This window comes from Lactuca sativa, chromosome 3 (genome assembly GCF_002870075.4).
Source record: "Lactuca sativa cultivar Salinas chromosome 3, Lsat_Salinas_v11, whole genome shotgun sequence".
Classification (NCBI taxonomy): domain Eukaryota; kingdom Viridiplantae; phylum Streptophyta; class Magnoliopsida; order Asterales; family Asteraceae; genus Lactuca; species Lactuca sativa.
Window position 1 is genome coordinate 298,020,025 of NC_056625.2, and position 72,089 is coordinate 298,092,113.

At 39.6% G+C, this 72,089-nt stretch overlaps 4 protein-coding genes and 1 long non-coding RNA gene across 6 annotated transcripts; 3 read left to right on the top strand and 2 right to left on the bottom strand.

The window, feature by feature from the left end:
* Positions 1-15,094: 15,094 nt before the first annotated feature.
* Positions 15,095-17,498, top strand: LOC111921646 (uncharacterized). Its single transcript, XR_006189958.2, has 3 exons — positions 15,095-15,397; positions 15,547-16,072; positions 16,944-17,498. It is a non-coding gene; the product is annotated as an uncharacterized LOC111921646 (long non-coding RNA).
* Positions 17,499-21,690: 4,192 nt separating this feature from the next.
* On the top strand, positions 21,691-25,947 carry LOC111921635 (somatic embryogenesis receptor kinase 4). Its single transcript, XM_023917217.3, has 4 exons — positions 21,691-22,292; positions 23,462-23,722; positions 23,867-24,736; positions 25,179-25,947. Exons 1-4 carry the CDS (start codon positions 21,833-21,835, stop codon positions 25,667-25,669), a joined length of 2,082 nt encoding a protein of 693 aa, XP_023772985.1. The 5' UTR covers positions 21,691-21,832; the 3' UTR covers positions 25,670-25,947.
* A 3,191-nt stretch (positions 25,948-29,138) lies between these two features.
* Positions 29,139-31,236, bottom strand: LOC111921634 (pentatricopeptide repeat-containing protein At2g45350, chloroplastic). The gene has a single exon (XM_023917216.3). It carries the CDS (start codon positions 31,174-31,176, stop codon positions 29,245-29,247), a length of 1,932 nt encoding a protein of 643 aa, XP_023772984.1. The 5' UTR covers positions 31,177-31,236; the 3' UTR covers positions 29,139-29,244.
* An 811-nt stretch (positions 31,237-32,047) lies between these two features.
* Positions 32,048-34,011, top strand: LOC111921622 (uncharacterized). Its single transcript, XM_023917201.2, has 3 exons — positions 32,048-32,518; positions 32,591-33,571; positions 33,643-34,011. The coding sequence occupies exons 1-3, from the start codon at positions 32,048-32,050 to the stop codon at positions 34,009-34,011; spliced, it is 1,821 nt and encodes a 606-aa protein (XP_023772969.2).
* Positions 34,012-36,411: 2,400 nt separating this feature from the next.
* LOC111921633 (probable protein S-acyltransferase 14) lies at positions 36,412-39,972 on the bottom strand. 2 transcript variants are annotated; one of them, XR_002860236.3, is made up of 8 exons: positions 39,500-39,972; positions 38,506-38,728; positions 38,257-38,348; positions 37,949-38,072; positions 37,770-37,855; positions 37,231-37,296; positions 36,673-36,869; positions 36,412-36,602 (listed from the first exon to the last, which is right to left on the bottom strand). XR_002860236.3 is itself a non-coding variant. In XM_023917215.3 (7 exons), exons 1-7 carry the CDS (start codon positions 39,707-39,709, stop codon positions 36,744-36,746), a joined length of 927 nt encoding a protein of 308 aa, XP_023772983.1. In that variant the 5' UTR covers positions 39,710-39,972; the 3' UTR covers positions 36,412-36,743. The 2 variants fall into 2 exon arrangements, 1 of the variants encoding a protein (XP_023772983.1); XM_023917215.3 differs by having other exon boundaries at positions 36,412-36,869.
* Positions 39,973-72,089: the final 32,117 nt, after the last annotated feature.

Below are 72,089 nucleotides of genomic sequence, written 5' to 3' on the forward strand. Positions count from 1 at the left end.
ATGTGAAACTTTACAAATTCCAAAACTTGAGGGCAAGTTTTGTAACTATCCAAAACTTTTCATTTCATAACTTATGAATTAAAGGTTCATAAAAATGAAGGCTCTTCATTTTTATGTAACTTATATGTTTAAAAGAAGTGACCTTTGGATATCCATAATTTGAGGACAAATTATGGTCTCCATTAAAACACATAAATGATCAAGAATTAATCCTAAACAATTCAGCAAATAATTCCTATCATCTTCTAAATTCATAAGAACATGAACATGATCATCAAAGTTTCAAGGATTATATGAACACATACAAAGCATGAAATTTTGATATAAGCTATTGTAAATGGATTAGAACAACCATTACACCAACTAAAACAAGTTTTCAAGTACCAAAATAGTTTAGGGTAATGTTTCTAGTCCATTTCTAGCAGCAAAAGTCGAAAATCTGCATTCTGAGGCTCCTACTCGTCAAGTGCACGAACCTACTCGGCGAGTAGGATGAGTTTACACATGAACTCAGTGAGTCCCCCCATGGACTCGGCGAGTTCAGCAGGCAGACAGCAAAAAATCGACTTTTTCCACTATTTTGCATCAAGTATCAAACAAACAAGCCTAGTCTCTAATACCACTGTTGGGCTTTGAGCATTCTAACACTTCCTAAGTGTACATGCAACCCTAATAAACCTTGAATCTATGTTTGTCTAAATACATGCAAAATTTGTTTTCCAAGGTTTATAACTTATCCAGCATGGCATGGGGAACTTTTAAACATAAAAGGAACTAGATGAATTACATACCTTTTGATGAGTGTTGATTCCTTGGAGTTTGAGAGCCAAGCACCAATAATGTGAATGCCTCAAATGGAAATCACAAATCACCACAAACTTGGAAAACTTTATGAGAGAGTATACACACTCTTAGAAATCGGCCACACCTTACACACACTCTAGGGTTCTATTTCATGCAACATAAGCTTGTTTATATAGTGTTCATGGTTAGGGTGAAACCCTAATAACCCATGCCTTTTCCTTTCCAAGGATCCATGGGTTAAAAGCTCCATGGATCATCCATGGACTTCCATATAAGCTTAGCCCATTAACTAATGAGTATTAGCCCACACCATATAAATATAATAACCCATGATTTAATTAGTCTTCCTTTTAATCACTAAATTAATTCATAATTAATTCAAGATTAAAATTAATTAAATAACATGACTTTATATTAATATATTATAACTTATAATATATTAATAAATCGTAAGTATACAATTCTCATAAAATTATCCATAAATAGTTTGGGTGAAGTGCAACCCAAATGGACCATGCCGGGTCGGGTCAAGTATATACCAAATAAGTTATGGACTTAGACACCTTATCCAAAACAACTACCATTCACAGTCGCGTTGGGTCTTTACCCTCAATGGAGGAGCAGTGACTTGGAAAAGTTCCAAGCAGGAGATCGTAGTTGATTCAACGTGCAAATCAGAGTACATTGCAGCGAGCGAAACATCCAAGGAGGCAATATGGCTGAAGAATTTCATTGGAGACCTTGGAGTTGTGCCAGCCATACTGGAGCCCATGGAAATTTTCTGTGATAACGAAGGAGCAGTTGCCTTAACCAAGGAACCGAGGGATCATGGTAGATCTTGGCATATCGATAGAAAATATCACTTTATTCGACATCGGGTAGAAGAAGGACTCCTCTTAGTGAATAGGGTATCGTCGTAGGATAACCTAGTAGATCTGCTTACGAAGGGACTGAGTAGGGTCAAGCACCTGCAGCATGCTAGGAACATTGGTCTAAGGGATGATATTAGTTTAGATTAGATAGTTTGGAAATGTGTAATAGATGAATGTACTTGACATTTGATGATTAAATAAATGGTATTATTTATAAGTAAAGTTACTCTCTTGTGTTAATTGTTTACCTATTGTTTCATTTTGCATGTTTTCACTTCCTGAATAATAAGATTATTCGAATGGTCCACAGTCGTTCATATGTTGGAAGTAGGTATGAATGAAGACTGTCATGAATGGGTGTGTAGATTGTCTAAAGTGTATTAGAAATAGAAAAGGTATGCTATAACGTTCATGAGTGCTTATGAACAAGTTTTGAGCATTGGAATAAACCCATGCTTGCTGGAATCACTTCATGGAATTAATCACAAGTGATCGCAAGACGGTAATATCATATGCTCTTAAAACCTAGATATATGGTTTATTGTTGGCTAATTGGTTGTACATTGATAATGCATAAACGCATCAGTAACTTAATGTTATAAAACGCATTATTGTGTATGATTTGATTAGTGAATAGTAAATGCATATAAGCCGAAGTTTATCTGTTCCTTTTATCCTAAGAGGGTAAAAGTGATATCATGGCCCTGGATGATTTAGTTTGACTTATGTGTCGGGCCCGGTCAGGATTGAATTGATGTGTTCAATTAAGTTCTATGTCAGACGAATCTGAGATCGAGAAACAAAAGTATGACCATGTTCCATGTGATTGTCAGCATAATATCAAGAATAGAGGATTATATGATCCCTTATTTGAAGGACAGATTACTGATAAGATCATAGTTTGACAGCGTCTTTGAGAGCTACGATTGTTAATCAGATTGTATTTACATTTGTAGTTACTAGACTTATCCAAGTGGGAGACTGTTGGATTAGTGTTTAAGCCCGTAATTATATTTGGTAATTACTTGACCCGGTTGTGCATGGTCCTTTTGGGGTGCCTTCACCAAAGCAACATGATAGGATGATTTATGAATAAAGAGGTTATTATGATTTATTAATATGTTATATGAATAATATATTAAAGGAGAAATCATATCGTTTAATAATATTAGACAAGAATTAATTAAGAATTGATTATGTTACTAAGAGAGATTAATTAAATAAAACAGACTGGAACTGTCAATTGTGTGATAGTTGATTTGGGCTGAGAATCCTTATATGGATAATGGGGTGGACGAAATTGTGGGTAGGAACCCATCTAGATTTTGTCCAAGGCCTTATTCTGGAAGGTTCTTTGGACTGCTTAAGGCCTAAGCTATCCAATTAGGGATTTGACTAAAACCCTAGCAGCACAAGTATCTATAGATCCCTTAGGCTCCTAAAATTGGCTACCCCTTCTCCTAAGAGTAATAGAGCCGATTTTCTAAGCCTCTAAACTCTCTCCAAATCATCCTCTTGCTTGTGGTGTTTGTAAGCCATTAGAGGAGTGACATTTGTGACTCTAATCTCCAAGAGCAAGAAGATTTAAGCTTTCAACAAGAGGTAATCATCCAGATCTGATTTGTCATGTTAATTTGGATTATATTGATGGGTTTTGGCCATATGAACATTCCTATGTGCACATGCAAACCCAAATGCTTGGATCTAGGTTTCTCTAATTAAACATGCATTGAATCCAAGACTTCTAATGGCTAATTGAGTATAAGAACAATACAAAATCAGAGTTAGAAGTTTACCTTTGAATCTCTTGTTTGATCTTGTTGTCTTGGAGCTCTAGAGTCACAATTGTCACTCCTCTAATGGCTTACAAACACCAACTAGCAAGGAGGATGATTTGAGAGAGAGGAGAGGGATTAGAAATCGGCCAGGGTTTCTTTGCTTTAGCAGAGGTGCCGATTTCCATTGCCCTAGGGGTCTATTTATACTTGTAAGGCTCCTAGGGTTTCACCTTTAAACCCTAATTGGATAATCTTAGGCTCTAAGTAATCCTAATCCTTACCAAAGATAAGCCTTGGACGAATTTGAGGCTATCCCAAGCCCTAGAATTCATCCAACCTCTATCCCTTAAGGATTTACAGCCCAAGTGCAACTATCAAACAATTGACAGTTTATACCCTCTTATTTAATTAATCTCTTTAAGTCACCAAATTAATACTAATTAATCTATGACTTATATTAATCAAATAACAATATTATTATTCCTTATATTATTCTCATAATATATATTAATAATATTTATTCTCTCATAATAAATCATCTTGTCAAGTTGCTATGGTGAAGGCAACCCAAAAGGACCATGCACAATCGGGTCAAATACTTGCCTAATATAGTTGCAGCGTTAGACACTATTCCAACAGTCTCCCACTTGGATAAGTCTAGTAACTATATGCACAAGTACAATTCGATTTGCAATCGTAGCTCTCAAAGACGCTGTCAAACTCTGATCTAATCAATCTTGTCCTTTAGTAAGGGATCGTATAGTCCTCTGTTAGATATCATGCTGACAATTCTATGGAATAATTAGTCTAGCATTTTGGTTTCTCGATCTCTGATTTATTTGACATAGAACTTAATCGAACACATCAATTCAGTTCTGACTGGGCTCGACACATAAGTCAAATCAAATCATCGAGCGGCCGAGATATCGCTTTTACCCTCTTGGGATAAAAGTAACAGATAAACTTCGACTTAAATGCATTTACTTATTCATTAATCAACTATACACAACAATGTGTTTTATAACACCGAGTTACTGATGCGTTTTCGCATTATCAATGTACAATCAATTAACAAATAACAAACCATATATCTAGGTTTTAAGACTATATGATATTATCGTCTTGCGATCACCCTTTTATATCATATTCCATAAGGTGATTCCAGCAAGCGCGGGTTTGTTACAATGCTCAAAACTAGTTCATAAGCACTCATGAACGTTGCAACAACCCTTTGCTATGTCTAATACCATTTAGACAATCTACACACCAATTCATGACAATCTTCATTCATATCTACTTCCAACATATGAAAGATTGTGGACAATTTGAATAATTCGATTATTCTTAATAAATTCAATTATTCTAGAAGTCAAAACATGCAAAATGAAACAATAGTTAAACAATCAACATAAGACAGTAACATTACTCATAAATAACACTCTTTTATTTAATCATCAAATGTTAATTACATTTATCTATTACACGTTTCTCCTACTATCTAATCTATGCTAATATCATCCTCCAGACCAATACTCCTAGCATGCTACAAGTGCTTAACCCTACTCAGTCCCTTCGTAAGCGGATCTGCTGGGTTATCTTCCGATGATATCCTCTTCATTACGAGTTGTCCTTCTTCTACACGATGCCTAATAAAGTGATATTTTCTGTCGATGTGTCGAGATCTACCATGATCCCTTGGTTCCTTGGTCAAGGCAACCGCTCCTTCATTATCACAGAAAATCTCCATAAGCTCCTTTATGGCAGGTACAACTCCAAGATCACCGATGAAGTTCTTCAACCATATCGCCTCTTTCGACGCTTCGCTCGCTGCACTGTACTCTGATTCGCACGTTGAATCAGCTACGGTTTCCTGCTTGGAACTTTTCCAAGTCACTGCTCCTCCATTCAGGGTAAAGACCCAGCCCGACTGCGAACGATAGTTGTCCCTGTCGGTATGAAAGCTGGCGTCACTATACCCTCGCACCTTTAAGTCATCACTCCCTCCGAGGACTAAGAACCATTCCTTTGTCCTCCGAAGGTACTTAAGGATATTCTTAACCGCAACCCAATGAGCTCTACCAGGATTCCCTTGATATCTACTAACCATGCTCAGGGCAAAGGCTACATCAGGGCGAGTACAAGTCATAGCATACATGATTGAGCCAACTGCGGAAGCGTATGGTACTCGGCTCATTTCTGCTATTTCAGCTTCGGTACTCGGACTTTGAGTCTTACTCAACTTGGCATTACTTTGTATTGGTAATTCTCCCTTCTTTGAGTTTTCCATACTAAAACGTTTTAGTACCTTCTCTAAGTAAGTGTTCTGACTAAGTCCTATTAGTCTCTTACTTCTCTCTCTTACTATCTGTATTCCCAAAATATAGGAAGTCTCTCCGAGGTCCTTCTAGCGAAGCACTTCCCAAGCCAAGACTTAACCTCCTGCAGAGTCGGGATGTCGTTTCCTATGAGTAGTATGTCATCTACATACAAAACGAGAAAGCTAACTATGCTCCCACTGGCTTTGACATATACACAGGATTCATCTTCGCTTCGTACAAATCCAAACTCTTTGACTTTCTCATCAAAGCAAAGATTCCATCTACGAGATGCTTGCTTAAGTCCATAAATGGAATTCTCAAGCTTACACACTCTATTCAGATGCTTCGGATCCACAAACCCCTCTGGCTGAGCCATGTAAACATCCTCAGCCAACTTCCCATTAAGGAAAGCGGTCTTGACATCCATTTTCCAAATCTCATAATCATGAAATGCGGCAATAGCTAGCATCACTCTAATAGATTTTATCTTCGCAACTCGTGAGAAGGTCTCATCATAGTCAACTCCGGGAGTTTGAGTGAAGCCCTTCGCGACCAATCGCGCTTTATATGTGTGTACGTTTCCATCCACATCGGTCTTCTTCTTGAAGATCCATTTGCACCCAACGGTCTTACGTCCGGGCACATTATCAACCAAATTCCAAACTTGGTTATCATACATGGATTGGATCTCGCTATCCATTGCCTCTTTCCATTTCACAGACTCCAGGCCTGCCATGGCTTCCTTATAGCTATTAGGTTCATCAAGGTTTATTAGTGTACCATCACTAATATACGTGTCCCCTTCGGTAGTAATATGAAAACCATAAAACTGGGGTTGAACTCTAACTCTTTCGGAATGTCTAAGAGGTAAGGATTCATCAATTGGTTCAACCGGAGTTTCCTCCTCGGGTTGAGTGCCAGCGGTATAGGTTCCTTCATCTATCGACTCTTGAATCTCTTCAAGCTCGATTTGCCTCCCACTGTCTCCTTGGCTTATGAGTTCTCGCTCTCAGAAAACTCCTCTCCTCACAACGAAGACAACATTGTCCTTCGGTCTATAGAAGAGATATCCAAAGGATTTCTGCGGGTAGCCGATGAAAATACATCGCTCACTACGAGGTTCGAGCTTGTCGTGAGTATCTCGTCTTACAAAAGCCTCGCAACCCCAAACCTTGATATGTGCCAACGAGGGAGCTTTCCCTGTCCACATCTCGTGAGGTGTTTTGGCAACCTTGTTAGTAGGGACTCGGTTAAGGATATAGGCGGCAGTCTCTAAGGCATACCCCCAAAAAGAGATAGGTAGTGAAGCACAACTCATCATAGAGCGAACCATATCCAACAAGGTTCGATTACGCCTTTCTGCCACACCATTCAATTGTGGTGTCCTAGGTGGCGTCAATTGTGAAACTATTCCACACTCCTTGAGATAATCGTGGAATTCAAGACTTAGGTACTCTCCTCCTTGATCGGATCGAAGCATCTTGATTTTCCTGCCCAATTGATTCTCCACTTTATTCTTGAACTCTTTGAACTTTTCAAAAGTTTCTGACTTTTGCTTGATTAAGTAGATATACCCATATCTACTATAGTCATCAGTAAAAGTCATGTAGAAGCGGTTCCCATCCTTCGTGGTTGATCTAAACGGTCCACATACATCGGTATGTATTAGGTCCAATAGACCCTCACCCCTTTCACACGTACTTGTGAAGGGTGACTTAGTCATCTTTCCAAGTAAACAAGATTCGCATATGTCATCTTCCCTAAGGTCGAATGACTCCAACACTCCATCCTTTTGGAGTTGGGCTATGTGTTTCTTGTTGACATGTCCAAGATGACAATGCCACAAGGATGCTCTATCCATACTATTGGAAGAATCCATGCATAAAACATCATTTCCTATGTTATCTACAATCATAACGGTTTCATAAATTCCATTACATGGTATAGCTTCAAAATAAAAGACACCATTTAGATAAGCCAAAATAGAACCATTCTCATTATTAAAAGAAAATCTAAAACCTTTTCTAAACAAACCATGAAATGAAATGATGTTTCTAGCCATTTCTGGCGAATAGCAACAATTGTTCAAATCTAAAGATAAACCATTCATAAGCACTAAAGAATACACTCCAATCTTGGTCACAGGCGACGATCTTCTGTTCCCCATGATTAGATTTATTCTTCCATGCTCCACGTCTCTATTTCTTCTTAGTCCCTGCACATTAGAACAAATGTGGTAACCACAACCGGTATCAAGAACCCAAGAAATAGCATGAGATGAATCGTTAGATTTAATTGTGTATATACTTGCGAAATATGGCTTGATCTTTCCTTCCTTGATGGCTTGCAGGTACTCTGGGCAGCTTCTCTTCCAATGTCCTATCTTGTGGCAGTGGTGGCACTCTGCCTCCTCTGGGTTAGGGCAGGGTTTAGCAGGATCAACTTTGGTCCCACTAGAAGAGGCACCATCGAGGGACTTAACCCTGCGATGGTTCTTAGATGAAGCCTTCCTCTTCTTTCCCCTTCCTTGTCCAATAGCCAACACAGGAGCAATGGGTGGATTGGGAGTTGGTGCAACAGACTTGTCTTTGAAGTTGCTCTCAGCGACCCTCAAGAGACCTTGGAGTTTGCTTAGTGTGACCTCTTCTTTGTTCATGTGGTAGGTCATCCTAAATTGATTGTAACTTGGAGGCAAAGAGTGAGCACCATGTCGATCGCCAAGTCTTCCCCAAAGTCAACATTCAACTTGCGAAGACGGTCGACATACCTTTGCATCTTTTGCAGTTGCACGGTAAGAGACTCCCTTTGACCCATTTTAGCGGAAATCATGTTAGTGAAAATCTCATAATGCTCTTGTCTCGCGTTTTGGTGGTATCTCTCCAATAAGTCTTGGTGCATCTCGTACGGGTACATGTCCTCATAGGACTTTTGGAATTCGGAGTTCATAGTGGCTATCATGATGCAATGTACCTTCGTTGCATCATGCTCGTGAGTTTCAAAAGCGGTCATTTCAGCCGGAGTAGCGATTTCAAGGTTGATTTTCTCAAGCTTCTCATCGAGGACATACTCCTTATCCTCATAGCGAGCAATAGTGCGAATGTATCTTATCCATTCGCTAAAGTTCGTCCCATCGAAAGTGACCTTTTGACAAAGGCTCATCAATGTGAATGAACTAGCAGCAGCGTTGTTTGCGTTTGACATCTACAAATAGAAAGGAAAAAAAATAGATTAGAATATGAATCCCTAATTATCACCCAATAAGAAAAATTAGAGCTAGGATCCAACAACAGTATTTACATATTAGAAAAGGGATGCCGTAATCTAATATGCAAACAATTTGAAGGTAAGTGAATGACGATTACTAATTCTCCACCACAAAAACATAACTTTAAGTTCTAAATGTATTCGAGAATTCCTAGGTTTAGATGAGATTCATTGAAACTTTTCAATGGCATGTTTAAATCTCGATATGCCCCTCTTGTTTGTGACTGGGATACCGAGGATCACAAAGCGGGTGTGAATTACCATGCAAATTCACATGGTGCCTTCATTGTAACGATCACCTATTCGATGTGCCAGTAAACCACACACGCTCCATCGAACTATGATAAACAATGAATCACCCTTTGCCACCTTTGCTTAGAACCAATTAGTGTGCCGGTAAACCACACACGCTCCACTAACTTCTTAGCAAGGGTGTAAAGTGTAATTTCATGGGATTCCATCAATTCACTTTTCCTAAAGTAACTAAGAGATTGGGAAATTTAAAAAAAAACATGTAGTTACTTTGTATTTCATATTATACTTTTAATAAGAGGATGAGGTTGCCCTATCCTACCCGTTCGGCTAACGACCCTCCACCGATCAAACAAGCGGTTGGTGTGAGTGTACACCCATTAAGCGCCATTTTATAGGCCGCAACCTTATACCCACCTTATAGATCGGCTTCGTGAATGAGGCCTACTAACGGTAAGACTAGCATTTTAGTTATACATATATATATATATATATATATATATATATATATATATATATATATATATATATATATATATATATATATACATATATTAATCTTGTAATATTATATTAGTATAGGGTTGTATTTTAAACTTGTAAAATTCTAGGGTTTGAAATTTAAATTGTCTAAATTAAACTTTTAATCACAAAACATAAATTTCAAAACTTGAGGGCAAGTTTTAAACATTTAAAACATGGAGGATCAAATAACAAATAATCTTAATTAACAATTAATTCCATAATTATCCATAGTTGATTTATTTAAAGATTTCTTGCAAGATAATTTACCAATTTAATCAAAATAATTAATTAATTATCACATAAGGAAATTAAATATTTTATTAATTGATAGATATCTTTAATTAGATCAAGATTATAGTCATATATATCATAAAATCGGATTAGAGTTGATCTAATATGATTAAGGCAAGTTTCCATAAGATAAATATCAAAAAAAATCCCGAATTTGGCCCTTCCTGACGCTCGGACTCGCCGAGCGCCGAGTTAGGCCAACTCACCGAGTCCATGACACAGAAACACAAAATTTCGAATTTTGCAAGCAAGAAACAAACAATCAAGCATCAATTTAATAGAAACCAATCTAGGCTTTGATACCACTGATGGGTTTTGTCCATATGAACATTCCTATGTGCACATGCAAACCCTAATGCTTGGATCTAGGTTTCTCTAATTAAACATGCATTGAATCCAAGACTTCTAATGGCTAATTGAGTATAAGAACAATACAAAATCAGAGTTAGAAGTTTACCTTTGAATCTCTTGTTTGATCTTGTTGTCTTGGAGCTCTAGAGTCACAATTGTCACTCCTCTAATGGCTTACAAACACCAACTAGCAAGGAGGATGATTTGAGAGAGAGGAGAGGGATTAGAAATCGGCCAGGGTTTCTTTGCTTTAGCAGAGGTGCCGATTTCCATTGCCCTAGGGGTCTATTTATACTTGTAAGGCTCCTAGGGTTTCACCTTTAAACCCTAATTGGATAATCTTAAGCTCTAAGTAATCCTAATCCTTACCAAAGATAAGCCTTGGACGAATTTGAGGCTATCCCAAGCCCTAGAATTCGTCCAACCTCTATCCCTTAAGGATTTACAGCCCAAGTGCAACTATCAAACAATTGACAGTTTATACCCTCTTATTTACTTAATCTCTTTAAGTCACCAAATTAATATTAATTAATCTATGACTTATATTAATCAAATAACAATATTATTATTCCTTATATTATTCTCATAATATATATTAATAATATTTATTCTCTCATAATAAATCATCCTGTCAAGTTGCTATGGTGAAGGCAACCCAAAAGGACCATGCACAATCGGGTTAAATACTTGCCTAATATAGTTGCAGCCTTAGACACTATTCCAACATATATACACAAGATCTAGGGTTTGCAAGTCTTGGACGAATAACATGTTCAATAAAGAAGCCTAGATCCAAGCTTTAGGGTTTGCATGAAAACGAAGGATGTTATTTTGTGTAAAACCCATCACCTTCATCCTCATACAGCCTCCACGAAAACCCTAGCCTACTTTTGTGTGTTCTTGTGATTTGGGAGCTATTGGAAAGTATTTGGTGTAGTTTTGGTACTTTGAAGGAGAAAGGAACTTGAAGAATGAGCAAGGATCCACCAAGAGCTTGTAGATCTAGAAGAGTAGCACCATTTCTGACTTATTTGAGGTATCAAGTTCCAACCTTGGCCATTATATTCTTAGATTTGTTTTTGGGGGTGTTTAAAGTTACTTTTGGACTCCATTGTTGAGAATTCTTGCATCTTAACGACTTCAAACCATAATAGTTGTCCTTTTGGGCTCTTAGAGGCACTAGGAGTCATAAAAATTGGACCTTGATGGTTAAGCCACAACCATGCAAGTGTTTGTGGGTCTTAAAGTTTGTTACATGGACCAAAATCATGTTTTGACCCCACCTTTGAATGCAAAGCACATAAAGTTCGTGACTTTATGGTTTAGGAGGTCTTAAAGGACCTGGATCTGCATTTTGGACGTAAAGACTTAACGGATTAAGTCCTGAATGAAGTCCCAAAGAAGCTGACCAGTACGTTGGGCGTACTCCCTAGTACGTCGCGCATACTGGATCAACTTCATGTATGGGGACAAGGCCAACGTACGTCGGGCGTACGTGCCAGGTACGTTGTGCGTACGCATGCAGAGTGGATTCATTTAGGCTTTTGGGCCTTAGAGGGTGGGCCTGGACTGTTGGGCCTCATAGCCCACCGTAAAGCATAATTTGGACCTGGGAATCTCGAATAAAAAGCATTGGGCCCTTAGGGCCATATTGGGCCAATTGTGATTATTTTGTTTTAGGCTAAAAGACTTATCAGAATTATGAAAAGGCCATTTGAGGGGTTGGGCCCAATTTGGAAAATTAGGCCATTGACGGATCATGGGCACGTTGGATTTAATGCGTCAGAGTGGGGTCTCATGAATGTTTCCAAATTGGACCAAAGGGTAAAACAGTCATTTTACCCTAGATCACGTTATAGACTTTGATTTAGTGTTAATATGTTTATGATAGTCGGGACTCATCGGAGCAGCTGCTAGAGACCACTTCCCGCGCGTTTAGACACGCAGTATCACGAGGTGGGTTACCTTCCGTTAGAAGTGGGTCTAATGCCACAATGCCGACCCACTAGTAGGAGTTCGTAATAAATAATTATCTGTGTGATAATTAATTGGTATGCCGCTATTTGTTCTGTTATGCGTGCCAGTATGTTATGCTTTTATGTGATAGTGGTAGGGCTGAAATAGTCCCCGATATCCAGTTGAAATAGAGAGAAGGGAAGGCCAGCACCCAGATATGTTAGGCAACTATCCGGTTGAAATAGACTGAAGGGGAGGCTAGCACCCAGATATGCTAGGCAACTATCCGGTTGAAATAGACCGAAGGGGAGTCTGGCACCCATATATGTCTGGTTAAATATGTTATTGTATATGTGTGGTATGATGGGGGAACTCACTAAGCTTCTTGCTTACAGTTTTTAGTTTTGTTTCAGGTACCTCTTTAGTGAAGGGGAAGGAGCCGGCGCGGTAGCTGCACATCACATGCACATCAGATTTCCACATTATGTGATTCATGGGATTGTACTCTGATATTATTATTATTGTTCCATGTTTTGATTCGAGACATGTTTATGATGGGTTTTGGATTGATATGATTTCGACAAGTGTTTCTGTAAACGATTTTATAATCTACTTAATTAAAAACGAAAATTTTTGGACTCGAAATTTTGGATGTTACAAACTGCCTAGCATATCTAGGTGTTGGCCTCTCCTTCGGTCTATTTCAACCAGATAACAGACTAGCATATATGGGTGCTAGTCTCCCCTTCGGTCTATTTCAACCGGACATCGGGGACTATTTCACCCTTACCAATACCACATAAAATCATTACATACTGGCACATAGAACATAACAGATGATGACGCACCATGCAATTATCACACAGACAATCATCTAACTACAATCTCCTACTAGTGGGTCGACATTATGGCCTTAGACCCACTTCTACTAGAAGGTAACTCACCTCATACCACTAAAGTCCACTGCAAGAAGTCGTTACTGCTGCCCTGGCGACTCATCGAGTTATCAATATCACAGTATCACCCAATTAGCAAATGGGTCCCAAACCATGATCCGTAATCCATACTTGGGGTGAAACTACCGTTTCACCCCCGAACCATCGAGGTCCATACTATAATATCCATGAAGGCCCATTAGTGACCCATGTCTAAAACCAATCAAGCCCAAAGCTCCAAAATCCATAAAAGGTCCACCAATGGCCCACTAATGGCCTAATTTTCCAAATTGGGCCCAAACCTTTACATGGGCCTCACCCTAAGCCCAATAACTTATTTCCAGCCCAAACATACATCCTTAGCTAGACCAACAATCCGTAACCCAAATAATAGCCTAAACCCAAAATGGCCCACAAGGCCTAATGTATAGCTTTAACTTCTAATTAGGCCCAATCCCTTCTCATGGGCCTTAGCCAAAGGCCCAATAATGGTTCTTTAGTCCAAAAGTTCAATTCCGAATGGCCCACTAAGGCCCAAAGTAGTTAGATCCAAAGAATGGCCTAAACCGAGGCCCATTAGTATGAATCCCACTCTAACTGAGTACGCACGGCGTACTCAGCTGTACGCGGGGCGCATTGGGCTTGTGACTTGTATGCTGCACGTACCAGTTTGTACGCCTAGCATACTCCCCTGTTAAGCCCCTTTCTTCTATTAATCACTTCATCCATTGCCCCAACTCTCCAGTCTGACTTCTATGGGTGACTTTTCAAGTAAAGTTGGAAACTTTACTAACATGCAAGGCTTAATGGGACTCTAGAGCTCAAAAGAGATTAATGGATGGTCTTAACTCATGCTTGGACTCAAACACTTCACAAGGCTTGCACCTTGATGATAGAGAGGACCTTAGAATGTCCAGATCTACAAGTTTGAGTCCCAAAACGACCCTAGCTCACAAAGACCAAGAAAAAGGCTAAAAATAGCCAAAACCATCTCAAAAGAGGATCTATGAAATGGAAGGTCAAGATCAGAGCTTTTTACCTCCAATGGGTTGACAAATAGGAGAACTTTCTGGATCTACAAGCTCCCTTCCAAGATCAACACTTGAACACCACCTTCTATTCTTGCACACACACACACACACACACACACTAAAGGTCTTCTTTCAAGCTCCAAGCTTCATCTAAGGTCATTTAGGGTTTCATGGTCATGAAAAAGGGTGGATGGCTGATCTGAAATGACCTAGGGAAGGATAAAATGAGGCTTATATAGGTCACAGGTAGAGGAATTAGGGTTTTGGGCACTCTGAATGTACGCTGGGCGTACGCCTCTCCACACCCGCAACCATGTAACTTAATACGTTGGCCGTAACCCAGCTTAAGCTGGGCGTACCCAACTAAACACACACATGCATTCTATGCATACATGGGTTGTCTTTGTCACAAAACTCCATTAGGGACCAGTTCTGCCAACAACTTCAAAGTATTATAACTTGTTCGTTCTAAGTCCGTTTCCGACGAACTTTATATCCATGGAAAGGTGGAGAAAATCTCTACACTCCTATCATCACACCCTAGCCTTAAAACCTTCCGAATAAAGCTTAAAATGCATAACAGGCCGAGATATCAATTTACAGTCCTATCCTTGGCTCCCGAAGACATAATTGAAAACATGGTCACTTGAATCATAGCAACTACATCTGAGATGGACTAAATCCTTCCTTTCCCAAAGCTCTAATCCCCATGGCAACTAATGGATGAGCCGCAACCTCAACTAATAAGGCAAATCCAAAATCCGGTGTTACAAATTCAGTCGGTTAAATCCATGTTATATAGCATCTTAGTCTTCTTCAATCTTTGTGTGTGTGTGTGTTTTTTGTTTTGTGTTTATAGGTTCGAAGCAGCCATCAACAATAGACACTTCCACTGCTTGTGTTCAAGCTTGAATAAGTCACCGCTCTCAATCATCCATCGCTACAAACAATCCCCTATTCTTCTCTTTCCCCACTGCTTTATGTCGTCGCCTTTTTATCTCAGGAATATAACGTTTAAAGGTAAAAATACATACATTTGTTCCCTTATTGTTCAAAATTTTATATTTGTAAGAAGTATTCAAGCTTCTCTCCACTTCTTCATCTTTTATCTTGGTCTCTACTTCATTCATTTCTCTAATTTTAATTTTCTTTCTTTTTCCATCTTCCAGGAATGAGGGTTTGGAACGATGGTATTGTATTAATCAATTTATGTGTTCTTGGGTTATGCCATCACCACATTGTGGTTCTGATTGGTTCCCCTTCATTGTATATGGTTATCCATCCTATTTAATTTTTGTTTTTGGATAGCTTGAAGAAAAGGGCAATTTTCGTGTTCCTCAATCATCACAGGTTGAAATTCCTTTATCCTTTGCAGGTTTAGTCACAATCCCTCCTCTCCCTTTTTGATTTATATGTTCTTTTTTTATCTAATCTAATTGAATCGAAATTCGTCTCAACATAAATATGTGTAATCGAAAGTCACATCTCCTCTACTATCAATCTCTGTATTTAAACCCTCTATTTGAAAATCCCTAAACCCATTAGTTTACCCTTTCATTTTTATTAACATAATAGGGTTCAAGATAATTTCGATTAGCTAATTTGTTAATTCTTTATCTCATTTAATTTTCAGGGGTGTCGTTTTTGTTGTTGCCTAAGCCGACCTTCTCCTCCCTGGTTGAAAGGCTTTCCAAGGTAAAAAAAATATCCATCTCTTTCTTTTTGTTTAACCACCACCACTGCCACTTTGGTTCTTTCTTTATATCTGTGTGTATGCTATATATTTGTGTGTATGTTTTTTCACCATTTATGTTTGTTTTCAAAGATCATTTCATAGATTTTTTTAATTGATTAAGATGATATGGAAAATAAAAAGATTTTTTTATTGGTGAGAAAAGTTTGAATTTGTTTAACAACACTAGAAAGTGATCAACTAACAACACAAGTTTATCCTTATCTACACATACATAATATAATATCTCACTTCCTTTTTGCTTACGTTATATTTCCATCTACCCATCACGAAAAGTTTATGGGCTACCCTGCTTGTATCTTAATTTATTTCTCATGTAGAATACTATGTGGTAGGAGCAATGTAGAGATATAGCAACCAAGTGCTTAAAATACACAGAGCAGTACCACATCAAGTATGTTTTGTGCAAGCAAAAAAAATTTATAACCACTGTGGGGTGAAAAAATGAACATATATGTCTTATTTTCTTACTTTCTTGGGTGAAAAATATGGCCTTGTACAAAGTAGAGTTCGAGTCTGTGTTATAATTGTATAAAAATGTGAAATTGTAAATATTTTTTAGTTAAAAGTCTGACTCCATGTTGCATTAAGTTTATGTTTCATTTTTGCTTATATATAAATATCTTATGGAAGTTAAACTATAAGAACTTCAATATAAGGCACTTCAAAGAAAAGAAAGCCAAAGAAGAAAAAAAAAGACCAATATGTCCCTAAGATAGTAATAAGTGGTGTTTTGCTTTTCTCAACTTAATAATTTTACCATACGACCCTTACATGTATCATGCTTACTCACTCATTTGTGTTCAATTGCAGAATTTTTGGAAGGACATCCCTGATATTGCATTGGGATAATGACTTAAAAGGGTAATATATTTTTCGATTTGTACACATTTGGTCACTAAGTTTTTTTCTATCCACATTTACCCCTTCAACTTGTTAAACTGTACACATCCAGTCCTTATTACCGGTTACTCCAGGTTAGCCAGGAAAAATGACTTATTAGGGTAATATATTTCTCATATATTTTTATACACATTTAGTCCTTAATTTTTTTGTTTCAAAATAAGTCTCTTTTTCTTTTTGTACCCATTCAGTACTTATGAATGATTTATTTAGGGTTTTTTCTCACGACATCTAACGTGAGACTATCATTGATGGGGTGTTTGAGGCTATTGATGTTTATGTGCATTGCAACCTCGACTGCTTGTTTGCATAGGTTTTGTGGTTTGGCTTAGGTTTTGTGTTCTGAACGTCATAACTTCTTCATACGATATCTGATTTTAACGATCTTTATATCCATGTGTTGGTTTTTTAAGTCTACTATAACTTTCGTTAAGATTACTCCCATTAAAATATAATATGTTTTTACTTACGATTTTATAAAAAAAAAACATCCATACATGCATGTATAAACGTATTAATATAAAGATCGTAAGTAAAAAATATATTACTTTTTAATGGGAGTAATCTAAACGAAAGTTGTAGCAGATTAAAATACAAACGCATAGATATAAAGATCGTTAAAATCCGAGATAGAATGAAAAAGTTATGACATTCAAAACACATAACCTAAGTAACCAAGTAGTCGAGATCGCGATGGGCATAAGCATCAAAAGCCTAAAACACATCGTTAATGATTGTTCCATGTAAGATGTTGTGAGAAAAACCTAAAGAAATCATTCATAAGTATTGAATGGGTACAAAAACAAAATAAATTATTTTGCAAAAAAAAAAGGACTAAATGTGTACAAAAATATTAAGGACTAAATTTGTACAAACTGAGAAATATATTACCCTATTAAGACAATTTTACTGGCTAACCTGGAATAGTCGGTTATAAGGACTGAATGTGTACAGTTTAACAAGTTGAAGGGTTAAATATGGACAAAAAATAAACACAATGACCAAATATGTACAAATCAAAGAATACATTACCTTTTTAAGCCATTATCCCTATTGCATTTTTATAAATTTGAAAGCTTTTTGGGGAATTATGGAACAAGTTATAAGGGTTTCTAAACTCCAGTTATTCAGAAACACATAATTATTTTAGTTTTTATTCATAAATTATATATTATGTTTCTTACTAGTGTTTTGGTTTTTAACCCATAAATTTTGGTTGAAATTCAAAAGTATTTGCATTATAGCAAATCAATGGAAGGTTGCAACTTTAAATGATTTACTTCCTGTATTTCTCATTTCATTTTCTTAAATGTTTTTAAAATTCACTTTAAAAAGCTGAAGCAAATCTTCATTTTGTTTTATAAAAATATATTTTGAAATTCAAATATGATTTTAAATCCCATTTGACATAAATATATGAAGTGATGCCAATATACTAATTTTAATATTTGATCATGGAGTGTATCTTTGCTTAAATTACAATGGATCCAAGACTCCAAGTTAGGCTTCTTCATTCATTAATACAAGCTTAATAACAATTATTTAACAGAGTTATGAGGCAGCTAAATTCATATGACGATTTAAATGTAAATATAAGAATTAATGGATATTTTATAAAAACAATTTATCATGTATATGGAACATGAAAAAAAACAATTTTTTTATAAAAATGATATTAATTTAAAATTTGAGTAGTTTGATATTTAAAATAATAATAATTGGTTACTTAAACTATTAATTAAAGGATAACTCATAAAAACAAAAAAGAAAGCTTAAATTGGGTTATAGTCAATGATATTCAAACTTATAACAGCGAAACAACACGTTAATAATATATATCATAATTTTGTAAACATTTAAACTTAATTTTACAAATAGGATCATGCTACAACCCTTTTAATGGATTACAAGAAATCTATAAGGTTTACAAATTGTGAATTTGATATGGTATGACAAAACCAATGAAAATATAAAATATTATAAATATTAATTTACAATTTTATAGGTCTTAATATGGTGGTGCGACTGATTATTCAGAAATCGATTGTTTTTTATGTTATCGAAATAAAATTAATTCACCGACAAAAAAAATTATTTGACGTTAGCCGAAAGAAAATAGATTGTCAAAGATAAAATATTCAGTGACATAAACAACTCTTTATGTCACGTGCAACTTTTAGGCCATTCATCGATTTCATTTTTAACTAAGGATATTAATATTACCAGTTTTATCCCTTAAAAATTATGAGTGCAGTAATCGATAATGGTTCTCAGACTTTCTATTATGCATCGGTGATGGAGTTCAAGAACCAGTGCATAAAAACTTTATTCGTATCCCTGATGATATGGTGATTCCCTTCACTGCAAAAGAAAAGTCATTGAATGCTTTGATTGATGCAATCTTTACATCCATGGAAATTTATAGATTTGAATCAGATTATATTATTCCGATTTGAATCAGATTATATTATTCCACGTGCAATTTTATCCACAACAAATCATAGTGTCGATGAAATTAATAATTATTTGATCGGAGGATTCAATAGAAAATAAAGAATATATTATAGTTTTGATGAATCTATAGACGATATAAATAAATTTTATCTTGTGGAATTCTTGAATACACATAGTGTTACTGATTTACCCCTACATTACCTTATACGACTTAAATTTGGATGCCTGATAATACTGTTACTGAATCGCGGCTCATCAAATGGATTGTGTAACGACACTCGATCGATATGTAAAAGTTTTCACCACAATGTTATTGATGTTGAAATAGTTGTTGGTCAACATGTTAGAAAGAGGGTATTTTTGCTAAGGATCCCTCTATTTCCATCTCAAGATAACATGTTCCTGTTCCAGCTGAAGAGAAAAAAAATTTCCAATTCGATTATGATTAGCGATGACAATCAATAAAGCTCATGGTCAAACAATTCAAAGTGTATATATAAATACTACAGAATCGGTTTTCTCGCATTGATAAATTTATTTGGCAAAGGGATATCACGTGCCAATACAAATGTATTAGTGAAGTCTAACAATCAATTCAATGGTAGTGAAGATTATAAATTAAATCCGATGTATAAAGTAGTGTTGTACGATTAATAATTTACAATAAATCATGTGTTCGTACACATTTTTAAATAGTCTAAACTCTTTTTTTTTTTTTTATTCTTTCTAATTTCGTATTTACTAGCATAACTCTTATTGATAATTGTTCAGTTGTAGTAAAGTATTTACGCAAAAAAAAAAAAAAAACTAATCGTTTCTAGAAACTATATTTTGAAAAAACCATTTGTACCTATCGCTTGACGCGGGTAAACGACTAGTATATATATATATATATATATATATATATATATATATATATATATATATATATATATATATATATATATATATATATATATATATATATAACCTAACCCACAAAAAAAGACAATATATATATAAAAAAGAGCCACCCTTAAGTTGCTAGGAGAGAGATTTTAATTTATATTGAAAATACAATATAAACTATCCCAATCACATTTATTAAAACCCATTGCATCACTAGCCAGTACAAATCAATCATCCACCTTATTTAGGAGTCGGAGTAATAAAAGCAGGCTCTCATGCCAATCAATCATCTTTTAATTTCTAAAATAATAAATAATAAATTATTTGTATTGTTATTAAAATCTTGATCTTGATTTTAAGATTATACGTGAGAAAAACGATCTCGATCTCACCTCTTTAGTTTTTTATATAGTCATGTTTCAACAATTTGTCTATTTAACTTGAAATAGAACATTACAAGTTGAAAAAAAGTTTCATAAAGCATCACTATTTCATCATTCCATTTCAAATCAGGTACATCATACTCGTAATAATCCATTTATAATATTATGTCTTTTGTTGTACATGATCACAATGATTTTTTTCTAATTAAAATGTTTTCTTCTTAATTTTTACTATTTGCAACAACAAAAATTATGGTGTATGCTTAAGAAGTTAAAGTTGATTTTACTTTTGACGTCTTAATCAACATTAGGTTATAATGTATATTTCACACCCAATACTTTACAAACATATTAGAGTATGCGTTCATTTTAATAGGATCTTATGATCCCGATCCGATCTTACGAACACGATCTTGCAAACTGTAAAACGATTTTAGGTAAGATCTCAATCTTAACACCCTTGGTTAGTTGTATTTGTGTTTTGATGATCAATCTGAACATGTAATTCCAACAAAATACTCGAGAAGTTTTAAAAACATGTAATCCATATTGTATTGAATGTTTGTTTTTACTATTAAATTATTATTTAAATGTCTTTATATGATATTTTATAGTTTTAACTATTAGCTATTTTTTTTTTCAAACATTATTTTTTATCAAATTAGATTTTCATATAATTTGTCAAATATAGCCTAGCTTATACTTCCAAGAACTTTGGGGAATACACCAACCAAATAACATAGGGACTTAATGTGATATATATTAATAGTTAAAGGGCTACACCATAACTTTGGGGAATGCAACAACCAAAATACCAATAACACATGGACTTAATGCGATGTATATTCATAGTTGAAGGGCTAAACCGTAACTAATTTGAACTCAAACGACAATGCCGTTTTAATCTTGTGAAGATTTGTGGATTTACTCCGTGTGTGACTTCCCATGTGACTTTTGTCAGTTTCTCGGCTAAACATTTCAAATTCTCTCTCAAAAACCACACTCATTCCCTTCTTCCCTTCATTTCCAAAGTTCAAACCCAAAAACAACAAATCTTTCCCCCAAAAAAACACCATGAAAACCTTCTCTCTCCTTCCATCCATCTCTACCATTCTTCTTGTTCTTCTTTTCGCTCACACGTTACAAACCCTAGCTAAAAATGAAGAAAAACCCACTTCAGAACTCTCAATCCTCATCAAAATCAAGTCGATTTTAGACCCAAATGGCGAAACCCTAACTTCTTGGTCCCCAGATGCAGCTTCTTACTGTGATGGAACATTTGAGGGTGTTGCTTGTGACGAATTAGGTCAAGTGATGAATATTTCTCTTCAGGGTAAAGGGCTTTTTGGTCAAATACCTCCTGAAATTGGTCAGCTTAAAAGCTTGTCTGGGTTGTACCTGCATTTTAATGGTTTGAACGGTGAAATCCCTAAAGAGATTGCTGAGTTGACTCAGCTTACCGATTTGTATCTGAATGTTAATAATCTTTCTGGAGAAATTCCTCCTGAGTTTGAGAAAATGGAGAATCTTCGAGGTTAGTTTTTATGGGGTTTTCTTCAATTTTCCAGCTATAAAATAGTTTAACTTGATTAATTCATCTTTACATGTACTTAAAATGTGGTCTTCCTGTAATTTTTATTTGGATTTTAGACATTTATTTGCAATTAAGAGATGCTATAGCACGTGTGCTGCATATGATTTAATTAAGTATTCTTTTTATATATATTTATATTTTTTTATTCAAAAAATTCAAACTTTATTATTGCATCCATACATAACAAGGACTTTAGACATTTATTTGCAACTCAATGAGAGTTATATCTTGTGGGTGTAGCATTCAATGTTTTTGCAAGTGGGTATATCATTTAGTCAAAGGTTTTTATTTTTCTTCGTTTTCCATTATAAAGATCCAAGCTTTATTAACGCATCTATACATAAACTGAAATTGTAATATAATTTTGGATTTTAGACATTTGTTTACAATTAATGATGTGTAATAATATGTTTGTGTATAAAGTTTCTGCAAATGGGCATCATTCATTTAAGACAACTAGTATGATGAAAGGAAGAAATAATCAATGTTGGGCTAGCCTTTAGCAGAAATTCCCAAATCCAAAAAGCATAGTACAAGCCTCATGACATAATGTACAACTCTCTACAGCATCACTACTCTGGCTTAGGAAATATTTTATCTGAAAAAAGAATTACCACATGTTATCTACTAATGTGTGGTTCTTTTAGGGTAAGAAGGAAATTCATAAATTCCTAAAGCATAGTACAAGTCTCAATACATAACGTACAAGTCTCTAAACACCAGCATTACTCTAGGTTTGAAAATTTATATCTGAAAAAAAAACATCTAGTAAAATGTGTGGTTCTTTGAGGGCAAAAAAGAAAATTTCTTAACACTTGTCTTTTGGCTCTAAGATAAAAAAAATCAAGAATCATTCATGTGGTTTCTTGATTCCAACAAAATGTTGTCGCGTGTTACTAGATCTTATGGTTTAATATTCAACATAATTTGTCCACTTGATAAAGGGTCATTTTTTTTATGAACAAAACTATTCATCTGGATCTCATTATTCATAATAGAAGTGGGTCCCATCTCCATAAAGTAAATATGGTATAAATGAAAAAAAACTTTATTTGATCGAACAATGTAACGTTTTTCTAATATTGTTTTTGTATTATTTCTTTCTATAGTTTTGCAATTATGCTACAACCAATTGAGTGGAAGCTTGCCTACACAACTTGGCTCTTTGAAAAAACTCAATGTTCTTGCTGTTCAATACAACCAACTCACGGGTGCAATTCCTGCTGCACTTGGAAATTTGGGGACTTTAGAGAGATTGGATTTAAGTTTCAATCGCCTTTTTGGCTCAATTCCAATGAAACTAGCCGATGCCCCCTTGTTGATGGTGTTAGATGTACGAAATAATACACTTTCGGGCAATGTCCCTTTAGGTAATTTCACTTTTTTGTTCATAAACTTTAGTGGTTCATTAAATGCAAGAAATTGCAACATGTTTTCATCTATTGCAACATTATATATTTCATTTCTTTTTCAACTTTAGTCATTATCAACTTATCTTTATACTTTTTTTGAAGTTTTGAAGAAACTTGACCAAGGGTTTCAATACTCAAACAACACCGAGTTATGTGGATCCGGTTTTCCCGATCTAAAACTTTGCAACTCTTCTTATGGTCCCGAAAACCCAAACAAACCCGAACCATTTGGACCACAATCAAAAGGAGTCGAACCAAAAGCCATCCCACAATCTGCAAACATAACCACATCTCGGTCAAAGTCAACAAACTCCGGTCTAGCGGCCTTACTCGGAGCCATTCTCTCCACCATGCTATTGATCGCCGGAATATTCTCTTTCATTTGGTATCGCCGGAGAAAACAAAGAATTGGAACCGCTTTTGAAACCTCCGATAGCCGGATAAGCACCGATCATTATCAGATCAAAGAATCCGGCAACCGGAAAAGTGGGTCCCCACTTATAAGCCTCGAGTACTCAACAGGGTGGGACCCGATGTCAAAAAGTCAAACCGGAAGTGGGGTTTTGTCGGAAGTTCTTGAAAGTTATGTTTTCAATGTGGATGATGTGGAATCCGCGACTCGGTTTTTTTCGGATTCGAATTTGTTAGGGAAGAGTAGTTTTTCGGCTACTTATAGAGGGATTTTGAGGGATGGATCGGTTGTTGCTATTAAAAGGATAGCGAAAACGAGTTGTAAAAACGATGAATCGGAGTTTTTGAAGGGATTAAGGATTTTAACCTCGTTGAAACATGAGAATCTTTTGAGGTTACGAGGTTTTTGTTGTTCGAAAGGAAGGGGTGAATGTTTTTTGATTTATGATTATGTGGCTAAGGGGAATTTGTTGAGGTATCTTGATGTGAAGGGCAATTCGGGAAATGGAAATGTTCTTGATTGGTCAACTCGGTTCTCGATAATTAAAGGCATTGCTAAAGGTTAGTTTTTAATCTCTTTTAATAAAAGGTTACTTTAAGTATGTTTTTTTTCTTGCATTTAACCCTTTAATAGAAAGGTTAAATGAAGAAATAGCAATGTGCTTTCTATCCTTTGTTTTTATAGAATCCTACTTGCATTTCTTTCTATACCAACATTGTATTTTGAAAATTTAACTAATTAAGTACAAAGCATTTTTCATTGCTATAATTAAGTGGAATTTTCAAAGTACAATGTTCTAATAACTGTAGTAATAAGAAAGAAGTTGAAAATGCAATGCTATAATTAACTAGGTGGCTTTTTCAAAGTACAAATAATGCCTAAATATGAAAATTAATTCTGAAAATATCAGAAGCAATACAAGTCGAGTCTTATATTATAATTATAATTTATAATAAACAAATAAATGAAACATAATTGCTATTTCTTCTTGTATTTATTTAGGTATCGAGTATCTACACGCGATCAAAGGAAAAAAACCGGCTCTTGTTCACCAAAACATATCCGCCGAAAAAATCCTCATCGATCAACACCACGCGCCACTCCTCGCTGGATCCGGCCTCCATAAACTACTTGCGGACGATATCGTCTTTTCAACTCTCAAAGCAAGTGCAGCCATGGGATACCTAGCTCCCGAATACACAACAACTGGAAAATTCACTGAAAAAAGCGACGTCTACGCCTTCGGTATCCTAATTTTTCAAATCATATCGGGAAAAAGTAAAATCGGTTCATTGATTAGGCAAGGGGCAGAATTGGAAAAGTTGGAAGATTTCATGGATGTGAATCTTGATGGGAAGTTTCCGGAAGTTGAGGCGGTTTTGGTTGGGAAAATTGCGTTGATTTGTACTCATGAGTGTCCAGAATCGAGGCCGGTGATTGGGGCTGTGGTGCAAGAATTAAGTAAAATGTCGGTTCTACCCCTTGATTTGTAAATCGATATTAGGTTCGAGTTTCTCACTCGAATTAGTTAAGTAGTTGTTTTAGTGTATGTTCTGGATTACGCAATCTGGGTTTGTTTAGGATTTGTAGGTTTAATTGTGGTTTGACTTTGACTGAAATTTGATGTTTTCATTTTTAGAGATGAAATTCTCAAACCCATATTAGTGACAAGTCTTTATAATGACCTTGTTTAGAGTTGGAACTTTGTTTCTAATATGTTTATGTTGTGTGATATCAAGATTAATAAAGTAAAGAGTACGAATTGCTAAAATGACCATATTTTGAGGCATTCTGTCGCCAGAATTAAAAAATATTAAGCCTTTTGTGGATTTGATTTTTCTAATAAAAGCAAATTGATAACTTATTAAGCCTCTTTGTGGATTTGATTTTTCTAATAAAAGCAAATTGATAACTCTTTGTAGGCTTGTCGAAAAAACCCGAAACCCGTTCTACCCATTCCACCCGTTCCGAATTCGGGTAGAATGGGTCGGGTCGAACGGATAACGGGTATGAACATTTGGGTAATAGGTTAACCCGATAATAATATAGGTCGGGTTTTAGGTATGAATACTTATTTTCGGGTATACCTGAATTCGTTTTTTAAATAATATCAAATATACAATGCAATCATGTATGCACACTTCAAATAAAACAAAACTATTCGTTTCCTTCTTATGAACGACGGCTCGACAGTCGACGCAAACTTGCAATAGGAATACGACGCTGAAGCTGAAGTCCTGAACCGTCATCACAATTCTCAGTTTTTCTTTATCGCACGTAATGGAATTAAAAAAAGTACATAACATATTATAATGATTTGTATTGTTATTATAAATGTACTTGTTAATTGTATGAAATATTTTCCTACCCAATTTTTTATTAAACCAACCAACATGTAAGAAAAAATATCAATAAGTGTCATTTAAGAAATTTTCGGGTATACCCGATAATTACCCGACCCGACCTCAAACCCGAATACCCGAAACCCGAATTATAATATAGGTCGGGTATCGGGTATTATTTTCTTAAGGAAATACCTGTTTTACCCGACCCGTTCTACCAAAAACCCGAAAATTTTACCCATTCGACACCCCTAACTCTTTGCATGGTGTTTATATCATTTGTGAGATGTTAACATTATCATTTCTTATGCAATCGGTAATAAGAATCTATAGATATATAATCCCTCCGTCTCAAAATTATAGTCCATTTTTCCTTTTTTGTTTGTTCCAAAATAATAGTCCACTTCTAAAAATAAATGAACAATACATGCAAACTAAGGACAAAACTGTCATTTTATTATATAAAGTTAGTGGTAATTAATGTTTTTCTTAATCTGTGTGTTTTTTTATATCAGATGACGATACAATGTCTTCCACCTCTTATTAAGAAAAAAAAATAGTCATTAAGTATTTTGAAAAAGACTGTCGTTTTTTTAAATTCAAAATAGTTTTGCTCTAGGCGAATAGTTTAAAAATTATCAATTTGTTAAAAGATAGTTTAATAAAAATATAAAACCTTGTAAAGTCTTGAAGACATTTATTTTTAAAAATTATCAATTTGTTATTATCATTGTTAAGAAAAAAAAATTGGACCGAACAACATAAAAGGTGTCTATGACATATTTGGAATTTGAGATATGACATAGATGTATCTACAATTAAGCGAAACTCAAAAAAAATAAATTCGAACCATACAACTTATAAATATATTTTATTTTTAGCTAAAATATTTTTTTTTAACCCTAAAAAGGACAAACTACCTAAAAGGTCTATAAAAAGTAGCAAAATATAGGATTTGATGAATAAAGAGGCTAGATGCTTGTAAACTCTTGTCCTTTTCTCATTAGCAATCAAGAATCCATTGGGACTTTAAAAATATGTTAATTGATTTAGCAAAAAGTAAAAGGTGTTTATGTTTTATAATTCCATGTTGATGATTTAATTACATAAATTTTAGCTATACCTAATCATGTATGAATAATTCTGTTCTATAAAAACTTAAGTTTTATAACATATACAGGGACAATTATTGGGCCATTATTTAACTATATATACATACACATCACATGTGTCTACTATCAATTTATACATACGTGCCATAACATCATGTTATTTTACTAAATGATAATATAATACTTCTAAAAACTTGATATATTTGATATTATTCTATAATTAAATGATTACGTTTTGGAAAACGTCATAACTCGCCATGACTTAGGTTTGACATTGCCGTGAAACCCACGCCTCATGCCATTTAGAGCCTTGCTTTTGATCATTAACCACCATCATGACTATTTGTGATACGGTTTTGATGCATAAACTTCATTAATTTTTTTTTTATTGGATGATATTTTAGATATTTGATGTAAGTTCAAAAAAATATTATATCGAGTTAGAGATAGGCCAAAATGACAAGCATGGTAGCAATAAGGTAGCGTCATATAGAACGACCGACCAACAGACTCGGCTTAACAAATTGTAACAAAACTGAACAAGTTTTCTAATTGCTTTTAGTAAAACTAGAACATGGCACAACAAGACTTTACCTCCCTTGGGATAGTGTGGTTTCATGTGCTTAGTTTATTCATTCACCTTGACTCTTTTTTTGTGACATTTGTATTTTTCATATATAAAATTTTTGTTTCATTTTATATTCAAATATGTTAACTACTGTATTATTTGAAGTAACAAAAATCAAAAAATGCTAGAATATACATATCCAAACACGTTTTCTAGTTTTTTAAAACGAAAAATAAAAATTCAATCAGTTTTAACCAAACATGTTTTCTATATTTTCTATTGAAAACTGAAAATAAAAACTCCACTCTTGTTTCTAAAAACTTTTCCAAAAAGACTTAAAACAGTTTCTCACAACCAAACAAGCCTTAATTCTTTTGAAAACTACGTCCATAGATCTTGGAATCATAACACGGTTATGCATGACCAATTGGACTCTATTGACGAAAGTCTCTGATGTTAGGAAACCAAAAGTATCAAATGCAAATGGTATAAATGTTTATTATACATGCAAACTTTCTCATTTTTGTCACTTTGCACAAGACAACTTTTATTATGAATATTCCATTGGGGTCAAACCACGCTTTGGGGGTTATAAAATTTGTAACGCTTTTCTTAACCAACTAAAAAGAATTTATTTTATTTGATTATAAAGAACGAAAAGGAAAAAAGCATGAAATTTAAAAGTGATTGTCTTTAATCTCCATCGTCTTGGTTAAAAAAAAGGAAAAAGTATGAAAAAACTTTTTCCGAGGGCTCGTAACCCCATCACCTCTAAAAACAATCGAACCCAATTACACTTATATACTTACTTTCGTTTCTTCCTATTACAACATTGTACTTTGAAAAATATGCCCAATTATATCAATGCCATCTAAATGTCATAGAAAAATAATAAAAGTATAAAGCCCTAATAGGGAAAAATATATATAATTCTACAATAGAAAGAAACAAAAGTAAGATACTATAATACACAAATATATAAAAGTACATTACTATTTCTTGCATTTAAGCCTATACAAAATACACAAAACTAGTTATATTCAAATCTAGCTACCAATCAGGAACAAATCAGATTCAAATTTCGACTCTAACCCGAAAGATTTAACATGAGACCAATTATCCAACACCGAATAAATCTCTTCAACTTGTGGATGACACCCATCTCCCACAAAAAATTCATGAAAAGTTCCATCAAGTTCTATCCAACTTCTCCCGGGAACTTTCTTTATTTTCCTTACTTTCATCATTCCCCTCACCTTTCTAACAAAATCCCACATCCCAAATCGTGCATAAATGTTAGATAACAAGATATAATTACTTGAATCATAACAATCCATCATGATTTCATCCTTCAAGATTGGAATTTTTGTGTCTATGGTATTTTCAAGATTCTTACACGCGCTAAACAAAGTACGCCACATCACACCATTTGGCTCAAAGGGCATTTGGTCTATAATACCCATGGCCTCTTTTATTTTCCCTGCACGGGCAAATATGTCAATTAAGCAACCAAAATGTTGGATTTCTGGCTCCATTTTGTTTGTCATGATTTTGAAGCACATGACACCTTCTTTTAGTAATCCCGAATGAGCACACGCGTTTAGAACATTTAGATATGTGATCGCGTCTGGTTTTAGGTTAAGTGTTTGGATTTCAAGAAACATATTGAAAGCTTGTTTCCCAAATCCATGGATGCCTAAACCACCAATCATGGCATTATAATGATCAATGTTTTTTTGTTTTAGGGTTTCAAAAACATGCATAGCGGTTTCTATCATGCCTGATTTTGAATACATGTCTATGAGTGCAACCCCGAGTTTTCCTTCTAATTTAAGACCTTTGTTGTTTATATATGTATGGATAGTGATACCTTCATGGGCATACCCTAATTGTGCGATTGCAGAAAGGGCTAGTGAAAAAGTGGTGTCATCAGGAGTGAGATTGTTGTCACTCATTATGTTGTGGAAGATGTTTAAGGCTTCTAAAGAACCTCCGTTTTGTAAATATCCAGCCATTATGACGTTACATGAGATTATGTCTCGTTGAGGCATTTCATCGAACAGGTGTCGAGCAGTGTTAATGTTGCCCAGTTTTGCATACCCATCTATCAGTTTAGCCCAGCTGATGACGTCTTTTTCTGGCATTCTGTCGAAGAGTGTACGTGCTAAATCGATCTTCCCGCTCTTTATGCAGCAACGAATCATCAAGTTCCATGAAACCATGTCTCTCTCAGGCATTTCGTCGAACAACTCCCAAGCGAGGCTAAAACCATCTTCCACAACCGCATATCCACTAATCATACAATTCCAAGACCTTAAATTCTTCATCTGCGATGGCAAGGAATCAAACAATTCACGCGCTGATGTTATCATCCCGCACTTAACGTATCCATCTATCATCGAATTAAAACTAATTGAATCCCTCTCGGGCATTCTATCGAACACTTGACGCGCAAACTCAACACATCCGCCTCTAACGTACATAGAAATTAAGCAATTTTGTAAATACAAATCACTTGTAAGTCCAATCTTTATCAAAAACCCATGAACCTGCATTCCTTCTCTAATCAACCCCATCTGTGAACACGCTTTCAAAACCAACGAAAATGAGAACTTGTCGACACAAGCCCTGTTCTGAAGCATCAAGCCCAAAACAAAAACAGCTTGTTTTGGGTCATCCCCATGTGAAAAGGTTTTGATTATGGCATTCCAAACAAAAGGGTCCTTCATTTTTGAGCTCCGCGGAATCGAATGCGAGAAAAAGATATGGCGAGCGAATTGGATTAGGGGAGTGTGTGGTGAAGAAGCAAAATTGAGGATTAGTTTCGTAGTTAGATAAGAGTTTTTGATGAATCCGGTTGTTAGTAATCGAGCATGGATTTGGTTTATATCGAATTGGGTTTTGCAGTTTGGGAGATGAATAAGTGTAGGGAGTGTCGAATTCCATGGCTGCTGGTTTGAATTGACGCAGGTTAGCATCGGAAGGTTTGCGTCACCGGAAAGTGTTTGGTTGAATCCAGTAGCAAGATTTATCTGCAATTCGTTAAGGTAGTTATTAGTTAGGCCGTGTACCACTTTCGATGCATGTAGTACAAATCAAACATGCACGGCATTCTTCATTTGCTTTTTAGGTATTTTACGACGATTGTCATTTTAGTCGATAACTCGATATGCATTCCAATGTATAAAAGTACTACATTTTGCAAATCGAGTATGCATTATGAGAAATTATCATAACTAAGTTCATGACGGGAGATATTTACAAAAATTATTATTAGAAATGAAACAATAAATCCGAAATGACCAACTTTATCAAAATTTAGAAAAATGACCGGTTTCAACACGATTACGAACTTGTCTAGGAAAAGGCGGCACACCCGATTCATCAGATCCATGAATATCACCGGTGCATTGGTTAGACCAAAGGGCATTACCACAAACTCGTAGTGATCATAGCGAGTTCAGAATGTTGTCTTGGGAACATCATTCTCATGGACTCGCAATTGGTGGTATCCTGATCTCAGGTCTATCTTTGAGAAATAGCCGGCTCCTTGAAGTTGATCGAATAGGTCATTGATTCTGGGTAAGGGATAACGGTTTTTGATGGTAAGCTTGTTCAGTTCACGATAATCTATGCACATCCGAAAGGATCCATCTTTCTTCTTCACAAACAAGATCGGGGCTCCTCAGGGTGAGGAACTTGGTCTGATGAATTCCTTGTTAAGTAGTTCATTGAGTTGGCTAGATAACTCTTGCATTTCTGTCGGCGCTAGACAGTATGGGGAGTCACTATACCAAAGAGATTGTAGAAAGTCAGAAAATAAGTGTAAGGAAGCTTAGGTTAAAGGTAATGGCCAAGTTTGGTATCCAAGTTAGTATGGGGCAATGTAGAAGAGCAAAGAAGTATGCACTGAAACTTGTTGAAGGAAACCTTGTTGAACATTATGGTAAGCTATGGTTATATGGTCATGAGATTTTAAGGACAAATCATGGGTCAACTGTGAAACTAGATATGGAGGATGGGCCAGATGGAAAGAAATATTTTAGCAAGTTCTATTGTTGTTTTCAAGGAGTTAAACAAGGTTGGATTGAAGGGTGTAGAAGGGTAATTGGTCTTGATGGATGTTTTCTTAAAGGTGTTTGTAAGGGAGAATTGCTTTGTGCTATTGGGAGGGATGCAAATGACAAGATATATCCTATTGCTTGGGCAGTGGTTAATGTGGAGAACAAGCAGAATTGGAAGTGGTTTCTAGAGCTTCTCATTGATGATCTACACTTGAATTTAGGCAATGGTGTCAGTTTAATGTCAGACCAACATAAGGTTAGTATTTTACATAGTAATGCATTTATGTTAATTTTAGACTATCTGAATTTAACCTTTTTACTAGTACAGGGTTTGATAGAGGCTGTTAAAGAGTTGTTGCCATATGTAGAGCACAGGCAGTGTGCTAGACATATTTGCCAGAATTTACAGAAGAGATTTACTAGTGCCATATATCATACCTTGTTTTGGAGAGCATCTAAAGCCACAACTGAGCATGCTTTTAAATTTGTGATGAAAGAAATTGAGACATTGAACCCAAATGTCCATCAATATCTCATGGAGAAATATCCTAAAACATGGTCTAGAGCTTTCTTTCAAACTGGAAGGTGTTGTGATGCAGTTGAAAATGGGTTCTCAGAAAGTTTTAATGTTGTAATAGTAGATGCTAGGAAGAAGCCCATAATAACCATGTTAGAGGAGATAAGATTATACATGATGGACAGAATCTACAACATGAAATTAAAGGGACAACAATGGGGAAATCGTATTTGTCCAGAGATAAGGGATAAGGTGAATTTGCTTAAAAAAGCTCAAAGGCATTATCAGGTACTACCAAGTGGATTAAACCAGTTTGAGGTAAGGGGAGCAATAGATGCATATGAGGTGGACTTAGAAAGAAAAACATGCTCATGTAGGTTGTGGCAATTGAATGGATATGGATGTGCTCATTCTGTAGCTAGCATATCCTTTCTTAATAGGGATGTAGAAGCCTATGTAGACAACATGTTTAGCACAACCACATTTAGAAAGGCATACAATTACAGAATTGCTCCCATGAATAGCAGTGACATGTGGCCAGAGACAAACTATACTCCACCATTGCCTCCTATTAATAGAAGGATGCCTGGTAGGCCAACTACTAAGAGGAAGAAATCCACTACTGAGAATACAGGAACACACAGGGTTTCTAAGGCTGGAAAGAAAATCAGATGTAGTATTTGCAAGGAGATAGGTCACAACAAGGCCACTTGTCCACAGAGAAGGCCCCAAAAGTTAAATGTGAAGAAACAGAAGAAACAAAAAGTATGTGTGAACCAAAATGCAGGACAGGTAAAACAATTTAAAATATAAGATTAATTACATATAATTTGTTACTAACATAATTATATCATGTCATGTAGGGTAGTACAAGTGAACCACAACAACATGAAGAGGTTGAAATGACTCCAATTGAGATGGATACTACTCAAAATGATATGCAAGTTGCTCCTACTGATGTTGAATCTAGTAGTGCATGGGATTTTAGTCATTATATGCAATTTACTCCACCTAGATGTTATGAAGGTGATGAGGGTGTTATGGATGAGGAAGCTGATGTGGTTGAGGAAGTTGTTGTGGTTGAGCAAGTTGTTCAAGATGAGGAGGCTGAGGAGGTTGATCCTGTTATCCAAGTTGATAATGTAAATGTTCAGGAGGTTGATGAGGTTAATCCTAATGCCCAAGTGGATAATGGTAATGTTCAGGAGGTTGCTCCTGTTAACCAAGTTTAGCAGGTTTATGTTAGGCCAATTTCAGATATTTTGAAGAGGATAAGGAGAAGAAAGTCAGAGAGAATAATGAAGCTGAAATTAGGCAAAACAATTGGTGGTGTTGATGATCCAGGAAATTCGAAGGGAAAAGCTCTTGTAATTGATTAGTGTTTATTGTAATTTGTGTTTAAAGTTTATGTAATGGGATGATGGTAAATTGGATTTAAAGTTTATGTAATAGGATGATGGTAATTTATATTTAAAGTTTATGTAATAGGATGTTGGTAATTTATATTTAAATGTAATAGGATGATGGTAATTTATATTTAAAGTTTATGTAATAGGATGTTGGTAATTTATATTTAAGTATGTGTGACATTAAAGGGTATTTTGGTCATTTAAGTATGTATGAAAGAAAAAGGGTAATCTGGTCATTTAAGTATTTATGACAGAAAAGGGTAATTTGGTCATTTATTTATTGATGACAGATAAGGGTATGTAGGTAATTCATTTATGTATGCAAGAAAAGGGTAATTTGGTCATTTAAGTATGTATGACAGAAAAGGATAATTTGGTCATTCATTTATGTATGTAAGAAAAGGGTAATTTGGTCATTTAAGTATGTATGACAGAAAAAAGTATGTTGGTCATTTATTTATGTATGCAAGAAAAGGGTATGTTGGTAATTTATTTATGTATGACATGAAGTATGAAAGTATGTTACCATTTTAAGTAAAATCATGACATTTGGCTTTGAATATTTATGCATGGGAAAAATTGGAATAATGTGCATGCATGGGGATGTTTTATATGGCCCCGGATTTGGTTTTTTAATGGCTTCACAGGTCCCATTTTTTCATTATTAAAATGGTCCCCATACACATAGTGTACTTCCACATGGACCACTTCCTAATTAAATATATTTGTTGGGAATATAGATCATGCATATGTTTGATAAACATCATCTGATTATACAAAATGCCCTACAATTGGGACTTTGAATATTTTTTTACATTACTTATCATATGCCCTTTCATTAGGGACTTACCACCTTACAACATCAGCACATTAAGGTTGATAACCCCAACTTATAACTAAAACCAGCTTCAATACATACAAAATGCCCTTATGGAACTGACTTTCTAGTCTGCCTTTACAAAAAATACAAGGGATCCCAAAAAAAACAAAAGCTTACCCTAACCAACCAAACTAACTACATTGACCCCCCCTAACTTCAAAACACATAGGGCCAAGCAAGCAAACAACAGGGCAACTATCATCCTGTACCTGCCTATTGCCTTCCTTGCATCATGAACTTCTTTCTCACTCTTTGCCACCTTATACTGCTCATGTGACAGCAGAAACTCCACTTCAGCAATCCTTCTCCTCAAATTGTTCATCTCAGACATTTCGTCTTTGGCATCCAGTTTCTGCTTCAGAGAATATAGCAGGTTTTTGTAGTACCCGTCTACCCATCTTTCCATTCAAAGAAGCTACATTTCCTCAACCTAGTCTATAAAAAGCCAATAAAATTAAGGTTTGACTGACAATCACAAATCAACTACCTTTAATGTACAAGCGAAATGGGTTTTATTCACAGTGATCGTCAAGAAAGGAAATAAAATTAGGTTTTTAACAGATGAAATACTAACTTATCAAAATCAAGAGAATCGGGACCTACCATACTGTTTTGACAATTCCAGAATCGCCTCCCAGGGTTTGTTATCTTCCAACAGGTTCGTTCTTTAGCTGGAACGACACAATCACAAACCTTTACCCCTTCTTGCGACTGAACATAAGTGACTTGTAGCTGATTCCTTGACGTCGATGAGCTCGAAGACATTCTTCTTCAGGATGGAAATAGTCGGGGAGGGAGAAGTCTTTGACTTTTCAGAGAAGGGTAAGTAAAGATTGAAAGGAGGTCCGAATGAGGGCTTCAATTAATAAGTCTGTATCGACAACTGGACCACGTAAGCTTATTGGACACATCAGTGTGCCACATAAGCATTGTAACCGGGAAACCTTCTAAAATGGTGTAATTAAAAGGTCAGTTACGAGTTTAATGGTCTAATGTACAAAAAAAAAAAAACTTTAAGAACCAAATTAGCCAAATGTTAAAAGTTCCATGTGCTACAGTGACATTATTCCTTTATCCAAATAGCTCTTAATAAGTAAAAACAAATAACACACCCTAATTGTTGTTAAAATTTATGATTATTTTTTACAGCCTTATTACTAATGAATAATTTTACGAAGAAAGAAAAAACAACTTTTGTAACTCAAATCTATAAACTGTTCGTGTTTCTACAAACAATACTTTAATATAACCTAAATACTCGTCATACGTCATATGATCTCATCATTAAAAACAATCCCAAGATATAAACTTTTGAGGTGTATTTCTTCAAAATGCCACATAAATACCAAACGATCACGAAAATTAGTTCCCCATTTACGAATATCAAGTCATCAAAACGTTACAAATATACATTCCGTGTAAACCATACTCATAAACTTACAATAACCCCCCATAAACCCCAATTAGTCTAAAAATACCAAATTCCGCTTCATCTCCCCACAAAATCCTTCCAATTTTATCCCTCAAACCGCCGCTACAAAGGTTAAAACCCTGATCAGTTCCAATCTCAGTCCCAGTCCAATACATGTCAAACACTTTACAACCTGTTGTGTCATGTTTTCACGTTTATATGGCTTCCGAGTTTACGTTATAAATGAAGATTTTTTTTTTTAGTTTAGAATTCTTGGGAGTCGAGATCGGGTTTTGAGGGATACTCGAGACCTTGAAGAGCGGGCATTCTACGTAAGTCTTCATCACTGTAAGTCGGAATAAACCAGTATTTCTGAACAGTCCCAAAAACCTGAATATATTCACCAATTTTTTAGCTAAAGAAAAAGATCAAACCCGTAATCTCAATAACGATAACAATACGCCCTTTCGGGACACTTTTTTGGACTAAAATTACTTATATGCCCTTGGCGCAAGAAATGGGTAATTTTGGTATGGGTTGACTAGAAACGCTCTTTGTTTAAAATTACTTTTGCTTTTCATGTGTAATTAGTGTGTGTGTATATATAAAATATGATTGCAAAAACTATTCACAAGAATAATCTAATTTTTTATATAAAGCATTTTTTAATATATATATATATATATATATATATATATATATATATATATATATATATATATATATATAAAAGAAGATGACTACATGATACCTGTTCAAAGTTCCTCTTGCGCCCAAGATCATATCGCCATTTTGGAGTAGTCTTCTTCTCGTATGCCTAATAAAAACAAGATATAAAGAAATAAATAAAAGCCACCACTTGTTTGATGAGAATAAAAACGAGATTATAAAGGAATTTTGGAAGTGATTATGTGACATTGAATAGTTTTGGAATATGATAATAAGTTGTAAAATGGGTTTGTGAGAGATAATGTTTTGATGTGTTTTCGTTGTTTGAAATTTTAATAATCAAACAATCAAATATTTTAGTAATTTTTTTAAGAACTTATAGATAAAATGACCAAAAGAAGAGATTATCGCAAAAAAAAAAGTGTCATGGGTAGAAATTCTCTTAAATTAAGTAAAAAAGAAAGGGTAAATAAGTAATTTTGCTTTACCGAATGATAATATCCAAAACTAACTATTTGACCCCTAAATAATCAAATAATCATAAACAAAATTCTATTTTTTTTACATTCTAGTAACTTATAAACGAAAAAAAAAAAAAAAAAAAAAAAAAAAAAAATCTACCTCAATTGTCGTAGTATTCCCCGCCACTAGAGAAATGTGCATAATCAAAAACCCGAGAACACTCAAAGCGAAAGCCAAGTTTAAAACTGTAAAAATAAGATAAAAAAAAATTAAAAAAACGAAACAAGAGGTAGCAAAATGAGAGTAGGGTTAAATTAGTAAATTTAAATATATCATACCAAAGGCGAGAAAAGTTGTAGCTAGAGTGCTAGGGGACCCCGCAACCTCTCCATCACTAAAGAATGCTATGAAATATGGCAACAATGATAAAGTTACAAGGCTTGTCTCGAGAATCGTGTAGAACTGCATCACATAATAACAAAAAAAAATGTTAAATTCAATAAATAGCAACATACATTTTAAAGTATTATGTCTTAATAAGAAAAGAATTGAAAGCACAACATTGTTTGTAATAAAAGAAATGAAATTAGGACGCTATAATACACAAATAAACAAAAGTAAAAGTACATTGTTATTTCTCACATACCAAGAAAAGTAGAAAATACTTGTAGTTTTGTGCACCAACACAATTAACAACCCACACACAATGATGATCCATTTTTAGCACACACCTCCCACCTAAAATCAACAAAAAACACACATACATTTCATATTAAAAGAAAACGACTCTTATCTCAATTCTCAACCAACAAAAGAAAAATACTACTAAAATACATTTGTGCCATGTCATCATATTGATCTCATAACAACAATAGAGAAAATGAATTCAACTTACAAACAGAGCAATGATGACAACGAGGTGGTTTTATTTGGTTACACTTGCGACAATAACGGATTCTTGAATTTGTTGGATCGGGTGTGGTCAACGGGTTGAATTCGGATCCGGTCAAACGATCCGTTTCACCTCTTTCCTCATCAACTATTGGCCTATAGTTTGGTGGAACACCACCAGGGTCCGTGAAAACCACTGAGAAATAACTCCATAATAACATCACCAACTGCATCAAACATAATAAATATCATATAATTGTTTTTGCCAATAATGAAAGGGGAAATTAGAGAAAAGGTGAAAAACCATTAATTATATTTTGGGAAGTTTAATTTAAATGTTTTGACATGATTCATATAACAGGTCAAAATGGTTAATTGTAACTCATTGTGAGATCATGCTTTGAAAAATCAACCTAATTATAGCATTGAGGATTGCTTTGTATATGAATGACATTGCTATGATTGGGTAGAATCATCATAATTAGATAATGAGTTGCTTAAAGCCAAGGACAATCAAGTAATTTTACATATATCGCAATAATCAATTTTCTTATATCTACTCAATGCCCGATCATATATAAATCTGATTATATCTTTTCTACATAACATAAATAATCAGAAATCGTACGAATATTCAGTTTAACAAACACAAAAAACGCATTATCTACTAGCAACATGAAAATTGTAAGCGACCTCAACATCTGTAACTAATGTTTTTATAATTTCTATTTCTGGGTAGCTGAAAAGTTCCTTAAACTATCAAACAGCTTCAGCTTATTTTTACTAAATTCAAACAGAAGCTCAAATTGTTATGATCTGGGAAGCTGAAATTTCCCAATTTGGGTATAGATGAAAATCATAATCTCATGCGGAAGGTCAACTTCAGTTTATTTTACTAAATTCAGAAGTAAAGACACAAAAACCCCAAATAGAATCACGATATTAGCACCCATTGCAATAAAAACTTCAAAGTTTAGAAAAAAAGAAAAATTTATTACCAAGATATGAAACATGATCAAGACGACAAGTGCGATGAGTGAATCAAGGCCACCGGAAGTCAAAGCAGGGCCATAGATGGACAAAACGACGGCGTAATAAGAGACACCGACAACACCAAGAACCAACAAGATCATGATCGAGCCTAACCCTCTGAGAGCCGTACAGAATTTGAAGACATTCCAAGCCATCACAGCTCCAGATCTATACATAATACTCCTCAAAATCTATGGAGAAATATAAAACCCCAGAAAAAGGTTTTGATTTCTTTTCTTGTTTTTCTATTTGTGATTTTAAATATTTATGAATGTTGAGACTTGGGATGTGGGTTTCTGAGGTGTGTGGGGTTGTTTTTGTAGCTCTTTTTGTGGTTTTTGCTATCGAAGGGTTTATGAATTTTAGGTAAGAAGTCGTGAATTGCTGGGAAAAGGAAAGATAGAGGGAAGACACAAGAACATTACAATAGTCTTTTCTTCGAGAAGGGTCAGAACAATATGATGTAAATAAGCATTAATTTCTTATTTTTTTTTAATTTACTCTAAAAAAAAAACCTTATATTGTGATTTTTTTTACATCTAAAAATTTAAAAAAAAAAAAAGAAACTTTTAGCTTTTCATTGTTATTTCAACCATTAAACCGCTTATCATTCGGTCTCTTGAATATATATATATATATATATATATATATATATATATATATATATATATATATATATATATATATAAAAGAAGAGCATGAATTTGAATAGTGAAGTTGTGTACTTTTTGGCAAGAATAGCCTCTGGATGTGTTGTTTCCATTTTGTTTTTGTATCTGAGCATTTTATGTAAATATTTACATTCTTTTATACACGTGTTGATCATCATTTGGGTTTCTCCGCTTCCGGATCCTTCCCACCGCCTCCTTATCCAATATCTTCTGTGTTATCGACTCAAAGTTCCAATTGCTCTACATACCCACCGCCTTCTTCTTACCGTTTCATCACAATCGTCTTTTCTCCACCACCTGCTCACCTGATATCGATGTCTCGACCGCTGCCTTCCCACATACGGTCCATTTTTTTTGCCTCCCTCTCTCTCATGCTTTCCACAAATTTATACTTTCTGATTCTTGATGTACTCCCACTCCGACGGGAAGCTGAAGTCGTCGGTTGATGTTGGTGAAACGCAAGAGTTTTCTAACTAGGGGTGAGTTGGTGGGTCTGAGCAGAAGATACCGATCCGCAGCGGAGGGACCCGATTTCTTCGATGGCGTAATGGTCATTTCAAAAATCGCAGGGACCCGATTTCTTCGATAGATAAAGGAGATAACATCTCCTTTAACTGATAAGGCTTCTCTTTTGGCCCTGTTCTTCGTCGCGGTCGTCGAACGGATGGAGAAAAGGTTTTTTAATCTCCGGTTTCATGTTTGCTTCACTTGCAGCAGCTTCTAAGGGTTAGGACCAGATCTTTGTTCATCTGTTTTAGGGCTTATTGTTTGCTTATAAAAATTGAATTTGAGGTCTTCGTTGTCTAATTTGTTTGTGATCTGTAAATGGGTCGGTGTCTTTCTTCACCCTTCTGGCGCACCATTTAAAGGAAGATGAAGCTAATATACTAAGGAAAATCATATAATGTGTGTAATACACGAGATTGTCTGTGGCTTTAAATCTGCTGGGTGTTATCGTCCTGCTACATCCTAAATTCGATTTCATAGAGAAGGTACGTAATCATCAATATCTATTCAAACAATGCACTCCAAGTGTTTGTGAAAATGCCAATATCAATGTTTACTATATTTTTTTTCAGATTTTTAAGATGTTTAGAGCGTATTTTGAATGTTTATGTTTTTGGTTATGGGTCGATTTGTTTCATATGTATGATGTTTTGGAATTTTTACAGAATTTGGATCGGTATGTGTACTGTGAACTTATAGGAAAGAACGATGTTTGGTGCTAGCAACGTAAGTTTCGTTTCTTTACCTTTTTGAACCTATTCCACTTGATGTGATATGCATATTCCTTTTGTTTCCCCTTTAATGCATCTGTCTTTTATCTTTTTCTTTAAAAAAATATTGATGAGGACGCTGGCAAGTGCCTTTGCCAATTTGCATACTGTAACGACCCAAAAATCACGACTAAAAAATTTATTTTTAAAACGTTACTTAAACCACATTTGTCAATCCATAACATAAATCATAACATAAAATCAGAGTGTTAATTCAAAACATGTTCTTATTATCATAGTAAAACATCCCAGGCTGACTAACTATGGTGTGTGCCATGCGATCATCCCGAACTCTTCCTTCTGCTACCGAAAGTACCTGAAACCAAAACTGAAAACTATAAGCACGAAGCTTAGTGAGTTCCCCAACCTACCACATACCCTGCATACACACATACTGCACATATTGGGCCACGCCCGCTACTTAGGGCATCGCCCCCTACCTCGAGCCTCGCCTGCTACAACGGGCCCGCCGCTCCAGGCCCCGCCTGGCTTCGAGCCCCACTCAGATACATATCTGTTTCTCTTAGGCCCCGCCTGTCTTTGGGCCCCGCCCACTAACATATACTAACACATAAACATATCACAACACACAACTGAACGTATACTACTGAATCCTATACTAAGGCCTCACCTATCTTGGGCCTCGCCCTTATCCTGCTATTGATGAGTCGTGGAACCCCGTCCACACTCCTTCTGATAGTGAGATACGGGCCCAGACCACACTCAATCCGTTCCTCACTTGGGCCTCGCCCCCTGCTCTGCTGCTAGTGAGATATGGAACACCGTCCATACTCTGCTATTGGTGAGATACAGGACCTCGCCCACACTCACCTCCCTACCAGGCACATACATGTATCACACAGACAACAAGTATAAACTATCATATAAACCATTCCTTGGTCCCCCGCCCTGTAACGACCCAATTTTCACGCCCAAAAATTTCATTTAAATTAAGTGGTTTGTAAAACATTTGTAGTAAAACATCATCCAATCATATCATTTCACAAAACATATTTCGTGTCTGAAAACCCAACACATGAAAATAATAATAATGTCAGAGTACAATCCCAGAACATCTCATAATGCGGAAAACCAATGTGTGTGTATGATGTGTCACTACCGCGCTAGATCCTTCCCCTTCGCTGAAGAGGTACCTGAAACCAAAACTGAAAACTGTAAGCACGAAGCTTAGTGAGTACCCCCATCGTACCACATACCATACTATCACATAACATACATACATACTGCCAGGCATTTCTGGGGTGCCCGACCTACCCGGTACGGCCATTCTGGGGTGCCGACCTACCCATGCGACCATTCTGGGGTGCCGTCCTACCTGTGTCAAGCCATTCTGGGGCGCTGACCTACCCATGTCGAGCCATTCTAGGGTGCTGACTACCCTTCGGTCCTAACAACCGAACCTTGGGGACTATTTCACCCCCTACTACTACTATCACATATATCATAGCATAACCTATTGTCAGACATATCTGGGTGTCCGACCTACCCTTCGGTCCTAACAACCGAATCTCGGGGACTCTTCCCCCTCCTACTACCTCTACCTCATGTAACATATCATGCTAGCAGCTAAACATGTCATAACATACTGTTAGGCATATCTAGGGCGCCTAAACTACCCTTCGGTCCTAACAACCGAACTGTATCACTATCACATACCATATCACGTTAGCATATAACATATCAAGTAGTAACAACACAAATGAATATCACAAAGACAAAGATCTAGCATACGATGCCTACTGGTGGGTCGGCATTGTGGCCGTAGACCCACCGCTACTGGAAGGTAACTCACCTCGTAGCAGCTGCTGAACTGTGCGGGAATCCTCTGACTGCTGTCGCTGCTGCTCCGTAAATCCTCCGGCTATAATTCCCACAAAACACTTAGTCAGAAGCTGACATTTACTCTTAGGGTAAAATGACCATTTTACCCGTGACCAAGTCAAAGTCAAAGTCAACTTCTAGTTGACCTGACTCGTCGAGTTGGCTCGCCAAGTCGCCGAGTCCCTATCCTTCCATTAGACCTCATACCCGTCTCTACTCGTCGAGTTAGGCGATGACTCGACGAGTTTTCCTTCTAAATGAACATCGACTGAATCCTCATCCGACTTGCCGAGTTGTATGAACAACTCGTCAAGTTCATCATCAACTGATACACATGTCCTGTCCTTAACTTGCCGAGTTGTATGAACAACTCGTCGAGTTCATCTTCATCCTTAAGAAGATTGCCTTGGACTCGCCGAGTCTGTTCATGCACTCGTCGAGTCCCATGAATTTCCAGAACAATGTCTTAGTCCAAAATTTTGGGTCACCCCTTGGGACCCCCTTAAAACCTTTCCACACTCAACTGGGTCCTTATGACCCTCAACTGATATGGGACAGAACCTAGGACTCGTCGAGTCCAAGAACGGACTCGCCGAGTTGGTCATAACCACTAACTGAATCTTCGCTTTCTGATGTACAACACTTGATCAAAATGTAGATCTATGCTTCTACAATCGATCTAGCACGTAAAGTTACAACCTTTACGTGCTTTCATGGGACTTTAAGCTCAAAAGGTCCTAAAACAAGCTCTCACAATGCATGGGGCCTTCCTTGAGTGCAAAAGCCACTCCTTTCTGCCTTGTAACCCCTCTAAGGACCTAGATCTGAAACATCAACCTCAAACCATGCTTGCAATCATGGTTGGTGACCAAAATGGCTTAGAAAAGCCCTAAAACTCCAGAAAATGGGACCTATCAAAAGAGCAAGCAAGGTATAGACTTTATACCTTCTGAAGTCTGCAAATGATGCTCAAAACTGAATCCTTCAAGCCTCCTCTTGATCATTCAAGCTTTTCCTTCGTTCCTTGGATCACAAAAGCACCAAAATCACTCCAAATGCCTTAGATTGCTTCAAAAACGGCTAGGGTTTGCTATGGGGGTCTTCTGGGAGCAAATGGGACTAAGGAGGCCGAGTTAAGGTGTTTAAATAGGGTGCAAACCCTCGGATTAGGGTTTTTGCTCAAACAGGGTCTACTCGCCGAGTCCGGTACTCGACTCGCCGAGTCCACAACTTAAACTTCACGCCTCATCCCGCTTCTACTCGGCGATTTGGTCCTTCAACTCGCCGAGTCCAAGACCAAATGCAAAATATTTAAAAATTTAATAAAAAGAACACGTACCAAGAACCAGGTGCTACAAATCTCCCCCACTTATTTTAGACTTCGTCTATAAAGTCCCAAAAATACGAGCCAAAAAATTCATTTTTAAAACATATTCTTAGCGAACCTTAGAAATAAAACGTTCACTGATCGCATCATTTCATAAAAGTTATCGCATGTCTTGAACAACATTTCATAAAAACATAATAAAGTCAGAGTAAAAATTCCCAGGAGGATCTCATAATGCGGAATACAAGGCGTGTGTGTGATGGGTCGCTACCACGCCAACTCCTTCCCCTTCGAAGAAGAGGTACCTGAAACCAAAACTGAAAACTGTAAGCACGAAGCTTAGTGAGTTCCCACAACATACCACATACCATACAATCACATATCATACATACTACCGGACAATTCTGGGGTGCCCGACCTACCCGGTACGGCCATTCTGGGGTGCCGACCTACCCGTGTCAAGCCGTTCTGGGTGCTGACTACCCATGTCAAGCCATTCTAGGGTGCTGACTACCCATCGGTCCTGACAACCGATCCTCGGGGACTATTTCACCCCCTACTGCTACTATCACATATATATAATAGCATAACATATTATCAGACATATCTGGGGTGTCCGATCTACCCTTCGGTCCTAACGACCGAACTTGGGGACTAATCCCCTCCTACTACCACTATCACATATAACATATCATGCCAGCATATAAACATATCTTCACATACTGTCAGACCTATCTGGGGTGTCTGACCTACCCTTCGGTCCTAACAACCGAACTCTACCACTATCACATATACATATCATGCCAGCATATAACATATCAGGTAGTAGCAAAAATAAATGATATCACAAAGACAATCATCTAACATACAACTCCTACTGGTGGGCCGGCATTGTGGCCATAGACCCACCGCTACTGGAAGGTAACTCACCTCAAAGTAGCTGTTGATCTGTGTGGGAACTGACTGTCTTCTGCTGCTGCTGCCCCGGAAATCCTCCGGCTATAATTCCCACAAAACACTCAGTCAAATACTGCTAACCAACCTCAGAGTAAATGACCATTTACCCTTAACCAAACCAAGAGTCAAAGTCAAAGTCAACTTCCAGTTGACCCGACTCGCCGAGTTGGCTTACCAACTCGCCGAGTCCTTTTCCCTTTGTCTGACCCTAATCTCGTCTCTACTCGTCGAGTTAGGCATTGACTCGACGAGTTTTCCGTCTAAATCAAAGTCCAATAGTCCTTCATCCTACTCCCCGAGTTGTATGAACAACTTGTCGAGTTCATCTTCATCCGAAGAACACTTTTTGCTGAGACTCGCCGAGTTTGTTCTTGAGGCAAGAAGATTGCCTTGAACTCGCCGAGTCAGGGCGTTGACTCGTCGAGTTCCTTCATGAGGGAGTCTGGCTTCCGAACCACTGAGTCACACCCCATGACTCACTACCCCACCCAGCAAACACGAAAAAGGGAAAACTCGGGTACTCGTGACCCAACTCGTCGAGTCCAATGAACGACTCGCCGAGTCTGTCACATGCAAATACTATATACTCGATTTTGCTTGAATCTAGCTCATGCCATTCATAGATCTGGGTTTCTAGGGCCTGATTAACATGTAAAGTTTCCAACTTTACGTGTAAATAAACACCAATGAAGGTTTTAGGGCTCAAAATGCACTAAAAGAGTAGATCTAGGGCTTTCATGCAATATGGCTCCATAAAGGCAGTGGATCTGAGCTCATGGAGCTCAATCATGCCTAGATCTAAGGGTTAATCAACTTATTACAAACCCTAATTCGTAATCAAGCTTGGAAATGGCTCAAGAAGGACTTTAATGGAGCTATAAGGGACTATAAGCATGGAAACAGAGGGAAACTGAGTTATACCTCAAGGAAATCACTGAGATAACACCAAAATGCCTGGCCTCCTTCTTCTCTTCTTGATCTACTCTTCTTTTCTCTCAAAATCTTCAAGAAACACACCAAAGCACTTCAATCTCACAAGGAATAAGGGTTTGGACGATGTTTGGAGCTCTGAGGGTGAAGGGGGCGAGGTTGGGGCGCATAAGGTTGGTTTAAATAGGGTGCAAACCCTTGAAATTTAGGGTTTCATCAGACAGCAGGGACTTGCCTAGTCCAGAATGTGGACTCTCCGAGTCGCCAACTTAAAAGTGCTCCCAAACCCGCCTCTACTCGGTGAGTCGGGCCTACAACTCGCTGAGTCCAAGGCTAAAAAATGTAAAATACTTAGATAAATTTTACATACCAGGAACCAGGTGCTACATCGTCCTCGAAGTCTGCTGTTCGATCCTGGAACAGCTCGGGGTAGTGCTCCATCATCTCATCTACCGGCTCCCAGGTCCACTCCGACCCCTTCCGGTGCTGCCATTGCACCTTCACGAGTTCAACTCTTTTGTTCCTCAGATCCTTCGACTTCCGGTCAAGGATCGCTACAGGCCGCTCAATGTAATTCAGGCTGCCATCAACCTGAATGTCCTCCAAGGGTACTACTACTGAGTCGTCCACCAGGCACTTTCGCAGCTGAGAAACATGGAAAGTGTTGTGTATCTTACTGAGTTCGGCTGGCGAATCCAGCATATAGGCCACCTTGCCCACCCGGGCTATAACCCTAAACGATCCAATATACCTTGGCCCAACTTGCTCCGCTTACTGAATCGAATGACGCCTTTCCTAGGCGACACTTTTAGGAGAACCATATCTCCGACCTGGAACTCCAGGTCTGATCGACGCTTATCGGCATAACTTTTCTGTTGACTCTGAGCAGTCTGAAGCCTACTCTGGACCTACTGAATCTTCTCTGTCATCTTGAGCACTACTTCGGTGCTCCCCATGACCCTCTGTCCAACCTCGCCCCAACATATCGGGGTCCTGCACCTCCTCCCATACAACATCTCGAAGGGAGGACGATCGATGCTTGCATGATAGCTATTATTATACGAGAACTCCGCCAACGAAAGGTAGGTATCCCAGCTACCTCTGAAGTCTAAAACACATGCCCACAACATGTCCTCCAGAGTCTGGATGGTCCGCTCGCTCTGGCCATCTGTCTGCGGGTGAAAGGCGGTGCTGAAATGCAGACGAGTACCCAACTCGTCATGGAATTTCTTCCAAAACCTGGATGTAAACCGCACATCCCTATTTGAAATCACTGAAACTGGCACTCCGTGTCGGGCCACCACCTCTCTGATATAGATATCGGCCAATTTCTCGGCCGAGATGCTCTCCTGAATCGGGATAAAGTGGGCGCTATTGGTCAATCGATCGACGATGACCCATATCGAATCCACTACTCTCGCGGTCCTGGGAAGCTTCGTGATAAAATCCATCGTAATATCCTCCCATTTCCACAGCGGGATATCCAACGGCTGAATCTTGCCGTGTGGTCTCTGATGCTCGACCTTGACCTTCCTACAGGTCAAGCACCGCTCCACGTACCATGTCACATCCCGCTTCATGCAGGGCCACCATTAGTCCAGACGAAGATCCCTATACATCTTCGTCACCCCAGGATGAATGGAGAATCGGGATTTGTGCGCCTCCTCCATCAAGATCTGGCGCACGCCTCCAAGGTATGGCACCCACACTCTGCAGTGTAATGTCAATAATCCCCTGACTATGCGCTCACTCTTCCGATGTTCCTCCTTCATGGCCTCCTGCTGGGCCTTCCGAATCCGCTCCAATAGCGGAGTCACCACTATCATCCGCATGCAGATATCCCTGATCGGCGTCGCCTTGCGGCTAAGCGCATCGGCCACCACATTGGCCTTACCTGGGTGATAAAGGATCTCACAATCGTAATCCTTTACCACGTCCATCCACCGACGCTGCCTCATGTTTAGATTCGGCTAATCCACGAGGTACCTCAAACTCTTATGGTCCATGTAAATGGTACAACGAACCCCATAGAGGTAATGACGCCAAATCTTGAGGGCGAACATAACGGCCCCCAGCTCCAAGTCATGCATCGGGTAGTTCGCCTCATGAGGCTTCAGCTGCCTCGACGCGTAGGCGATGACATGCCCTCTCTGCATCAATACTGCGCCCAAACCTGAGATGGACGCATCGCAGTACACAAAAAAAATCCTCCATGCCCTCTGGTAGGGCTAAGCTTGGCGCCTCGCACAATCTTTGTCTCAGTGTCTCGAACGCCGCCTGCTGCTCAGGCCCCCAACGAAAGATCACGGCCTTCCTTGTTAGCCTGGTCAATGGTACGACTATCTTGAAGAAATCCTGGATGAATCTCCGATAATAGCCCGCTAATCCCAGGAAACTCTGAATCTCAGATGGAGACTTCGGAACCTCCCATCTCATTACGGCCTCCACCTTGTCCGGGTCTACCGAAATTTCGTTCTGGTTGACAAGGTGCCCAAGAAACTGCACCTCGTGCAACCAAAACTCACATTTGGAGAACTTGGCATACAAGCTCTCCCTCTTCAAAGTCTCCAGAACCTCCCGCAGGTGCTCCTCGTGCTCCTCGTGCTCCTCCTGCGTCTTGGAATAAACCAAGATATCATCAATAAACACTATCACTGACCGGTCTAACATCGGTCTACACACGCGGTTCATGAGGTCCATGAACGCGGCAGGAGCATTGGTGAGCCCGAAGGGCATCACCACAAACTCATAGTGGCCATAGCATGTCCGAAACGCAGTCTTCTACATATCCTCCTCTCTGACCCTCATCTGATGATATCATAAACGCAGATCAATCTTGGAGAACCAAGATGCTCCCTGAAGCTGGTCAAAGAGGTCGTCAGTCCTCAGGAGTGGGTAACAGTTCTTCACCGTTACCTTATTCAGCTCCCTATAGTCTATACACATACGATGCGACCCATCCTTCTTCTTCACAAACAGAATCGGGGCTCCCCAAGGCGAACTACTTGGCCTGATAAATCCCTTGTCTAGCAGCTCTTGCAGCCGCATAGACAACTCCTGCATCTCGGGAGGAGCCAACCGATACGGTGCCTTGGCTATCGGAGCCGCACCAGGGACTAGGTCGATCCTGAACTCCACCTGGCGCTCCGGAGGTATCCCAGGAAGCTCGTCGGGGAATACGTCCGCGAACTCTCGTACTACGGGCACCTCGCCCACCGCGCTCTACCCGCCTCCCGGGTATCCATAACATACGCGACATAACCTGTGCAACCCTGCTGGAGGTAACGCCTAGCTCTCACTGTTGAACATAGGGTTGGTCCTCGTTGTGGCTTCTCGCCCTGAATCACCAGCTCTCCCCCACTTGGGGTCCTGATCCGCACCAACTTTTGCGCGCAGTTGATCACTGCCCCATTGGGGCTTAACCAATCCATATCGATAATAACCTTGTTCCCCCGCAAAGGTATGGGAACCAGATCCACCAGATAACGCTCCTCAAATAACCTCAACACATAATCTCGGAACACCGTCGATGCTCGCACCGAACGGTCATCTGCAATCTCTACGTCTAGAGGGCAATCCAACATGCCTGAAGACTCGGAAAATCTCTTGCTGAGCGCGAGAGAAACAAACGATCGGGTAGCACCCGAATCAAACAATACCTGAACTGGGATACCGTTCACATGGAACGATCCTAAACAGAGCACATACATAACATATCAAAATCACAACAGCATATCATAACAGCATAAATAAGAAGTCATACCCATCACCACATCGGGTGCAGCGCGTGCCTCCTTGGTAGTCAACTGGAATGCCCAGCTCCTCACCATGGGAGCCTTTGCCTTGCCCTGCTGGACATCAGTGATCCGCAGGGTCGCTGGAGCTGGCGCCTTCACTAGCACTGATGCTGCTGATAACTGGGGGCAACTGGCCTTCTTGTGGCCCCTCTGGTTGCAGTGGAAACACAGCAACTCAGACGTCTGAATAACCGGTGCAGGGGCAGTACAATCCCTGCTGAAATGCCCCGTCTTGCCGCACTTGTAGCAGCCCGACGATCCCAGTCTACACTCCCCCTCATGTGGCCTGCCGCATTTCCTGCAGCGGCCCGGTCCTGACTGGCCTTTCGGCCTACCATCTGATCCCTTGGGCTTCTTCCCCGAAGCCCCAATCGACTGCCCCTTCTCTACTTTCCTCTTCTGGACATGCTCCAGATCGATCTCCCTCTCCCTCGCCCTGGCAATCCTGGACTCCAGGGTAGGGCAAGCTGAAAAGTTAACGTGCTCTCGGATGTCAGCCCGTAGCATGTCATGGTAGCGGGTCCTCCTCATATCCTCATCCCCCACATACTGGGGCACTAACAACGCCCTCTCCCGGAACTTGGCGGTGATCTCCGCCACAGTCTCCGTCGTCTGCCTCATATCTAAAAACTCCCTGGCCAGCTGCTGAAGCTCGACAGTCGGTGTCAACTCTGCCCTGAACCTGGTCACAAAGTCCGACCAGGTCATAGCCTCAATAGCCGAGGCTCCTAATGAGTCACCGATGGACTCCCACCAATCTCTAGCTTGGTCTCGTAAACATCCTGCTGCATATCTCACCTTCGACCCCTCGGGGCAGAAGTTGGTCAGCTGTGCGGACTCAATGTCCGCAATCCATCGTCTGGCAGCAATGGGGTCCTTCGCCCCATAGAAATCCGACGCACCACTGCCCCTGAAGTCCTTAAAGGACAGTGTGCGAGATCCTGACTGGCCAGATGCCATGTCACTCCTGAACGCCCTGAGGCGGTCCTCCATCAGCTCAACTATCCCTTCCTTGATCGACCCGAAAATGATGGGGGTCGACTCAACGATGCCTCTGGTGATCTCTAACGTGATGAACTCGCGTAGCCTCTCATCTACTGGCTCGGAACCTAATCCCGAACCCGATCCCTCTCCAGAACTGCCAATTGCTGGCCTCTGACGTAGTACCACCATTCTGCAATACATACAGGCAACTACTAGTGATACTGATACCTCTAAAGGAATCACATCTATTACAAGTTCCCCGGTCTTGTCTTAGCCTTCCTCAATTCGGGTACGGATCATCTGCTTTCAGTGGTACGGGCCCATACTACCTTCCACATCTATTCGTACCTTCCTCAAGGACTGCCTTGACTACACCAGATCCCTTTTACCACTGTTGATCTCTGCTACTCTTATCCTAGGCTTACCCTAGGAAACCTCTGACTCCACCCAACCCAGACCTCAGCTGCTGAAGGTCTCTTTTTAATGCCAAGTAGCCTTTACCTTAATACAATCACATGCAACGAGGCTCGGATAATCCTTCGAGTAAGGGACTCATCCCTACAACGGTTAGGACTCAAACAAGAGCTACGCAATAAGGTCAAATCCAACACTCTGAGATTATTCAACCCTGATCACATGTGACTTTAACGTATTCACCTAACAGCTAGCTCCCATCACTCAAAGCCCACATAGCACAAAGCAAACAGCATTCGGACAAAAGGGAACAATCTCAAGCAACTCTATCCTCATAACAGGAACTACACTAGCATACAGTGCTAAGCTCATACTATCAGGCATAACCTAGACAGGCTATCCTACTGTTGTCTACTCAATTCTAGCATGCAACTCTCATAAGCTGAAGCACATAAAGTAGGCACATAAGGCATCACTCCTATATCCTTAGTCCAATTCTAGCATGCTGTTCTACTGAAACTGATAAACATAACATAAACTTGTATGGGTACTTTGGGGAATACTTACTTGAGCTCGGCCGGTCGCGCACATCACACACTTCGTTCTTTCTCAAAAACTCTTTACATAAATTTTAGAGAACATTTCCTTTTTCAAAATCTTTTAATCCCTTGATTTGAGTTCAGACACCCCCAAGAGTGTGTCCGAATCCCTCAAACCAGGGCTCTAATACCAACTTGTAACGACCCAATTTTCACGCCCAAAAATTTCATTTAAATTAAGTGGTTTGTAAAACATTTGTAGTAAAACATCATCCGATCATATCATTTCACAAAACATATTTCGTGTCTGAAAACCCAACACATAAAAATAATAATAATGTCATAGTACAATCCCAGAACATCTCATAATGCGGAAAACCAATGTGTGTGTGTATGATGTGCCACTACCGCGCCAGCTCCTTCCCCTTCGCTGAAGAGGTACCTGAAACCAAAACTGAAAACTGTAACCACGAAGCTTAGTGAGTACCCCCATCATACCACATACCATACTATCACATAACATACATACTGCCAGGAATTTCTAGGGTGCCCGACCTACCCGGTACGGCCATTCTGGGTGCCGAACTACCCGTACGGACATTCTGGGGTGCCTTCCTACCTGTGTCAAGCCATTCTGAGGCGCTGACCTACCCATGTCGAGCCATTCTGGGGTGCTGACTACCCTTCGGTCCTAACAACCGAACCTCGGGGACTATTTCACCCCTTACTACTACTATCACATATATCATAGCATAACCTATTTTCAGACATATCTGGGTGTCCGACCTACCCTTCGGTCCTAACAACCGAATCTCGGGGACTCTTCCCCCTCCTACTACCTCTACCTCATGTAACATATCATGCTAGCAGCTAAACATGTCATAACATACTGTTAGGCATATCTGGGGCGCCTGACTCGTCGAGTTGGCTCGCCAAGTCGCCGAGTCCCTATCCTTCCATTAGACCTCATACCCGTCTCTACTCGTCGAGTTAGGCGATGACTCGACGAGTTTTCCTTCTAAATGAACATCGACTGAATCCTCATCCGACTCGTTGAGTTGTATGAATAACTCGTCGAGTTCATCATCAACTGATACACATGTCATGTCCTTAACTCGCCGAGTTGTTTGAACAACTCGTCGAGTTCATCTTCATCCTTAAGAAGATTGCTTTGGACTCGCTGAGTCAGTTCAAGCACTCGCCAAGTCCCATGAATTTCCAGAACAATGGCTTAGTCCAGAATGTTGGGTCACCCCTTGGGACCCCCTTAAAACCTTTCCACACTCAATTGGGTCCTTATGACCCTCAACTGATATGGGACAGAACCTAGGACTCGTCGAGTCCAAGAACGGACTCGCCGAGTTGGTCATAACCACTAACTGAATCTTCGCTTTCTGATGTACAACACTTGATCAAAATGTAGATCTATGCTTCTACAATCGATCTAGCACGTAAAGTTACAACCTTTAAGTGCTTGCATGGGACTTTAAGCTCAAAAGGTCCTAAAACAAGCTCTCACAATGCATGGGGCCTTCCTTGAGTGCAAAAGCCACTCCTTTCTGCCTTGTAACCCCTCTAAGGACCTAGATCCGAAACATCAACCTCAAACCATGCTTGCAATCATGGTTGGTGACCAAAATGGCTTAGAAAAACCCTAAAACTCCACAAAATGGGATCTATCAAAAGAGCAAGCAAGGTATAGACTTTATACCTTCTGAAGTCTGCAAATGATGCTCAAAACTGAATCCTTCAAGCCTGCTCTTGATCCTTCAAGCTTTTCCTTCGTTCCTTGGATCACAAAAGCACCAAAATCACTCTAAATGCCTTAGATTGTTTCAAAAACAGCTAGGGTTTGCTATGGGGGGTCTTCTGGGAGCAAATGGGACTAAAAAGGTCGAGTTAAGGTGTTTAAATAGGGTGCAAACCCTCGGATTAGGGTTTTTGCCCAAACAGGGTCTACTCGCCAAGTCCGGGACTCGACTCGCCGAGTCCACAACTTAAACTCCGCGCCTCATCCCGCTTCTACTCGACGATTTGGTCCTTCCACTCATCGAGTCCAAGACCAAATGCAAAATATTTAAAAATTTAATAAAAAGAAACACGTACCAAGAACCAGGTGCTACACGCCCGCTATCATTCGACCTTGGTCCTGAATACTGTACTAGCATAATGTGCCTAGGGCTAACCCCCGGGTCTTCCTACTCATAACTACATGGGCCAACATTGTGTCCGTAGACCCATTCACACAAAGGGAAACTCACCTGCACTGCTGAACTTGCTGATAACCCTCTGGCTGCTATCCGACAACTCTTTGAACCGCTGCTCCACTAGCTCCCCGAGCTACTAATATCAATATAACACTTAGTCCCAAACTGAACTCTAGAATTCAAACTAAGTCAACTCTGGTCAAAGTCAAAGTCTTGGTTAAAGTCAACCTACCAGTTGACTCGACTTGTCGAGTTGTTCCACCAACTCGTCGAGTCCATGCTCCTCAAATCCTAAACAACCCCGACTCCACTCGTTGAGTCTAGCGAGATCTCGATGAGTTCTCCTTCATCAAAACCTCGGGACTATCTTCAAACGACTCGCCGAGTTGTTCTACAACTCGCCGAGTCCATCTTCATTAGCTAAGGAGATTGCCTTGGACTCGTTGAGTTCATCCTTGAACTCGTCGAGTACCATGATCTTCATGTCCATCACGGACACAGACTAGCTGAGTCCTTCTCTAACCCCACCCATTGCTCCAACTCATAATGGAAGGGTTTGGGTTTTGCGACCCGAATCACCGAGTCCATGAACTGACTCGCCGAGTCCTCCCTGTGACAACTCTATTATGTCTCTTTTAGTCTATTCCAACACTTCCAACTCATAGATCTGGACTGCTTATGCTAGCATTGCACGTAAAGTTGCTAAGTTTACATGCATGCAAGGGGGTTATGAGGCTAAAACACCAAATCCAAGCTACAATGGAGGTCTAAGCCATGAAAGGAAACCATAGCTGAGAAAAGCTTCTTCCTCAGAGCTCTTAAGGCTCAAAGATGCTTCGATCTAGTCTCTATTCGTCCTCAAAGGCTCAATACTCGGGTTGGCCTTGGAAATGGTCCCAAAAGTCTCATAAAAGGGACATGAAGAGATCTAAGAATCCATAGATCAAGGTAAGAGCTTGATTACCAGAAAGTGATGAGGAAGAGGGACTCCTTCTGGATCTACAATCACTCCTTAGCTCTTACAACTCCTTCTTTTTCTTCTAGCTATAAATGAAGCCCTAGAAATGAGAATGAGATGCTTAAATAGGGTGACAAGTCCCGAAATTAGGGTTTTCCCAACCCAGACCAGACTCGTCGAGTCAGTCTCCCCGACTCGCCGAGTCGGTCACTTAATCCGCGACACGGGTCACGCTCCGGCTCGTCGAGTTCCTCCTTGGACTCGACGAGTTGACTCCCTTGACTTAGGGATTTTCTTTCCTTTCTTGGTCTTCCTGATTCTGGGTGTTACACATACATATGTATTTCTCTTTTCAATGACTGGTTTTTGTGTAGATTTCATATGTGATAAGAAATAACTTGTGGCTGCTTTACGTCTTCTAATTGATTATTGGAAAAAGTTAGCAGAAGAGTTTTACATATGTTACACTCTTTCTTTTTGTCAAGCTACTTCATATAGTTTGAAGTGAATATCATGCAATATTCAACAACATCATGATTCTAATTGCTTATGTTTTCTTTAAACAGCATTCGGGGAGTAATCCAATAGTCCCTTTGGGTCCCCATCAGTTTTTGGGCAGACCAATAATGCAAATAACAACCCATTTTCTCCAAAACCATTTGGTAGCACATCTCCCTTTATTGCACAAACAAGGGGTTCTATTTTTGGTGGCACTTCTACTGGTGTCTTTGGTACACAAGCTTCTTCACCATTTTTTGGCGCTTCTTCTTCACCTTCTTTTGGTAGTTCAAAGCCTTCTTTTGGAGCTTCTTCAACCCCATCCTTTGGTGCTTCATCTTCAGCTTTTGGTGGTAAGTACATTTACTGAAGTAGTTTGATTTTCAGTTTCTATAGTACTATTTTTGTTTTCTTTTCATGAAAATTACAGAAAAACCATTATCTTTTGAACAGTTTCAGCACTTCTACTTTGATATCTCCACATCCTTCCCTATTAACGACGCAGTTGAGTCTAAACTTTACTTAAATCAACTCTACATCCTTCCGTTTATCTACATCGTCTACAGGTATGGTTCCTTTTAAGTTACAAATTCATTAATTTGAAGTAACAACTCATCTCTTTTGCTTCACCTGGTGAAGACTTCATCCAGTTTGTGTAGTTGCTCCTTCTCTATTCGATTAGGTGTTACCGATAGCCTGTTTCTAAAGCGTATACCAGCTACACCACCTGCTCTCCCCCGATTCCATCAATGGTTTTGCTATCTCACCGTTCCTCTAAAACCCTATTTTGTGGATGTATAAGTTACCGTGGCATGTGACTGTGGCCAATGAAGTCCAGTCTTCAGGTTCAAAACAGGGTCAAGAGTTTGTTGGTAAAGCAACTGCAGAGCAACAATTTATGAAGGATTCTGCTATAGATGCTGCAAAAATAGTTGTTGACTTCAAAATTAATGTATATATAATATAAACTTATGGTTCTAAATTGAGCCCGTATGTTTATATTTCCCTTTTTAATTATTTGTTGATCATTTAAGGTATAGCTTCTGTCATGGATCACAATATTAGATGTCTGTAAAGATGGTGACATTCTTAAGAGAGTAGTGAAGAATGGAGAACACACATGACAACTTGGCGATTTGGATGAGGTTAAAGGTAGTCTTTTGCACTTCTTCTTTTCCATTTTATATTAAGAAGAATTTGTTAACTAACAAGTGATGTGGAAATACATCTAATCAGTCATTGATGTTGGTTAATGCAGTGAAGCTGCCTGATCGTGTTATAATTTCTAAATCACCAAAAGAGGGTGTTGAGTTTTACTTGAAAGATGGTAAATAAATGATTATGTAATTGGGTTATTTTCATTTAACCAAATTTCTTTAAAATAATATTATACTGTCTTACTAGGTCATTTATGTTCGACACTACCAAAAGCAATTAAGGCCATGACAAGAGAAGAGAAAGTTGATTTGATTGTTCAACCACAGTGTAAGGTTCTGTAAATATATATAATTTTAAATAAATTGATAAATAATGTGTCTTTTTATGATCCACATATGCATTTGGTGAAGCAGGGGTTACAGTTACATCACTACAAAATGGTTTCTCTCCAATTCCACCAAATTATATGCTTCATGTTGCATTAGAATTGGTATTTTTCATATCTGTAGTTGATTCTAACATTTTTGGACCAAATTACCCTTGCATACAGTTTCTATAGTTAAAAATTTTGATTTTAAATTTTTTGGACGAAACTGCCCCTGTATATTGGTTTTAAACTTTAAAAAAATTATTTTTAACAGTTTTAGACCAAACTGTCCCTGCATACTAATTTTATAGTTAATTTTTTTATTTTAATAGTTTTGGACGAAAATGCCCTTGCATAATGTTTTTATACTTAAAAAAATTGAATTTAACAATTTTGGATGACACAACTCTTGCATATCGTTTTTATAGTTAATCTTTTTTTGATTTCAACGGTTTTGAACTCAGATTGATGTTGAATATATTTAAGTAGTTAGGTGCTAAATGCAATAAACAGCAACGAGCTTTGAATTTACACATTTTTTTGGTTTTTTTTTTCAAAAACCAAACTACATTGCTATTAGGTGCATTTTCCATTTTTACGAGTAAAATGACCCAAATGGCAACATGCTTTCAATTTATATGTATTTTTTCCATTTTTACGAGTGAAATTCCCCAAGTGCATTCTCATTTAGGAAAGAAGAACCATGGTGTAACATCCCGAGTTCAGGAGTCCAAGTTCAGGGTTCAAAGTGAAAATGTGAATGGTCAACTCGGCGAGTCCAAGGTGGACTTGGCGAGTCGGCGGATGGACTCGGCGAGTTGGTGCTGTGTGGAGAAAACCCTCATCCCAGGGATTGAGCCCTATATAAAGAACATAATACCCTCTCCCCAACCTCTTTGCTCTCCCTTGAAGTCCAGAAACCCTAATTTTCGTGTGTGAGAGAATTAGAGAGCATTGGATCTTGAAGGAGTGTTTGTTGAAGAAATCTTTGAAGATTAAGAGGCTTGGAGCAAGGGGCTTTGCAAGGTTTTGGCTTATTCTTCTGTTGGAGTCTTCTTTGGAGGTAAGGATTCGTTGCTTGAGCTGTTATCCATCTAGATCTATTATTTGTGGGGTTTTTGGGAATTTATCTAGTGCTATCTTGAGTTTGGAGATTGGATCTGAGGTTGCTACCTCAGATCTAGAGTAGTGATGATCCAAAAGAGCATAAAGTCCCTATTCAAGAGTTGTTGATGAAGCCTTTTAGTCCCAAACCTTAGCCAAGAGTGTATTATGCTTAGATCTCCTTGGATTCACGTAAATTTTGCCACTTTACGTGATGGATGGCTTGTATAAGAGTAGATCTATGGATTTGAGACCCTGCATGGCTTGGAAAGCCTTTGTATGGGTTAAGAGCTAGAGGTACTCGGCGAGTCACATGGGTGTACTCGGCGAGTTGCATGAAGATAGGCAGCAACTCGACGAGTTGGAAGAACAACTCGACGAGTTGGTTGAAGATAGCCTTGGACTCGGCGAGTCTGGTCGTGAGGTCCTAACCTTTTCTGGTTAAGCTGTGAATCGGTGAGTCAGGGGATGACTCAGTGAGTTGAGTATGGTTAGACTCAGAGTTGTGGGACTCGGCGAGTCTTGGGGCGACTCGGCGAGTTGAGTCGTGTTATGGGAGTTTCGGAGCATGGGGACTCGACGAGTCAGCGGGTTGACTCGGCGAGTAGAGTCAGTCAGGAGGGTTGACTTTGGATGAGGACTTTGACTTTGACCAAGAGTTGAGCACTTGACTTCCAGGGGTATTTTGGTAATTATGGGTATTTATTGAGTTCGGTCTTTTGGTATTGATCAGTGGTGGAGTTCGTGTCGGAGGTTGGAGCAGCGTGATCTTATCCTTTCAGTCGGCGGTTGCGAGGTGAGTTATCCTCACTATATCAACAGGGTCTAAGGCACTAAGGCCGGCACTTTATCGGATTGTAATCCGGGTATTGTTGTTATGTTGTTGTTTTGCTATGTTTGAATCCTGGTAGTTAAGATGGTATATGTTAGAGACCTGGTTAAGGTCGGTATCCTGGTATATAGGATGATGCCATGCTAGTGACCTGTTAGGTCGGTATCCTTGTTAGGATGAGGTTATGTTATGTGATTTGCTAGATCGGTTTGATTGGATGTGGATTGTTATATGATTATATGTTTATATGCACATGGTTGTTGGATTGGGGTTGGGTTGAGGCGGGTCCTGCTTTGTGTTGTAGGCCAACATACCCAGGGAGGACCGGTTATCCCGAAGGCCCAGCAAGCGGTCCGGATAGGCTGTAGGCCCCACGAGGGCGGACCAGACGTGCCGAGGCTCGGAGAGTGGACCAGGCCGACTGAAGGCTCGGTGCGGGCGGACCAGTCATACTATAGACTCAGAGAGTGGACCATATGGATTAAAGGCCCGGTGTAGGCGGACCAATCACATTGTAGACTCGATGTATATGGCTAGACTCGAAGGGTGGACCAGGTGGACTATAGGCCGGTGCGGCGGACCAGTCACACAGTAGACCCGAAGTGCATGGCTGTCCTGTATCAGTTATATGATATGGTTATGTTTGTATAACGTTGGTATTTTGGGGGTATCTCACTAAGCTTTCGGGCTTACAGTTGCGGTTTAAATGTTTCAGGTACTTCAGGAGACCGTGGCAAGGCAAAGGCATGATCGTACCGCTCCTCAGGTTTTATGTGTTTACGATGTGGTTTCTGGGAAATACTCTGATAATAAATGTACTGAAAACCTTTTTGTAATAACTTTATGAAATTGGGATGTTTTTGAAAAGTTTAAATTGGTTGGAATTTTTAGAGTGTTACACATGGATACACCAGCCGTCGGATTTAATCTCCGATTTCACAACTTCTGTAACGACCCGTTTTCCGGTATGTTAATTAATTTGATTTGGGCTAAGTTTTCAAGAGGGACTCGGCGAGTTCTAGCCTGACTCGCCGAGTCGGGTCGCGCATCTGGTGCACGCGGGAGCCGGCGACTCGGCGAGTCCATATCCTGGACTCGGCGAGTCCGTCCGTCTGGGTGAAACCCTAACTCCCCGGGTTTGCTCACTATTTAAACCCCATTATAGCCTCCATCTCGTCACTTTCCCCCTGAGAGCACTGTGAGAAACCCTAAACCTTCCTCTTGTGAGCTTATATGTGATCTTGTCCCATTTTGTGAAGGAGTGAAGAAGGAGAAGAAGAAGGAAGCAAGGAAACGTGTTCTAGTGCCAAGATCCAAGGTCAAGGGTGAACTTATTGAGCCGAGGAGATTCAGGAGCAGCAGCCGTTAGCTTTCCGAGCCGCACTCTCATCCGCTAGCTTACGAGGTGAGTTTCCTTCCCGTAAGGACGGGTCTAAGGCCACCTGGCCGGCCCGTCCAGTTAATAGTAGTTTCCGGACTTCGGTCCGATGTAGTAGTTAGTATGTTTGATGCCTTCGTGGTTCAGACATGTTTTATGTGCTATGTGTATGTGTTTATGTTCCGGGCCACGGCCCGATGCAGTATGCAGTATAAATTGTTATGATAAGCTATGTTATGCGCAGTCAGTCCCGGACCTCGGTCCGATGCAGGGGACACGGTCCCAGCCAGTTCCGGACTTCGGTCCGATGCAGTCAGTTCCGGACTTCGGTCCGATGCAGTCAGTTCCGGACTTCGGTCCGATGCAGTCAGTTCCGGACTTCGGTCCGATGCAGGGGACGAGGTCCCAGTCAGTTCCGGACTTCGGTCCGATGCAGTTTCTGGGCCCCGGCCCGATGCAGTGGGCAAGGCCCAATATGTGTTTATATGTTGTTGTATGGTATGTGGTAAGTTGGGGGAGCTCACTAAGCTTCGTGCTTACAGTTTCAGTTTTGGTTTCAGGTACCTCCGCAAGCAAAGGGAAGAGCTCTGGATGACGGCATCGCACACACCACCGTTTCAGCTTTAGTTTGGATTTGATCTAGCTGTTGTTTTGGATATAGCATGTTACATTTTCCGCACAGTACTTTGTTATCTTTTGGGACATATCACGCATGGTTTATTTATATGATACTCTAATCATAGTTTTGATGGTATTAAAAACGAAATTTTTGGGTCGTATTTTTGGGTCGTTTCAAGTTGGTATCAGAGCGCTGGTTTGAGGGATTCGGGTACACTCTCGGGTGTATCTGAACTCAAACTATAGGGAAATAAAAGATTTTAATAAAATGTTTTTACAAAAGAATTTTGAAAACACTTAGAAGGAAAAGAATTGTTTTAAGAAAAAGGTGTGTGCATGCGGTCAACCGAGCTCAAGTAAGTACTCCCAAATTACCCATACAAGTTATTTGTTCAATTTCAGTTTAGTAGAACAGCATGCTAGAATAGGACTAAGGGTGTAGGAGAACGCCTTATGTGCCTGCTTATGTGTTACAACTCTATGAGTATTGCATGCTAGAATTGAGTAGACAGCAGTAGAATAGCCTGATCGTATGAACTTAGCACCCTATGCTAGTGCAGTTTAATGCTATAAGAATAGCTTGCGTGAGTCTGTTTCCCTTGTCCGAATGCTGCTTGCTTTGTGCTTAGTGGGATTCCGAGTAATGGGAGTTAGCCATTAGGTGGACACGTCACGCCACATGTAATCAGGTTTGAATAATCCCAGAGTGCTGGAACTGGCCCTACTGCGCAGCTCTTGTTTGAGTCCAACCGTTGTAGGGACGGATCTTTTACTTGAAGGATTATCCGATCCTCATCACATGTGATGGTGTTCAGGTGATGGCTAACTGGCAGTGCAAGGAGACCTACAGCAGCTGAGGACCAGTCGTATTGAGCTCGAGTTTTCTCTAGGGCAAGCCTAGGGTGAGAATAGCAGGGAATAGCAGCAGTAGAAGTGACTTGGGGAAGTCGAGGCAGTTCTTGAGGAGAGTATGGATAGATGTGGAAGGTAGTAGGGGCCCATACTACTGGAAGCAGAGGATCCGTATTCGAATCAAGGAAGGCCAAGATTAGACCAGGAAGCTAGTAGTCGTATCATGATCCCTTGAAATATTTCAATGTTCTGATGTTGTTATGATATGTTTCAGAATGGTAGTTTTGCGTCCGAGGCCAGCAGCCGGCAGTTCAGATGTCGGAGGAGGATCAGGATCGGGATCCGACCCGGAGGTCGGACAGATCGATGAGCAGACCAGAGAGTTCCTTTCTTCTGAGATTACTCGCATCATACTTGAGCAGACTCCTGTGATCTTCGGTTCGATCAAGGAGGGCATTTTGGAGATGATGGATGAGAGACTGAGTACCTTCCGTACTGAGATGGCGGCCGTGATGGGGTCGCGCACACTCACTTTCAGGGAGTTCAGGGCATGCGGAGCTCCTGACTATCACGGGGCACGGGACCCCATAGCGAGTACCAGGTGGTTGGCGGATGTGGCCAACGCATTCCGCACTAGCAGATGTCCCGAGGGGGACAAGGTCAGATTGGCGTCCTGTCTCCTGAAGGACAGGGCACGTGACTGGTGGGAGGAGGTAGGACATACCATCAGGGATGATGCGGCATTGGATGCCATGACCTGGGCTGATTTCTCTACCAGGTTCAGAGCGGAGTTCGCACCGGTCATTGAGGTGCAACAGTTAGCCAGGGAGTTCCAGGATCTTACCCAGACTACCGAGACAGTGGCGGAGATCACCGCCAAGTTCAGGGAGCGGGCCCTTCTTGTTCCTCAGTATGCAGCAGACGAGGAGATGAAGAAGGCCCGTTATCACGAGATGTTGCGGAGCGATATTCGTATGTTTGTGAGCCGGTCCAGTTGCAAAACACTGGACGACATGATTGCTAGAGCCAGAGAGAGGGAGATTGATCTCGAGATGGAGAGGAAGAGGAAACCGGAGGCGGTTTCGGGTGCAGGCAGTGTGGGCAAAAAGCCCAAGGTTTCAGATCACAGGTCCAGGGGTCAGCAGAGCCACGGTCGATGTGGCAAGTGTGGGAGGTTGCACGAGGGGGGCGTGCAAGGCAGGGAGTTCCGGCTGCTACAAGTGCGGTCGGACCGGGCACATGAGTAGGGATTGTACGGCCCCTGCCACTACGGTTACAGCATCAGACCTGATTTGCTTTCAGTGCAATCAGAGGGGACACAAAAGGTCCCAGTGTCCCAGTTTAGCTGCAGCAGGGAAGGTGCATGCACCCGCCCCTGCTACTTTGAGGATCACGGATGGCCGTCAGGGCCGAGCTGATGCGCCGGTGGCGAAGAGCAGGGCATTCCAGATGACAGCAGAGGAGGCGCGAGCGACTCCTGATGTGGTGACGGGTATGTACATTTTTTTCATCTTTTAATTATTAATATATCGTTTGAATATTATTTGATGGTACGTTTTATTTAGGGTCGTTCTCGGTGAACGGCATCCCTGCTTTGGTATTGTTTGACTCGGGGGCCACCCGATCATTTGTATCGCTTGCGCTTAGCAAGAGATTTAGCAGAGCTCCGGGGGAACTGGATTGTCCGTTAGAGGTTGAGATAGCAGATGATAGGACCGTGAGGGTCGACAAAGTATATAGAGGGTGTTCCCTTCAAATATTTGAGGAGCAGTTTTCAGTGGATTTGGTTCCAATTCCCCTGCGCGGGAATAAAGTTATTGTGGGAATGGATTGGCTAAGCCCCAATGGGGCGGTGATTGATTGTGAGCTTCAGCTAGTGAGGGTTCGCACTCCCAGTGGGGGAGAGATAGTGGTTCAGGGCGAGAGGCCCCAGCGAGGATTGTCTTTCTGCTCTGCCGCTAGGGCGAGGCGCTACGTTCAGCAGGGTTGCGCCGGTTATGTAGCCTACGTCTTGGATGCCCGGGATAAGGGCAAGACGACGATCGATGATGTTCCTATTGTTCGAGATTACCCGGATGTGTTTCCCGAGGATTTGCCGGGGATACCTCCTGAGAGGCAGGTTGAGTTCAGGATCGACCTGGTTCCTGGTGCGGCTCCGATAGCCAAAGCACCATATCGACTTGCTCCCCCTGAGATGCAGGAGTTGTCTACACAGCTTCAGGAGCTACTAGACAAGGGTTTCATTAGACCAAGCAGTTCGCCTTGGGGAGCGCCGATCTTATTTGTGAGGAAGAAAGACGGGTCGCATCGGATGTGTATTGATTACCGGGAGTTGAACAAGGTAACGGTGAAGAACCGTTACCCACTTCCGAGAATAGATGACTTGTTTGATCAGCTCCAGGGAGCGTCTTGGTTCTCCAAGATCGACCTACGCTCTGGTTACCATCAGATGAGGGTCAGGGATGAGGATGTTCAGAAGACTGCTTTCAGGACCCGGTATGGTCATTATGAGTTTGTGGTGATGCCATTTGGGCTCACCAATGCCCCAGCCGCGTTCATGGATCTCATGAACCGCGTGTGCAGACCGATGCTGGATCGGTCAGTGATAGTGTTCATCGATGACATCTTGGTGTATTCCAAGACGCAGGGACAGCACGAGGAGCACCTGCGGGAGGTGTTGGAGACTTTGAGGAGGGAGAGACTGTTCGCTAAGTTCTCCAAGTGCGAGTTCTGGTTACGCGAGGTGCAGTTTCTTGGGCATCTCGTTAATCAGAAGGGTATTTTGGTTGACCCGGCCAAGATTGAGGCCGTGATGCAGTGGGAGGTCCCGAGGTCTCCATCTGAGATTCGGAGCTTCCTAGGATTGGCAGGGTATTATCGGAGGTTTATTCAGGATTTCTCCAAGATAGCAGTGCCGCTCACCCGACTAACCAAGAAGTCGGTAGTCTTTCGTTGGGGGCCTGAGCAGCAGGCGGCGTTCGAGACTCTCAGGCAGAGATTGTGCGAGGCTCCGATCCTTACCCTGCCAGAGGGTGTTGAGGATTTCGTGGTCTATTGTGATGCTTCGATCACAGGTATGGGAGCAGTGTTGATGCAGCGAGGCCACGTGGTGGCTTATGCCTCGAGACAATTGAAGCCTCACGAGGCTAATTATCCTACCCACGACTTGGAGCTGGGGGCAGTTGTATTTGCCCTCAAGATTTGGAGACATTATCTGTATGGGGTCCGCTGTACTATCTACACGGACCACAAGAGTTTGCGATACCTTATGGATCAGCCTAGTTTGAATATGAGACAGAGGAGATGGTTGGACGTGCTGAAGGACTATGACTGTGAGATCCTGTATCATCCAGGGAAGGCCAACGTGGTGGCCGATGCCCTAAGCCGTAAGGCGTCGGCGGCCCCTATCAGGGATTTGTGCATGAGGATGACGGTGATCACTCCTTTGTTGGAGCGGATCAAGGAAGCCCAGATGGAGGGTCTCAAGGAGGAGAGGCAGAAGTGCGAGAGGATAGTGGGTCGAGTAGCTTCTTTCGACTACGACAGTCGGGGTTTGATGACGCTTCATGGTAGGGTGTGGGTACCGTACTGGGGTGGGGTACGGCAAGTATTGATGGACGAGGCTCATAAGTCTCGGTTTTCTATCCATCCAGGGGCGACGAAGATGTATCGAGATCTTCGACCTGATTATTGGTGGCCCTGCATGAAGCGGGACGTCGCTTGGTACGTTGAGAGGTGCTTGACCTGCCGGAAGGTCAAGGCGGAGCACCAAAGACCTCACGGCAAGATGCAGCCGTTGGATATTCCCGTGTGGAAATGGGAGGACATCACCATGGATTTTATCACCAAACTTCCCAGGACCGCGCGTGGAGTAGATTCGATATGGGTAGTGGTGGATCGGTTGACGAAGAGTGCCCATTTTATTCCGATCCAGGAGAGCATATCGGCGGAGAGGTTAGCCGATATCTATGTGCGAGAGATTGTGGCACGTCATGGGGTGCCGGTATCGGTAGTGTCGGACCGAGATGTTCGCTTCACGTCCAGATTTTGGAAGCGGTTTCACGACGAGATGGGTACTCGTCTCCATTTCAGCACCGCTTTTCATCCTCAGACTGACGGGCAGAGCGAGAGGACGATTCAGACTCTCGAGGACATGCTTAGGGCATGTGTTCTGGATTTTGGGGGCTGTTGGGATACGTACCTTCCCTTAGCGGAATTCTCGTATAACAACAGCTATCATGCGAGCATTGATCGACCTCCTTTTGAGATGTTATATGGCAGGAAGTGCAGGACCCCGATTTGTTGGGGCGAGGTCGGTCAGCGGGTCATGGGGAGCACCGAAGTGGTGCTCAAGACGACGGAACTGATCCAGCAGGTCCGTAATAGACTGCAGACTGCGCAGAGTCGACAGAAGAGCTACGCCGACAGGAGGCGTTCAGACTTGAAGTTCCAGGTGGGAGACATGGTTCTTTTGAAAGTCTCACCTTGGAAGGGTGTCATCAGGTTCCGGAAGAGGGGCAAATTGGGCCCCAGGTTTATTGGACCTTTCAGGGTTTTGGCCCGGGTGGGTCGGGTCGCTTACCGGTTAGATCTCCCTGAGGAGCTCAGTTTGATACACAACACCTTCCACGTGTCGCAGTTGAGGAAGTGTCTAGTGGACGAGACAGCGGTCGTTCCCTTGGAGGATATCCAGGTCGATAGCGGCTTGAATTATATCGAGAAGCCGATAGCAATTTTGGAACGGAAGACCAAGACCTTGAGGAACAAGGTAATTCAGCTGGTAAAGGTGCAGTGGCAGCATCGGAAGGGGTCTGAGTGGACATGGGAGGCTGAAGAAGAAATGAGAACGCACTACCCGGAGTTATTCGCAGATCCAGCCGTAGCAGACTTCGAGGACGAAGTCTGAAGCAAGTGGGGGAGAATTGTAACGACCCGTTTTCCGGTATGTTAATTAATTTGATTTGGGCTAAGTTTTCAAGAGGGACTCGGCGAGTTCTAGCCTGACTCGCCGAGTCGGGTCGCGCATCTGGTGCACGCGGGAGCCGGCGACTCGGCGAGTCCATATCCTGGACTCGGCGAGTCCGTCCGTCTGGGTGAAACCCTAACTCCCCGGGTTTGCTCACTATTTAAACCCCATTATAGCCTCCATCTCGTCACTTTCCCCCTGAGAGCACTGTGAGAAACCCTAAACCTTCCTCTTGTGAGCTTATATGTGATCTTGTCCCATTTTGTGAAGGAGTGAAGAAGGAGAAGAAGAAGGAAGCAAGGAAACGTGTTCTAGTGCCAAGATCCAAGGTCAAGGGTGAACTTATTGAGCCGAGGAGATTCAGGAGCAGCAGCCGTTAGCTTTCCGAGCCGCACTCTCATCCGCTAGCTTACGAGGTGAGTTTCCTTCCCGTAAGGACGGGTCTAAGGCCACCTGGCCGGCCCGTCCAGTTAATAGTAGTTTCCGGACTTCGGTCCGATGTAGTAGTTAGTATGTTTGATGCCTTCGTGGTTCAGACATGTTTTATGTGCTATGTGTATGTGTTTATGTTCCGGGCCACGGCCCGATGCAGTATGCAGTATAAATTGTTATGATAAGCTATGTTATGCGCAGTCAGTCCCGGACCTCGGTCCGATGCAGGGGACACGGTCCCAGCCAGTTCCGGACTTCGGTCCGATGCAGTCAGTTCCGGACTTCGGTCTGATGCAGTTAGTTCCGGACTTCGGTCCGATGCAGGGGACGAGGTCCCAGTCAGTTCCGGACTTCAGTCCGATGCAGTTTCCGGGCCCCGGCCCGATGCAGTGGGCAAGGCCCAATATGTGTTTATATGTTGTTGTATGGTATGTGGTAAGTTGGGGGAGCTCACTAAGCTTCGTGCTTACAGTTTCAGTTTTGGTTTCAGGTACCTCCGCAAGCAAAGGGAAGAGCTCTGGATGACGGCATCGCACACACCACCGTTTCAGCTTTAGTTTGGATTTGATCTAGCTGTTGTTTTGGATATAGCATGTTACATTTTCCGCACAGTACTTTGTTATCTTTTGGGACATATCACGCATGGTTTATTTATATGATACTCTGATCATAGTTTTGATGGTATTAAAAACGAAATTTTTGGGTCGTATTTTTGGGTCGTTTCAACTTCACCATTCTTTAAGGTAACTTCTATACCGGACGTATGATGTGTTTGTTTTTTGTTGTCTAAGATTACATTTTCTAATTTTGTTTTTATTTTTTTATTGTTGCACAACAGCTGTTCGCTGGAATACCTACATGAATCTACATGTCAAGAATGAAGCTTTTTTAGGTGAATTTGTCACCATCATTTTTCGTTGATTTGTAGTATCACCAGGTAACTTTTGTTAATTTTTATGTTCCTTTTACTATGTTTAATATATAGATTGGTAATAAAACTAATGAACATTAAAAGATCATGCATTTGGGAAATTGAGTTTATGAAAATACCTTTTTTTAGGGGTAGCTGTTGCCTGGAAAGCTGCAAATGTGAAAACTGGAACTACAATGGTCGTATTTGGACTAGGTGCAGTTAGGCAAGCTGTATGATTCTTATGAACTTATATAAATGATTCTTATGAACTTATATAAATATACAACTTTAAAATGATCCATAAAATGGGACCGTGTATGTTTTTTAAATTGACTTGCCCTATAACAATACTCAAACTATAAACAAATAGTTGATCAAATGACATTTACAAAGAACAAACAACGGAAAAAATTGTCGCATCTGACCCCTGCAACGCGGGGGTCCCCACCTAGTTTCCATAAAAGATTATATTTTGTATTTTTTTTGCTTTATATTTTTTTTTTAAAATAAATTCAACTTTAACATATTTCTAGTTATATTATTAAAAAGTTTCGTTAGCATGTAACTTTATATCCTCTAACTCATGTGCATCATAAGTATGGATCATATGAAAGAAAATTTTATTCTAAAACATAATGTTTTTGCTTCGTTCTTCTTTTTATACATCATATTTGGTCACCTAAAAATCACTACTAAATTTATTTGACAATATATGGATGAAGGATTTCAGACATTAGCTATTTTTTTTTACCTTTCTAACCTCTAACATGAAATCACATCTCTTCGATATTGTATGGATGGAGGATCTTAGATGTAACACCCGTAAATTCGGGCTAGACGTTTAAAATATAATAATTATTATTATTATATATTTTATCGAACAATTAAAATCGTTGAATAGAATAATTGTTCTTCACACGTATTACAGGCTAATAAATATTTATCGTATACACATTATGTGGACAAATATTAAGAGTATATAATATTTGTATAAAATCTTAATATAAAATTATCGTTAAACGATAAAATAATATTAAAAATAAAAGATTATTTATGATAAATAATCTAAACAAAAGTTGTAGAGACCATAACCACAAGCACGTAGATATAAAGAACGTTTAAATTTAACTTAATATGAGGATGTTATGATTTTTTAAAGTTTTGCGTTCAACTATGCACAACAAAGTGTGTCATAAAATATGGATCGGAGATAAGTTGCTTATTTGCCAAAGTGATATAAATTAAAGTTGTAGTTGTGGCATCCCCAATTTCAGGGCCAGAAAAAACCAATTTAGTTATGCTTATTTTAATAAAAATATTCTTTTGAAAAGATTAATTATGCGGAAATTGTTCTCAAAACATGATAAATTTTATTATCAAAATATTTCCAAAGAAATGTAGTTTATTCATATTAAAAACTCTGAGATGTCAGCATTAATAAAGAAACATAAGCATAACGAAAATAATACATGTCTTACAAACATCTATTATTCTACTTATAATCCATAAATCTCTCATCAGATCATCACACATGTGCTCTCGTGCCACTACCTGTAATACAAAAAAATGAGTGGGTCAGGCTTGGGATCCTGGTGAGCATATAGGGTTTTCAACCTACAATAATTATAGTATTTTAATTATGTATTTTCATCAAATCATTCAACCCGATCATCCATTCTCGTTATTCTCACATCCTGATAATAAGTATTGATCTCAAAGGACCCATCCTATGGATCGTTGTAAGCATCGGGGTAAACAATATTGCTTAGGGGATTCCTTAGTAATATATGTCAATAAGGCAACCATGGGGGATGGAGTACACTTGGTGAACACATAGTTTAAAAACACCTACAGGTTGCGAGCCTGATAGCGTTCCATTGGACTGTCTAGAATATTTTGTAGTCGTTATATATACTTCCCTAGATGACTGGATCTAAATTCGAGACCTCTCATCATCATCTCATCATTCATTCATTCTCATCACCCATCACTACCCAATATTATATATATATATATGTGTGTGTGTGTGTGTGTGTGTAACATCCGAAAACCCAAGGTATTTCTAATTTATTTAATCTTGCATTTATTAGTTTCGGGCCATGAAGTTGTTGGACTTAGAGGTTGGGCCTTTTCATATTAGCCTAAGTTGAAGTCGTACCCTGGTCATAAGCCTGGCGTGTACGGGGCGTAGTGTGATCAAGGAATCGCAGAGCCATGCACGTACGCGCAGCGTACGTGTTCTGACTCAAAACCCTAATTTTTAGGGTTCAAGCCATATAAATATGTCATTATGTCCCATGCCCCAGCCCCCTTATTAGCCTCCTTAGCTCAGAAACCTTAAAGTCTAGCCCTTTTCATACTTGTGTGTTCTTGGCCTTGTGAAGATCATTTTTGGTAGCTTGGAGCCTTGGAAAGAAGAAGAGGAAGTTGGTGAAGAAGAGTTAGTGAAGCTTAAGCTTGAAGATCCGAATTGTCATCATCATTTAACACTCATTTGAGGTATAAAGTTCAGAACTTGCCTTATGAATGCTTAGATCTCTTGTAGTTGAGTTTTGGACTTTTTGGTCCCAAGGATGAAGCTTGATTGTTCAAAGTCGTTTCTTAAGCTTAGGGTTGCCACCCTTGGTGATATTTGAGTCCTTAAGTCATAAAGTTACCATCTTGAAGGTCTTGAAGCATCCAATTAGGTTGTCATATTCCAAGTTTGGGTTCATTTGGGAGCATGCAAGCCACCAAGTGGTCGACTTTATGGGTTAAGACCCTTCATTGGACTCAGATATGTGTTTGGAACATCAAATCTTAAGGGTTTAAGGGTTTATTGGGTTTTTGGCTTAATAGGAGAGTATGCTAGAAGTACAAGTTCGTACGCACAGCGTACACACCATGCAGCCTATACGCTTAGCGTACAGATGACTACGCCTCGCGTACTCACTTGATTGGGCATTACGTTATTTTGGGCCTCGGTTTGGGTCACTTTCATGGATTGGTGACTTGGTCCATGGTGGACCATCTAGAACTGGACCAATGGGCTAGAGAATCATTGTTGGGCATTGGGCTAAGGCCCATGCCAAAGGATTGGGCCCAATTAGAACTTGGGTCATATATTGGGCCTCATTGGACTGTTTATCTTTAGGCCAAGGGTTGTGATGTGTCACACCCCCAAAACAGGCGGCGGAAACGTCCGGGGGTGGATGACTTCATTTGTAGTATCACAACATATATAGTATAGTAATCAAAGTACAAACAACCATTGCATTAATAAGTATAAGTTTTTACATGTGTTCAATCATTGTATATTGACACCAAAAATAGTTATATCAAAAGATAGAAGATATGACTCAAAACAGCTCCATCTTCTCAAAAGCTCGGGGAGTACATGTCTACTGATTCCTAGAGAATACAAGTAATTTGAAAAGAGAGTATCAACATAAAGTTGAGTGAGTGCATAAGTATTTATGTTTGAAAGTATGTTTTCTGTTCTTTGAATATGTAAATTATTCCAGAAATTTCTATATTTTCTGTTGTATAAGAAAAG

Bases quoted from the DNA above. Each gene is read 5' to 3' on its own strand.
- LOC111921635 (XM_023917217.3), top strand. From the start codon at position 21,833: ATGAAAACCTTCTCTCTCCTTCCATCCATCTCTACCATTCTTCTTGTT. The intron at 22,293-23,461 runs GTTAGTTTTTAT...TTCTTTCTATAG, and splicing joins GAAAATGGAGAATCTTCGAG to TTTTGCAATTATGCTACAAC. The intron at 23,723-23,866 runs GTAATTTCACTT...CTTTTTTTGAAG, and splicing joins TTCGGGCAATGTCCCTTTAG to TTTTGAAGAAACTTGACCAA.
- LOC111921634 (XM_023917216.3), bottom strand. From the start codon at position 31,176: ATGCTAACCTGCGTCAATTCAAACCAGCAGCCATGGAATTCGACACTC.
- LOC111921622 (XM_023917201.2), top strand. From the start codon at position 32,048: ATGGCCAAGTTTGGTATCCAAGTTAGTATGGGGCAATGTAGAAGAGCA. The intron at 32,519-32,590 runs GTTAGTATTTTA...TTACTAGTACAG, and splicing joins TAATGTCAGACCAACATAAG to GGTTTGATAGAGGCTGTTAA. The intron at 33,572-33,642 runs GTAAAACAATTT...CATGTCATGTAG, and splicing joins TGAACCAAAATGCAGGACAG to GGTAGTACAAGTGAACCACA.
- LOC111921633 (XM_023917215.3), bottom strand. From the start codon at position 39,709: ATGTATAGATCTGGAGCTGTGATGGCTTGGAATGTCTTCAAATTCTGT. The intron at 37,856-37,948 runs GTATGATATATT...TTATTTTTACAG, and splicing joins TACAACTTTTCTCGCCTTTG to TTTTAAACTTGGCTTTCGCT. The intron at 36,870-37,230 runs GTATCATGTAGT...GAATATATTCAG, and splicing joins GCAAGAGGAACTTTGAACAG to GTTTTTGGGACTGTTCAGAA.